At 40.9% G+C, this 72,089-nt stretch overlaps 4 protein-coding genes across 8 annotated transcripts in view; 2 read left to right on the plus strand and 2 right to left on the minus strand.

Moving 5' to 3' along the window:
* Nucleotides 1-12,398: 12,398 nt before the first annotated feature.
* Nucleotides 12,399-23,157, minus strand: LOC143285882 (serine/threonine-protein kinase H1 homolog). The gene is made up of 2 exons (XM_076593325.1): nucleotides 22,231-23,157; nucleotides 12,399-15,291 (listed from the first exon to the last, which is right to left on the minus strand). Exons 1-2 carry the CDS (start codon nucleotides 23,143-23,145, stop codon nucleotides 14,917-14,919), a joined length of 1,290 nt encoding a protein of 429 aa, XP_076449440.1. The 5' UTR covers nucleotides 23,146-23,157; the 3' UTR covers nucleotides 12,399-14,916.
* Nucleotides 23,158-26,886: 3,729 nt separating this feature from the next.
* Nucleotides 26,887-38,800, minus strand: LOC143285470 (DNA-directed RNA polymerase II subunit RPB3-like). The gene is made up of 8 exons (XM_076592774.1): nucleotides 38,643-38,800; nucleotides 35,846-35,895; nucleotides 35,163-35,284; nucleotides 33,735-33,863; nucleotides 31,413-31,461; nucleotides 30,799-30,967; nucleotides 29,963-30,006; nucleotides 26,887-29,109 (listed from the first exon to the last, which is right to left on the minus strand). The coding sequence occupies exons 1-8, from the start codon at nucleotides 38,726-38,728 to the stop codon at nucleotides 28,931-28,933; spliced, it is 828 nt and encodes a 275-aa protein (XP_076448889.1). The 5' UTR covers nucleotides 38,729-38,800; the 3' UTR covers nucleotides 26,887-28,930.
* A 3,709-nt stretch (nucleotides 38,801-42,509) lies between these two features.
* Nucleotides 42,510-62,828, plus strand: LOC143285471 (dnaJ homolog subfamily A member 2-like). The gene is made up of 10 exons (XM_076592775.1): nucleotides 42,510-42,611; nucleotides 45,392-45,451; nucleotides 46,043-46,142; nucleotides 46,968-47,094; nucleotides 48,809-48,889; nucleotides 55,574-55,707; nucleotides 58,052-58,194; nucleotides 58,731-58,929; nucleotides 59,788-59,915; nucleotides 60,780-62,828. Exons 1-10 carry the CDS (start codon nucleotides 42,543-42,545, stop codon nucleotides 60,966-60,968), a joined length of 1,230 nt encoding a protein of 409 aa, XP_076448890.1. The 5' UTR covers nucleotides 42,510-42,542; the 3' UTR covers nucleotides 60,969-62,828.
* A 6,271-nt stretch (nucleotides 62,829-69,099) lies between these two features.
* Nucleotides 69,100-72,089, plus strand: part of LOC143285473 (uncharacterized) — a 37,199-nt gene continuing 34,209 nt past the window's right edge. For 2 of the 5 annotated variants that reach the window (XM_076592776.1, XM_076592780.1), the window contains exon 1: nucleotides 69,100-69,236. The gene's annotated coding sequence lies outside the window, so the exon portion shown is untranslated. Of the gene's footprint in view, nucleotides 69,237-69,405; nucleotides 69,686-69,887; nucleotides 70,007-72,089 lie in introns of those variants that run through there. The other 3 variants (XM_076592778.1, XM_076592777.1, XM_076592779.1) reach the window with 3 other exon arrangements.

The following is a 72,089-nucleotide window of genomic DNA, read 5'->3' on the forward strand; positions in this document are numbered from 1 at the left end:
TATCACCTTGGACAGAATTGGAAAGGGAGGAAACGCGGAGGCAATCAGACTGCTCCAATCTAGAGAGAGAGCATCCACTGCCCACGCTTCTGGGTCGGCAACCGAAGACACGGAAGTGGGAAGTCTCTTGTTGAACAAGGTCCACCATCGGCCGAAACCACTGTTCCCACACCCCCTGAAGGCTGTCCTTGTCCAGGGTGCACTCTGTGCGCATGACACTCTTGGGCCTGCTAAGAGCATCTGCCAAGAAGTTGGTTTTTCCTGCTCAGTGTCTCGCTGAAAGTGCAATGCCCTTGCTGTGGCACCAAACGGAGGAGAGCCTCAGTCCGCATTGAGAGGTCTGCCGAGTGCGCTCCCCCCATTTGTTCACATAACATGCGACCGTCGTCTTGTCCGTGAACAAGCGGATGGTCTTGCCAGTGGCCTCCCCCATGAAGTGCAGGAGAGTCCTGCGAACTGCCTCCAGTTCCAGCACATTGATGTGGCATAGGCGCTCCTCCGGGGACCAAGTCCCTGCTGCATAGAGTGAGTCCATGTGGGCTCCCCAGCCCAGGGAGGAGGCGTCTGTGAAGAGTGCCACCTGAAGAGTAGGTGGGGCTAAGGGCACCCCCTGTGTCCAAAGGGGGTGATTAACCACTCTGATGTCACCTCGAGGAACCACTCGCCCAGACATATCTGGGTATCCCATGGCTGAGTGCTCTGGGACCGGCGTAACCTCAGTACCCTCTGGAGAGGGCGCTTGAGAACCCTGTCCAGGGGAATGAGAGGTGCCGTGGACTCCATCATGACCAAGAGGGAAGAAAGTGTCTGCGCTGTATCTTGGGAGGAGTGGCGCCAGTGGCTGAGGAGGCCTGCCAGACGGTACCAGTGATCTGGCGCCAGAGAGACTATCATAGACCGCATGTCGAATCTCATCCCTAAGAAGTCGAAGGACTGACATGGGGACAGATCGCATATCTGCTGGTCCATGAGGAAGCCCAGTTGGGAGCAAAGGTCTAGAAGTCTGGCCGTATGACTCAGGCACCGGGCCTGCGACTGGGCCAGGATAAGCAAGTCGTCCAGGTACACACAGAGACAAATGGATTCCGAGCGGACGATGGACACCAATTCCCGCACCACCTTGGTAGACAGGAAAGGGGCAAGGGACAGACCAAATGGGAGGGCCGGGAACTGGATCCCCTTGTCCCTCCACACGAACCTCAGGTACCGACGGGATGCCGAATGGATGAGTATATGAAAATAAGCATCTTCCAGATCGATAGAGGTAGGCCAATCACCTTGTTGGATGGTCTCCCGAATCTGTGCCTGTGTGTCCATCTTGAGTTTGATTTTGGGGAGGAATTTGTTGAGGGGGGACAAGTCCAAAACTGGTCTCCAGCCTCCCGAGACCTTTGGAATCACCAACAACCAGCCGTAAAAACCGGGGCCCGGGTCCGAGAGTTGAGATATAGCCCCATGAGGAGTGGGTGCGATATCTCTTTTTCTAGGACGTTCTCCTGCTCCGTAGAGCTGGGCACCTAAGGAGGAAGAGTGGATCTTTAGAGGGGGGAGATCCTCCACCCAAGACAGCATGTACCCCGACTCTAGCACCGACATAATCCCGTCGTTGAGTCCCAGAGCACACCACTGATGTGCATGCTGGGACAAGTTTCCTACTTGGAGGGGCTGAACGACTGGCGGTGCTGAATCGGGGCCCAGTCATTGGGGGTGCTGCCTTCTGGCCTTGGGCATGGCCGGTCGGCTTGGACAGACCTAAGGTGGTTTATTCCTCTGCCACTGATTCGGCACACGCTGCCTTGACAGGCGGCGTGGTATATGGAGGGGCCCTGGTGGCCAGTCTCTTCAATGGCATAGAACCCTGGAGCCCATGAGAGGTGTGGGCCAAATATGAGGCCACCTCCCTGTTTGTCTCTGCCCTGTGGCTGACAAAATGGAGCGGGAACTGGCCGAAGAGGGAGTGCTGCTGTGCTGGGATGGACCGCAGGGCAGCCCTCTCCTCCACAGGAATGTTAGAGAGGCTGAAAATGGCATCACGCCGCGCTAGCACAGTATTGAAGTGAAGGCTGGTAGCTGTGTCTGCAGCTGCCGTGAGACCAGATGCTACCCTATTGCCAAAAGCGTGTAACCTCTGGTCGGTGAAGAGGCCCGGCGGGACAGAGGAAGGAGACCCCTTGTCCTGATTAACTGGACACTGTTCGCACAGGTCATTGGCCCTGTGAAGGAACGTGTCGAAGGTGTACGCCGTGGAAACCTCGAGGGGGCAGCGGCGGGCCAATTTGTCCCACTCTGCTAACGTTTTAAAGGATAGGTTAGCTGAAGTGGGGAAGGTGGTGCGCTGTGAGACCAACATCCTGTCCTGTGCGGAGGGCTCTGCTCCGCTGTAGGCAGGGTGGTCCTGTGTGTACCAGGACCACAACCCTCCCTTGTAGGAATCTTTAAGAAACTTTCCCGGGGAAAAGGCGCCCGGGGCAGAGAGGGACTCCCTGCCTGGAGGAGGGATGGAAGCAGCACCCCTGACAGTGCGGGCTGACTTAATAAGCCATACCTGCACCATTTCTGGCACTCTGAGTTGCCTTGTGGTTCTGGAGTTAGAGTCACATGGCATAAGGAGGGTCAAAGGTAACAAAGTAGCCTGAGGGACTGATTCGGCATACGTGGCCCTATTGGGGAGGGTCAGTTCGAGCTCGGCAAAGTCCGGGTTTGGTTCAGGCTGGTCCCTAGGGAGGCACGGGCTCAATCTGTCCCCCCTGGGATGTGGGCGAAGAGTGCTCATCTGCTTGTTCGTCCTCATCCGAAGACAGGGGCTCCCACTCTTGTTCGCAGTCCATCCCCTGCTGGGTGCCATCCCAAGTGGATGTACCCACTGGGGCGTCCTGTGAGCTGTGGTCAGCCCATCGGGATGAGCTGGGACGATCCCGAGCCGGGACCATGGCCGCCACTGTTATGTCCTTGACACCTGAAGCGGGTGGGGAGCGTGTGGACCGTAGGTCCAACCATGCTTGGGATGGTGGGTGCCACACCTTTTCAGAGAGGGCGTCCCTGGATGCAAGAGTGACCCACGAGTGCTGTGTGGGGACAAACACCCACTCATCTCACTGTAGGACCGAGGGCTGGGCAGGTGGGGACTGCCGGCTCCGCCGGGCCGAGTAGGGCCCCTGAGCAGCCGTCGGTCCTGACAAGGAGGCCGTTGTGACCGTGGTGGTCACCTGTGGGTTGACAGAGGCCCGATTTGTGGACAGAGTGGCAATATTGGTCGAGGAACTCGACCTGACCGACAAGAAGTCGATCCCACTTGTCGGGGCTGTGTGTGTCACCCTGTGAGATGTGCTGGGTTGGGTCCGGTGGGGAGCGGACAAGGGGCTGGCCCTTGGTGCTCCCGGCAACCCAGTGTGCATCCTAGATGCGCCCCAGTACGGGTAGAATGGGGGTAACTACCCGTGGGCACCAGCCATACTGTGACCCAAACCCCAAGGGTCACTGGTGCATTGACCTCCATGAAGGGAACAACCTGGCCAAGTCGGAGGGAGGTCAGGTCCGACTTGGGTGTCAGTCCCGCCCGAAGACGAGCGGGCTGACTGCCCGGAACCACCTGACACGCACGGGCCTCCCCCAGCAGGGGAGACCGGCCGGATAGCGGGAAGACCTGCAGAGCAGGTTGCCACGCGCCCCGAATCCCCTCCCGTGGGGAGACTGGGGTGGCTTGGCCCGGGGTGGGCAAAGTAGAGATCCCCCCCCGGAACCAAATTTTTCTCCCCCCCCAAAAGGAGGTGGGGGAGGGGGGTCGACAGAGAAGGGAGGAGGGGGAACAACAATGGGGCACGTGAGGGCCGTCTCCGAGTGGGGACCCGGGTAATGGCCGGGCGCGGCCTCCCCTCGGGAGTCCGCGCCTAGCTGCGAGTCCCCACAGCACGGAGACGACTTGCCATTCCCCCTTCTCCCCGCCTCGCGCTGGGACACCTCGGGAGGCGACGCTCGTACCTCTTTCCCCCCGGTCCCCTTCATGACCGTTTTACTGGTACGAACGTCGCCTCCGCGATCAGCGTCTAACGACGCATCGCCGCGGTCCGTATCGGGAGGAATCATGAGCTCCGGGCCTGGGAGAGTCTCTTACCGAGTCTCAATCCCAGCATCATGATTCCCTGCCTTCGTGGTATGGCACACGAGGCATGGAACCCGCGCTTAGGCACCCAGCGAAAATCCGACCCCCAACAGAGAAAGGAAAGACAGGATCGACTTAGAGGCAGAAAAAATCGAACGAATCGAGGGTGCCGAGTCGAATCGAGTACACAGAATGTAAGAATACAATAAACACAAGCCGCATGCAACAAAATAAGGCCAAAAGGATACGCTGAACAGCCGAAAAAAGCGTAAGACGAGACAGAGCGTAAACCTGACAAGATGGCGTGGAGAGCCTTGGCCAAAGGAATGATTAAGCGCTTATAGTTTTTAGAGGCGTTTGATTGGCTGAGAGCGGTGGGCCCATCTTTTCACTGTTAGCCGCGCGAAATTTGGCCAAGCAGAGCAAACCGATAGGCCTAGTTTGCATCAGTTTGACATGGTACAGTATATGACACCAAAATTAATTGTTCCATAATGATGCAGACTTGATTAGCCATAAAGTGTTATCGCCTCCTTCCTTTGCCAAATGAATGCCTCAATGGGTTCTCATGTATTATTAATTTTGGGGTTGAAGTCACCGACATTGGCTACTTTGACAATTTTTCTCAGGGTCCTGAGGCTTTGAGGAAACTATCAGAGGAAATCTCCAAAAAGGAGCAGAATTAAGTATTTAAAAAAAAGTCTGGGAGCTGTTCAAAGAAATGGTGCACGCTGTCCACATTCTGATTATCAAGATACATAACACATACAGTTTAAGAATGTCACACTGAGTTCATTCACGCAAACACAAATTCAAACACACCACAAGCACACAGATTCACAAATGACACCAGATCAAATTGGTACGATTACTTTATTTGGACTGAAATGAATAAGTAATGTCTTGTGCGAAACAAAATTAATATAACCATACACATGCCTATGAAACTATCTCTTTTAAGCATCTAACACAACCATTGAAGAGTGTAATGGAAGAGAAAGAGAACAGAGAGAGACGGGAGGGGAGGGGGGTGGGGGGAGGAGGGAAGGGGGTGGGGGTGGAATTGGGTTGTTCTTTCAAAGAATGATGTATGAACTCTTCCTAATCACTGCCATACTACAAGGCTTCTTCAGTGTGTGTGTGTCTGTGTGTGTGTGTGTGTGTGTGTGTGTGTTGTGTTGTGTTGTGTTGTGTTGTGTTGTGTTGTGTTGTGTTGTGTTGTGTGTGTGTGTGTGTGTTGTGTTGTGTTGTGTTGTGTTGTGTTGTGTGTGTTGTGTTGTGTGTGTGTGTTGTGTTGTGTGTGTGTGTGTGTGTGTGTGTGTGTGTTGTGTTGTGTGTGTATGTGTCTCTGTCAGTGTAGATGAACTGCTCAGGAAATATTTTCCTGATTGATTGTGATATTCCTGAGAAAGTAATTCACACTGCAATTAAAATGCTTACTTTTCGTTGTTTGCATGCTTTACATCAGTTGCAATTCACAACTCTTACTGAGATTCTCAGAATACCTTAAAGTCCACTGACTTTATATATAAATACATGTATATGTATATGGTCTCTGGTGTATCGACAAATGTATAAAATGGTGTAAAGATAAAGCTCAGATTGGATATTATATTCATAATGCTATGTTTACAGAAAAAAAAGTTGCTCATAGAACTTGATGTCATATTCAACATAAAAACGTTTATGACACTGTGAGAAATAATTCATTAAAACAGCAGTTTTGTCAAACAATCATCCTATCCAGTGTAATGGAATTTTATTTCTGCATGCTAATACAAAACAAAACAGAGCAACAGCCAACATTAAAGAATAACATACATTTTCAGAAACTAAGAGTTGCCCGTTTGGGTTGAATTACCATGAATTTTTTCCCCTAATCTTTTTTTGTAAAAGTTCCTATCTTTGAAAGATAAAACTACATGAAACAAAAAGGACAGGGAAAAAAAAAAAAAAAAAAAGCATAGTGCTAAAGAGGAATGACACAAGAATGGAGGGGAAAAAACTCAACAACAAAAAAAAAAAAAGAAAAAGAAACAATATACAAGAACCTGGTAAGTACAGTGGGGTGAAAACTGACCACGAAAACAACAACAAAAAAAGAGCACAGGGGATGTGGGTTGTGGGGGACTGTGGGGGAGTGGGTTAAAAAGAGAAAAGAGTTGGTCAATATGTATTGTATGCCACCTCACCCCTAACAGAATCAAAATACAATATTTTCTTTAAAAGAAATACAACATAAAATTACACTGGCACCAATAAACTCGCTCAAAAAAGAATGAATGGTCCTACTACATGATGAGACAAGGAAATCTGTGTTCTGATGCAAAAAAAAAAAAAAGAGAGAGAGAAAGCAACAGCAAAGAAAAAAAAAAGAGTGAACAAGAACTATCATTATAAATACACAGTACATTTTACAACAAAGAAAAAAAAGAAAAGAAAACAATATGATGTTCGCCTACAAAAATAACCAGTACCAGAGGAGAGGGCACAAAAATCACTCGTACATATTTTTATATTAAAAAAAAAAAAAATAAAAAAAAAAATCAAAGCAAAAAATTAAACTTACTAGGAATTCAACGACAGATACTCTTTACCAATTTTTATTGAATTCTAACCAAGCTATCACAATGAAATCAATGATATAAGGACATGTAATATATATATATCTAAGGCTACCATGTTTATTCCAATATAACTATACACGACCAGATTTATCTCAAAAATATCCATTTACATTCAAATAATCCATACAAATCCACAATATCATCATCATCATCAATACCAATTGAGACACATACACTTTATCATACAAACTTAACCACAAAGACACACTGGTACAAACAAGACTGCAGGATTAAAAAAAAACAAAAAAAAACAACAACAAAAAAAGAACATACATAATGGATTATAGCATGTAAAGAAAAATTATTCCTGAAACACTGCATCATTCCTGCTCCATTCCACCACTACCTATTCTTTTTGCATGTTGTTCCCATCCCATTCAGCCAAAACACACACACACACTGCACACAAAACACACCACACATACAAAACAACAATACACACACACACACACACACACACACACACACACACTTGCACACATATTCTCTCTCACAAACACACACTCACACCTAACACACACATAAAACAGAACTATCAACTCAAGAGAAGATTCTGAACCATATTTCATTTAAAACACCCACAACACCACCATCACACTAACCACTCCAACAAACAAACATCCCTGAAACAAGAACATTGCACATGAAAACTATGCCACCTGGCACCCATGTCGCGCTCCAGACACTATACCACATTGTACAATTTGTCACACATGGGATGAAAAAAAACAACCCCTAACTTGTATAATAAAAACATCACCCTACTGACAATGGGTTTAAAAAGGTAAAATCAAATATATGAATCACATTTCCCTGCTGACAATGGGATTTTAAAAAGTAAATAAAATAATAGCATTACCCTAGCAACGAAGGGATATTTTTATTTTTTTTTAGCTTAACCATAGCATTACCCTATTGACAATGGGATAAACTGAAAGTAAATCAACCATAATTATAGCACTACCCTATTGACAATGGGGTAAACAGAAAGTAAATCAACCATAATTATAGCACTACCCTACTGACAAAATCACCAATAGCAGAGGATGGAAATTACCCCACCCCCACCCCACCCACACCCCCCAAAAAAGAAAAAAAAGCAAACACCCAATTCTTGGGTGAAAAAGAAAACATTAAAAACACATAGATTTTCAAGACCTGTGTCTAAAAACAACAAGAAACACACAAGCAAACAAAAAAGACCCCAACAGCAATGATCATAACAAAAACAAAAAAACGAAAACACAAAAAAACAATCACTGAAGAGAAGAAAGTCAACCAGACTGACCTGCGTAGTTGTCAAGTGATGCTTTATAACTCCCAACTCAGGAATACCCAACAGAAGGAGGATAAAAAAAATCTGTAATACAAAGTTATCCATTCACAATACGATATTCTGAACGACAAAGCACTATGATCTTTACCTTTAGATCTCTGACTGTTAAGTCAGATCTTATTGCCCTCAACAGTCACAGTCACTGACTGGACAAAGATTGAATGCGAAACCTAAGATTTATTGTGCCCTCAATGTTTTCCTGGATGTGTTGTGACCTTAACTTTTGATCTTGTTACAAGGAGGCTCATGTTCTGGCCATAACCTGTCACTGTACCAAAGCTGACAAATACTGGATCAGGATGTGACCATGATAAAATATGAGCACTATCACACATTATGCTCCCGACTTTTAATATTTCATAATAATTATTCATGTTTCCTTGTCCTTTAACCTTACATTTCAGTAAAGTTCATGCTCCTGCCTTGGTTTATCCTTGTAACAAGTTCATGTGAGACTGTCTGCCATCAAATAGGTTCAGCCAACAAGCATTTTCAGATGTTCTTGGAAGTTTTCATGACCTTGAACTGTGGTATCTTTATGAAACAGACCTGACAGTCTAAAGCTTTTATTATTTAAATTTTACCAGCCTGCCAAGATTGGTTCCTCTAGCAAACATGGTAGCCAAGTAAACCCGAAACTAAAGATGAGAAAACTTCAAAACAACAGGTGGCAGCATTAAAAAATGTACTGGAAAAGGCTTGAATGAAATAACTGGAGCGTCACTGTGTAGGAAGCTGGGTTTCCCTCACCCGTGTCACACACTAGAGGTTTATTAACATAGTGCACCACAACATACGGATGCCAGCTGGTTTCTGATCTACCATCATTCTTTTTCTGTAACCATGAGATTATGTTTACAATCAAAATCGACAGACATCATCAATCTTCATTCAATGTAATTAGTCCTTTAAAGGTCCGGAAAAAAAAAAGTGCCAATCCTACACGGCAAAATGGACAAGGAAACATACCCTCAACCCTCCAACTGCACCTGTCAGTCATGCTAGTAGTTCTCAGTCTGTCTGCCAGTACCTCCGGTGTCAACTTCACAAGCCCTCAAGCATCAGTCAATCTATTATTCATCATAGGGTCTTTTTTTTTTTTTTACACCTGAGATGATAATAGTACACATATTTACATGAGTAGTATGACAACCATTTCACTAGCGTGAAAGCTACTGAATCAACCATGAGTCTACAAAACAGATAATGAAAAATTCAAACATTTTCACATTCACAGCTGTTAAAATTAAAAACAAACATTATATATACTTATCTATGGTAAAAAAATAAAAAATAAAAAAAACTTTCAAAAAGGAAATATATACACAAACCATTTCACAGAACAAAAAAGTGAACAAAAAGGCAGTTCACTTTCAGACTGACAATCTTTTAAAACTAATGTTTAAAACTCAAGAATCTGTCTACTCACAGATTATAGACATACAGATGTATGAATAAACAGATGGACGGACATAATTATAGTTCCATTAAGCCTTGTGTTACAACACAAAACATAAACAATAAAATATGAAAAACCTCTTTCGCTGAAATGCGTAGCTAAAAGGACGGATTTGCCGAGTATTAATGAATATCACTTTTTCTTCAGCACCAAGATGAATTAACATGATCATGTAAAAAGTGTTACATGTAAAAAATGAACATTTTAAAGATAAACAAACAATGCTCCATTCTTGTAAGTAGATATATTATCATATATGAAGTTCATGAGAAAAAAAAAAGTTAAAACAATATACACTGTACAAACCTTGAAAATGTACACAAAATATTCAACTGGAGAAATTAATACAAAAAAGTACACCCCAAAGATAGCATATCAAAAAAAAATCTAAGGAGACCTGAAATGTTTTGTCTTTCATCAGCAAACATCAACTGAATTCTTTTTGACTGTCAAATTCAACAAATGCTTTTAAAGCTAGTCTGCGCAGAGTGTGTCTCTGTGTGTGTGTGTGTGTGTGTGTGTGTGTGTGTGTGTGTGTGAAATCATGCAGTTCATACATGTGATACTATGCCTATGGTGTGTGCATGTGAATACAAAATTTCAATTAGAATCCTGTCAGTGTATATCAAAGAAAAAGAAAAAAAACAACAAACAAACAAAAGAAGTGTATCTGACATGTGATTTTGAACTTGTTTCCGATTGTCAAACTTGATGCTCTTAATTACAATCCAAGTTGTGTACATTCAATGTCTTTTTTGTGTGTTCTATATGAGGTACCTCGTCTCTTTACTTAAAAACAAACAAAAAAACAAATAAAAAAAAATACCACCTTCCACCTGGCCAATGAAACGAGGAAATATAACATAAGTTACACAAATTCATGAGAAATAACACTTGATTACATCAAATCTGCACTATGAAATCTATTCAACAATATTTACATCAGAATGGTCATAAAAAATATCTGGCTATGCAATTCAGTTATTCAATCTTTCAAGAACAGATGCGGAACACATAATCACAGGTCAATCATTTACACTTACACAGTCAATGTTCACTTGCTCTCCATTAAGTATAATATGACAAAGAGCTGTAACAACAAAGAACATCAGCAGTTGTTTTTGTTTTTTTCAAACATATTATGAAAGATTGAGGTGTCCCTCAAGTAATAGGCTACCACACCAACATTTCATTTTTCTTTGCTGTATCTTATTCAATATGAAAAAAAAAAAAAAAGAAAAAAAAACCCCAAAACACACACACACACAATTTTCTATTTGCGCCTAAGCTCTTTTCTACAAATATGATACTGTAATAACTATCTGTGATATTTGTTATGCAAGAAAAGAAATGAAACACTACCAATAAAATAAGGATAAAAGTTATTGCATTTCACCTGTAGTGTCATTCATGGCAAGAAAAAGGGAATCTCTAGCTGGACAAAATGGAAAGTTGAGACACAAACCATAAATGAGGGAGAGAATGCAATGAACAGTGTAAAATTTAGTAGCTTTTTTCACTGTCACCTCACTACTGGTGATATTAGAAGAAAAAAGAAACAGCTACAATTGCCTGTGTGCGTTTCATTCAATCGCTATATCTCTTTTTATCTCCCCTTTTTCAGTCTCTCTCCCTCTCTCTCTCTATCATGCAAGACCAGAATTCAGTTTCACAATATCTACAAAGTAAAAATCATTCCTGCCAGAGATAGTTTTTATTCTAGTGATAATTTCTTCCTGTGGCACTACCAAGTGGTTGCACTGAAGAAATTTTCTGATGTTCTGTCTGCTTCAACCACTCAGAAAAAGTGATATCTTGATGCAAAATTTTCGTCCTTGAAAATCTCTTTTTCACACACAAGCACTGCAGAGTTAACACAAAACAAGAGACACCATCGTTCTTCACATTATATTTTGCAGAGTGCGCAATAAATTGGGTTGTTTCCCATTAACTATCTCCTGTTGTTGGGTCGTTTCCCATTAACTGTCTCCTGTTGTTGGGTCGTTTCCCATTAACTGTCTCCTGTTGTTGGGTCGTTTCCCATTAACTGTCTTCTGTTGGTAAAGGACTCAACAGTGCATGTATCAGTCTCAAATAATTATGTCCAGCAGATACACAGCAGTAGTAGATAATGGATGTGTGCAATAGTAAATACATCCAGTAGCAGGCAAGGGGTAAAAAAACGAAAACACTTAATTCACAACTATCTCAGTTTAAAGGAAAATAAAAGCCAGTTTAAAGGAAAATAAAAGCCAAAGTTTCGGGTTTGTTTGGTTTCTTTTAGTTTCAAGGTGTCAAAGCATACAGATTCATCCATATACACTACACCACACCTGCTTTTAAAAAAAAAAAAAAAACGAAAAAGAAGAAGGGCGCAGATGCCTGGTCTTTGCAACATACTATCAGGCCCTGAGAACCTACCAGAGATATGTGTAAATCATTAACATAGAATGAACAATAAAGCAAATACAATGAAATATAATAAAGTGAAAGATGCAAGCAAAAACCAAGGAAAAAAAAAAAAACAGGAAAAAAACTTAATATCCGTTCCTTTTTAATTTTTTGTAACATATTTCTCAGAGAAAAAAAATCAAGAGCTATAACAGCAGTATGGAAATCTGTATATATTACAGAAATTATACTCTCATACAAACAATTAGAAATAGTTCAGAGCTGTATTGTCTTGAAAGCATAAGCTGTCCTGTTCCCCACCCTTCCCCACCATTCCTAGCAGCTCTCAGCAGCTCTGCAAATACTTTTCAAAATGAAGGAAGAGTTCAGCATAAAACTAACTAAACTGTTGGTTTTTTTATTTTTTAAACCATGACCTTCTCAGGCTTCTATCAGTACACCAGCATATAATCATGATCTAGTCAGTATCTAAAATCAATGACAAGCATTACACATGCTGCTAACATACATCACACACACACACACACACACACACTGAAATTCTAATGTAAACAAAACTCCTATTCTGATCCTTCAGAGTTAATGTTTTGTTGAGCACACCATGGGCCATTTTACTGGTTCACCACATCCATCGAAACTCTTCTAGGAGTCACCTCAGATATTCATAAGAAAGGATTCAATGCTGTCTTTAAATCAAAGCATCTTTTTCTCCTTTTTTGACTCACTTGTGTAAACAAAGTGAGTCTATGTTTTAACCCGGTGTTCGGTTGTCTGTGTGTGTGTGTGTGTGTGTCTGTGTGTCCGTGGTAAACTTTAACATTGACATTTTCTCTGCAACTACTTTGTCAGTTGACACCAAATTTGGCATAAAAATAGGAAAAATTCAGTTCTTTCCAGTCATCTTGTTTAAAACAATATTGCGCCTCTGGGATGGGCACAAAAAAAAATAAAGAATGAAGCCTAATTATATGCAAACTGCATTTACTGTTATATTTATATTTATTGTATTCTCTAAACTTGGCACTTTGATCTGATATTCTGACCCAACAGCGAGAGCAGTCATTATTTTCATTTTTTGTTCAAACAGGAACCTCTTTTGCTAAGCATGGAAGTTTTATTTATTTTGCAAACGTTTTGGTGCAGATAGTAAAAAAGGGAAATTACTCTATAATGCTAGGGGAGTTAATTTGCTTTAAACTGATCTTTCTCATCTTAAACATTACATTTTGAAATTATACTCAATACATAAAAAAAACTTGGATTTTTTTTAAAGTGTATCACAAGTGAGTCTTGAAGGCCTGGCCTCTCTTGTTACATGTTGTCCTAATCACCTGCACTTCCCCACACCTATATTTCTTTCAGCATCTCTACAAAGTTATTTTCAAAATGATGGTCAAGTTCTGCACAGTAGAAGCCACATAGATTTCCTATTGACCATGTTCTGCATCAATGATTTGGCTAGTATCTTAACATTACCCAAATTACTCATGCTACATACATGCATCACACACAGACAAGATACACGCACAAACGAGGACATTCTAATGTACAATAACTATTTTTAACCACAGATACACACCCTCAACTGAGCCTACATCAGACTGGGCATTTCTTTACACTGGATATTCTCTCATTCCTGAGACAAAGACATGAACTAACACTATTATTTACAATTACAATATTTTAATTCTAAAAATATCCAACAGCAGGATTTTGATGCTTTTTTCTTTCTCTAATTCTGTACATAATGTACAACATTTAAATGTACAAGTTTAGACTGAAAAAATGTAAGTCATGTAGTGTACACATGCTGCAGATACAATTTCTCTCTCCAATCAAAAAATATTCTTTTAATTATTTTTCAAAATCTTATTTGACACACATTTTTGCTCCTAGTTGCAACAGAGCTGTCATGCAACATTTCAATATATGTGTAGATTTGGGTATTCACTGAGAAGAACTGGATCAATACATTCCCTTTTTTGTGCTAAAACATCTGGTATTGTACATGGCAGGCTGGGTTAGTCTGTTGTATGGGACGTCTGGTGTCTGCTGCATGATCACCAACTGCATCAAAGAAGCACCTCTTGCATAATAATTATCACTTGATAGGTTGACAGTGGTGATACATTCTCTTTCAGACACAGTAGCCAACATTTAATTCCCAGAAGACTGTTGTAAAAAGAAAAGCAATGGTAATTGTATACAATAAAAACCATACTAGTAAAATATTCTACACTGATATCAACAGCAATAGGAAACATTATCACTGAACCTATAAATCTACAACAAAGAAGCACATTTTTTTCTCTGGTATGTAGGTATCTTCCTCTTGCTTTCACAGCCGTGTGTTCACGCAGTGAAGGAGAGCTGATGGATGCACAGTCCTGCAGGAAGTTGCCAGCAGTCACAATCCATTATCTAAATTAACCGACCTGGCTGACAAGTGCTTGATTAATCAACCTGAACCCAAGGGGATCAATAACACATCTTGGTTAAAATAACCTGATAAGAAAATAAACATAATTCAATAAGTTATCATTTTATTCTATATACACAGCTACAGATGCAGCAATTAAAATAATTATTTCACATTGTAAACACAAATATAGAAGCAAATAATCAATAAAAAAATTTTTTAAGTTTTCATTTCATTCTGTAGATACTGCTGTTAATGCAGATAATCCTTGAGCTACATTCAACTGACTTCTAGTTTTGGTATCTTGCCAGCTAATGATGAGAGTATCCAGTCTGACCCTGATCAAACTCAAGCAGGGAGATTTAAACCACCGCATATCATATTGTCTGCTATGGTTAAAAACTGTTGTGATTTACATCCAAACACCATATCTTCAGCCTCAACAGATATGACGAAAACAGTGGCTTTCTGATGACAAAAGACAACACTAGTCTGATGTACCAAAAAACAAAACAAAAAGAAATTTACAACACTATTCACCCACTTGTGTGGTTCCATGCAACATTATGCATTGTACATGCTGTAGTGACTGTGCATACTGCTCAGCGATGCCAGCTCTGCCTGAACTTCAGGGTCTTTGTGCAATTCATCGATCTCCTCTGGCTGTACCCGCCGCCGGTCTGATCGTAGGGAGTGTCCGGACCGGTTGGACTTGTTGCTCTTGGTGGACTTGGCCGACTTGGTGCTGTTCTCGCGCGTCGACTGCCGCTGCAGGAGGTTATGGGAGATGGTTCGGTGCAGGTTCTTCTGGGAGGAGGATGCCCCAGAAGCCAGCCAGGGGTGACGTATCGCCTTGGACGCCGTCAGCCGCTCCAAGGGGTCCACCACTAGAGTCTTGTCAATGAAGTCTTTGGCCAAGGATGTCACATCTTTCCAGTGCTGCCACACAGGAATGCAAAACAAGTAGAACACAAGAACTAATATAAATATATCATACATGATTATGATCCCAACTAAAAATAAGCAGAATACAAGTCATATAATTATCCTTACTAAACACTTTTCAATGATTGCAGTGTTAGCAGAATACAAATTCTATATTATAGGAGATATGATAATGATCCTAAACATTTTTGTATAAATTTTTAAAAGATAATCAGTTGTGAGAGTATAACTAATTACACACAGATGCACAAGTACACATACACACTTTGTTAGTAAAGGGAGAGAGAGAAACTCAGAAAAAGAATGAGAGTGAATGTGTGTGTGTGTGTGTGTGTGTGTGTGTGTGTGTGTGTGTGTTCATGTTCACTGAAAAAGCCCTAAAAATTACAATTATAACTTGTCTTTCATATATATATGTATATATATTATATATATGTATACCTTTTTATTTTTATGTCATGCAAGTTTATTCATTGACTAAAATTTACTGATCTCTCCATTCAAACAATTATTATTAATGCTATTATTTTAAAAATCTTTTGTTATGTTGCTGTTGTTATCTTTATTATCATTACTATGTTAAAATCTGTTCCTGTTTTGGTGCTTTTCCCTAAACAGATATATTGTGCAAAATGGATAGGTCTTCCTGCTTTGATGCCTCCTTAAAACGGAAACAGTGGTCAATCTTTTTCCAGTTTTAATCTTGGAGCAGATACAAACTGACACAGGTCTGTTGGGGTTGCAATAGAGATGGAAAGTTCAACTAAAAGTGAAACCAAAAACAAAAACTAACAAACAAACAACAACAAAAAAACCTGACAAACACTGTACTTAAAAATACTGATGAGAATAACACTAAAACAAAGATATTGTGTGAAAATGCCACAGAAATCCCCCCCCACCCCCCTCTCTCTCTCTCTCGTTTTAAACTTTTTCTCTTCCTCTTTTTTGACACCATCCCCTGGCAGTAATCAAATCATGCAGCAATTCTCCTGATGATGATTGATGATGGCTGCACACTACTGAAGAAGAAATGGTAAATTAAGAGAGCGAGGGGGGGTGGGGTGGGGGGGGAGGAACAAGAGCTGAGGTAGTTATCTATTCATGATGGATGAAGCCACAAAACACTTCATTAATGAGTTACATTTCCACAAGCTGCACTACACAAGAGTAAATGACTAAAAAATTTTAGTAAAATTTGCTAGAAAATACAGAGTGAGAAAGTCTACAAAAGGAGGTGGAAGAGAAGATAAATGATGTCATGTCCTATCTCAATTTGTTTTCTGGTAAGAAGATAATGTTTAAATCACGTTTGCAGACTGGAACAGTGGGAGCTAGAGAGTGGAGACTCATGGAATTGATCAAATGTCTGAAAGCATAAGTTCTTCCCTGCTGTAGAAAATGCATGACTGAATGCAAACAAGCATAATAAATCTGTAGATAATGAATGGACACAACAATAATTGAGACAGACAGACATATTAACACAGTGGCAGAGTATCATTTTTTTTGTCACTGATTACAAAGACTGGTATCATTATGGTTCAAAAAGATCTTACTGGATATCCATCAATGAAGGGAGTGGAAGGATCATTGAATTTGAAGCGCTTCAATGATTGTGTATGTACTTCCCCAAAGTCTTTGAAGGCAGTTTCACTGGCAATCACATTGTTAAGCAGTGCTCGGAATGGAATAAGAAGGGAGCTACATTTTGTGCATATGTGTGTGTGTGTGTGTGTGTGTGTGTGTGTGTGTGTGTGTGTGCGTGCGTGCGCGCGCGCACACGCGTGCACGTACTAGACAAGAGTCAGTCAACCGAACAAAATCAGAAAATGGTCTGTCCTTAAATCTGATGTCACCAAGAAAGTAATACAAACATTCAATTCACAATTGTTTATTTTCTGTATTTAATGTTTGTGGCAGTGGATAACTTTTTTTCAGTATAAATTTGACATGACTGAGGTGGCTGGTGAATGAGAACTCAGCATTTTGTTAATTATCTGGTAAGTCTCCTGCCATTGCTGATCTGCTGACACTGATTAGACACTGAATACAGAAATCAGGTGCTGCAGAAAGCACATTTTCCACAGTGACAGGTACTGCCCAATAGCCACTGGATCCGTCACCTAGTTTTAGGAAAACCCACAAGAGCACCAAAGGGTATTCATGTTTACTAATGTACCAATCCATAGTGGGCCAAGGCATTGCTCCAATGTTATTCAGTTGCCTAGAGAGGAAGACTCTTTGTCTGAAGTCCTGTAATAACAGAGGAACAGTGTGTGTGTGTGTGTGTGTGTGTGTGTGTGTGTGTGTGTGTGTGTGTGTGTTATTCTTGTTTCCAAATAGTGTGATTTTATATGAAAAAAAAATCCATGTACAAAGAAGCAAGAAAAGAACCTAAGGAAATGTAAACTTAAAACTTAATCAAAAATGTTAACCTTAAAACTTAAAGCAAATGTCCAAATGGAATGCAAAGCAAACTTTCAGAAATTTTTAACAATAACAAGAAATTACCAGCAACATCTCTAAATACATCTAGAAAGCAAGGTATAATAACAAAGGGCTACAAAGCCTCACAATCAATGAATGTGTGTGTGTGTGTGTGTGTGTGTGTGTGTGTGTGTGTGTGTGTGTGTGTGTGTGTGTGTGTGTGTGTGTGTGTGTGACACAGAGAGAGAGAGAGAGAGAGAGAGAGAGGTTTTCAGCTTCCAATGTTCTTGTTCAGTGTCTCAGTTTGTTTTCTTTCTCTTTATTAACTCTTTATTGTGTTCATTTTCTATGTATCCCTCATCCCCCTTTTTTTTCTTTTTTCTTTTTTTTTTTAAACCCCAGAACTGAGAGGAAAAAAAACACACATTTGCTAATAAATCTGAGTATCTTGGCTACATTTAATTTAATTTCATTTCTTTTCCTTTCTAGATTAAAAAAAACAAAAACAAAAAATTACATGATAATCTTTTTTTCAAAACTTACTTCGTGCATTTAATTTTTAACTGACAGAGTATAGTAAAGGGAGTGATTTTCTGATGGTGACATTGCTTTTTGCAAGTTTCAATTTCATAGCCCAACCATCCAAATAATTTGTGAGTGAATCCAGTGTAAGCTGTATGAATTCCAAGGATACTACAAGTGCGAAAGAGAAGCAGGCAGATCAGATGGTCTGAACTAAATCCAATCAGTCTTTGTTGTTGTTATATATATATATATACATATATATATATATATATATATATTTAAGTTAAACAAAACTAAGCTAATGTTTCATAACTGCCAAAACAAGAAACACTTATCTCCTGTAGAGTTTATTCTTGTTTTAATTTCATCATTTTTTCACCATTGAACTGCCAGTTTGCAGTAATTATATGGTAAAGGTTGATTCTGCAGCTTGAACACTGTGGATTAGTTTATCAATTTTGCTGTTTCACTAACCCAAACCCAATTTAGCTGTTAAAATAACCCTAACCAACAGTCATTTAAAAAGATCGAAGAAGTAATCAAAAGCTTTATAATATTAAATTTCATGATACAATGTGGCCAGCGACTTACACTACAAAACTTTAAACGGTGTTGACTCACTAAGTCGTATCTTCACACATACACACATAATCCAACACATACAGACTTATTGTAATCTGTACGCATGGACATAAAACCCAGAAAAAACAGCCACGTGTGCATACATTCACACACAGGGCACAACTCCAGGCAATACAGTGCTGAGGTCAAAGTCTACTCAGTACTGACAGGAACTTCCTCTTCCACTCTCCCATCACCTGTTCCCTCCATCCTCTTATTCTAACCTCCATCCCCAGCCTCCCTCTTTCACCCTTCACCGCCCTCCAGCCCCCAACCCTCTCCCCCAGAAACCTCTCCCAGATATCTGTGTGCACTTTTCACCTATACAGCCAGCTCAGCATGTGCTGGGAGCACTGCAATGCTACCACAGAAGGCACACACAGCTTTGTGGCAAGTATCATCACCTTTCCCCACACACCACCACCCCATCCCCAACACTCACCTTCCCACAAAACACACACACACACACACAGTGGCTGGCACAGTACAGAAAACAGCACAGAAGGGAAGGGGAGGTGAGGGGGAGGGAGGCAGGAGGTGGAAACAGGAGATGGGAGGGAGGGGGGTTTGGTGCTTGGCAGACCTGCTGAGGGCCGGAAGTTTCACCTTCCTCTCCTTAGTCACACCCTGCTTCATCCACCTGCCTAACTGGGTCACTCCCTCTTTCCCCACAGGGCCTCCCATCCCTTTCCCCCCAACAAAAGCTATAGATAACCACAGAACTTGTGAACTGTTTGGTTCACAGTAATTTATCCCTTATAAAAAAATATATATATATAAAACACACACAGAAATAGTTTGACTTTAACTTTTAAGGAATATAATACTGCTTACTGCACAATGATTTCATCCCTTAAACAAGTAACTTCACAGAAACAGTTTTAACCTGTTGAATGAATAAATACTGTCTGGGAGTCCCTTTTTTTCCATCTTTCCACTTCAAGGGTAAAATAAATGGATATTTTATATCATATATTCTCTGTTTAACAAGATCAAAATCAAGATGTATGGTTACATTCTGTGTTTAACAAAAAAATTACTGATCAAATCGATAACTTTATCAAATATATATATTGTGGCATGGAAAATGAAGAGACTGAGTTGCTACCAGCTTTTCATTCATGCAGTATGACTTTATAATCAAAATTGTTGATTATTATATTTATTTTTTTAAATCATAATTTGAAACACTGCAGTTATACAAGTACAAACTTGTACAAACTGTAAAATCTGGTATAAAAGATCAAGGTGCAGGGAAAATGCCATCATTTACTTATGCTTAGTCATAACAGACAGGTCTTAGAAAAATGTTCATGTTACAACAACGAGCATCTTGTTTTCAAGTCAGTCCTGGAAAACAAATATCTATTCTGCTACAACAAAGAACACCTTGTTTTCAAGTCGATCCTGAAAAAACATAAATGTATCCATGCTACATGACATAATTCAGAATTCATTCATCCCAGACTTTACAGTTACTTGAGTCCACTTGCCCGTGAAAACAATGCACAGACTGAAAGGCAATTCAAAGAAAACAAAGACCAAACCAGTTTCAGTTTCCCAAGGTGATGTCACTGCATTCAGAGAACTCCATGTATGCTACACCCATCTGCTAGGCAGATGCCTGACGGCAGCACAACCTAACACATTAGTCAGGCCTTAAGTGCATGCATGTATTTGTGTACCAATCAGGTGGGATTTCTTCAAAGAATTTTGCCAGAAGACAACACTTTTGTTGCTGTTTGTTCTTTTTTAGTGCGCCAAATGCATGTTGCACACAGGAACTCGGTTAATTGACTCATCTGAATGACTAGATAGATGCTAAGTTTGATTTTCCACTATAATGATTCCTGTCAAACTTGGGATAAAGGGTGAGAGCAGGAATTGAACCTTCACCCTCACAGATACTGCACTGGCAGATGAGCATCTTGTCCATTCTGCCACCTTCTTCCTCAAGTCAGACCAAACCAAAATACACAAAATACACAGAGAAGACAAATATATATATATAAACTATAACATCTATGGTTATTTGGAATGGGTAAATCAAATTGTGAAAAGTTAATAAATTGTGACAAATAGTGTGTGTGTGAGTGTGTGTGTGTGTGTAAACTCTGTGTGTGTGTGAGACAGGGAGAAAGAGACTCTGGGCAAGAACTTTATATAGATAGCAGGGATGAAAGAAGTGAGAGAGATAAACAGAGAAACACTTCAGTAAGAACAATGAATGGACAGACAGGTGCTAGAGAAAATGAAACAGCGAAGATAGTAAACAGATTTCATGTAACAGCGAAGATAGTAATAGATTTCATGTAATACAGAGGAAGGCTGTAGTACAGTGCTGGTCCACTGGATGATCTGACATTGACCACAGAAAATCATCTCAAATTTTCAAATGTTATAAGCTACTGAGGTTTGTGAGCAAACACCTGGGCTCACAATTAGAACTGACCAACCTGACAATAAATTAGGTCTTCATAGAGACGTCAACTGATCAAGCAACTGGTCAAGCAAATATGTAGTCTACGGAACTATACAAACTGATATTTATACAAATACCATATCAAAAATTACACACCATATAATATATTTAACTAATATACTGAAGAAACCATATAATATATTTAACTAATATACTGAAGATTCTTCATGTCTACTGTAAATTTACAGTGCATGCAATGAACAAGAGTTAAGGATGTTATCACCTAACTTCAGAAGTGTCTGCCATAAACTTTAACTTAAATACAAAACTCAAACCACCTGCTCACCTTCACGCTCAAAAGGCTAAGCCTATGAAAGTAATCTGTAATACTTACCACCTGGCACTAAGTAATAATAATAATAATAATGGTATTTATATAGCGCTGAATCTTGTGCATAGATAAATCTAAGCGCTTTCGCACCAGTCATTCTCAGGCACACATAACCCTAAAACTGGAGAAACTGAAGACAAGGAAGAGGCAGGGAAGGGGGGCAGTACATGGTAATAATGATTACTCTGAGAGCTGCTAAAGCTGAATCAGGTCATTTCACAAATGAAGACAGTTTCAGTTTCAGTAGCTCAAGGAGGCGTCACTAATGAAGACAATGATATATATCTGATTAAAGAATGAGCACCTTAACACTAATCAGCTGCTCAAGGAAATCAGTCTATCAAACGTTGCCCTGCATCCTGAGTAGGTGAACATGTACACCACTGATTAAAAAAATATATTTAAAAAGTGGTATACATGATAAAGTTATTTTCTGCACTAGTTGGGTCACGGTTAAGTATGTGTAATTAAAAGTTATTTTATTGTTCTAGTTTGTGACTTTATTCAAAAACTTTCAGACAAAGGAAACATTTCTAACCATTACCTCTCCAGTGTAGCTGTACTTTGCCTTGAGGATTATCCTGTACAACCGTGTCCGGTTTTCATCATCAAAAGGCATTGTCCCACTCAACAGAATGTATGTGATCACCCCTATGGCCCATAGATCTACTTGCACTGTGTAGGTCTTCCGGGCCAGGATCTCTGGAGCAATATACTCTGGTGTCCCACAAGTAGTTCTCATACAGATGTCTGGTCCACTCATCATGTGGCTCAGCCCAAAGTCCGTGATCATGATCTTGGAGTCGTGGCCAGGGTGGTAGTAGAGCAAGTTCTCAGGTTTGAGGTCTCTGTGAGCTATGCCCAGTCCATGAAGGTACTCCACACCATCCAAAACCATTCTCAGTACCCGCACTGCATCCCGTTCCGTGAAACTCCCCTTGGCAATAATGCGATCGAAAAGTTCTCCACCTGTGGCTAGCTCCATCACCATGTACACCTTTTCTAAGCACTCAAACACCTCCACTAACTGGATAATGTATCTGTGCCTCACCCTCCGGAGAACGTTCAACTCGGCTTCAAAAACTTCCTTCCCCTGAATTCGGTCAATCATTTTGATGGCATAGGGCTGCTTGGTCATTCGGTGCTCCACTCTCACAACGCGGCTGAAACTTCCTCGGCCGATCAATGCTTTGATGTCGTACTTCATGGTCACCCGAGGATCGAACTTGTCCCTGTACTTCTTTACCTTTTTGTTGGTTCGTGGACCTTGTCCCGAGTTTTGCTCGTCATGCAGACTGCTTTTGCCACCTTCCCGCACTCGATCACTTGTTTGGTAGAAATATTCTCCCTGGTGCAGGCCTACTTTTCCACTTTTCGCATCCTGTCCGTAAAACGTTTCCACAAGGTGCGCATTTGGCGGAGGCTCTGGCACCAACTTGCTATTCACACAGCAGCCCATAACGGCTTGTATCATTCCCACATCACAACAATAACGAACAGAATCAATTCAATGAGAAATTCACACTGTCGTTTCATTCTTCCGTGATAAACTCGTACACATCGATTCCCCCCATTTTGGTTCTTGCCTGAGACAAACTTCTCTTAAAAACCAAGTCTGATTATGCTTACGCGGCAGAATATAGTGCACAAAAGAGGTAAACGGAAAATGCTGTCACTTTGCAGTTTTTGAGAGGTATTAACGTATAGGATAAAGAGATATTGTTAGTTTCATTAACTCAACACATGGAGGCAATAATTTTCTTTAATCTATTTATCCATTTTCTGGCACAAATGCGTACTAATCTGCCACAGAATCTGACAAGCACTCCTTTGTGGTGCGGTCACTCCAGTCATGTGACTTGTATGACGTCACGTGTGCAGGTTCATAAAGTTGGTAAACCTGAGAGGTGGGATTTGAATCCATTTCCCCACGAAAACTCTTTACTTTGCACACTTTACAAATTCTTACTGAAAAAAAAAAACGATGTGGAGGGAACGGAATCAACGGTATGTTTGAAATACATTCATGAGATGTCAGTGTGAGGTGTTGTGGAGGTGTGTGTGTGTGGGGGGGGGGGGGGGGGGGGGGGGGGAGGGATAGGATTAGTGACCTCAGAGGACATGTGGTTGAAGTGTTAGTAGTATTGTAGTAGTAGTAGTAGCAGTGGTGGTGGTGGACACGGGACGTGTTTTCATAGACTCCTGGCCAACTTATGCCCCATTCAGTAGGAGAGGTACAAACACCTTACTGCAAACATTGGACACTGGTAATGCTTGTGCCACGCCCCCCCCCCCCCCCCCGCACCCCCCCCCCCCCCCCCCGCACCCCCCCTCCCCCGCCATCCCTTTTTTTTTTTATCCCCCCCACCCCCATTCCCCAACAAAATTCTTTTTGGGTTCATGTTTTGTTGTTCATTTTGGTCAATGAAAAGAGGAATGAAAGAACGTTGAAGAAGAATGTTTCAGATTTAAAGTAAAAGATGTAAGCTATACTGCATATATGCTTAAATGTGATAAAGATGCCTAACCTGTGAGTGTGATTAAACACACTTGCCAGGCCTTGAGAATCTCCCAAATTCTCTGTGTGTGTGTGGTGTGTGTGTGTGTGTGTAAACATAAGTATGAAAACAGTAAACCAGAATGAAATAGAATAAATACAACCAAGTATACAAAAACAATGATTCTGTTTTCATCAAAAGACAGGGACCTGTTACGACACGAAACTGCAAAACATGGATGTCACGCATTTCAGCCTGAGGTCCTCATCAGGCAAACCAAAACAAAAAAACAAAAAAAACAAAAAACAAACAAACAAATAAGATGACCACATATGGCAACAAAGGATCATTCGGTTATTGTAATGGGGGAAAAAAAATCTGTCTCATATTTCTTATTCTTCTGACATAGAACACAATTTGTGCAGACTTTTGCATCTTGAACCGTACCATATATGGCAACTAAGGATCATTCAGCTGTTTGTTGTAATGGGGAAAATAATTATGTCTCGTATTTCTTATTTTTCTCACATAGAACACAATTTGTGCAGACTTTTGCATATTGAACCGTATCTCTCTTTTTTTTCTTTTTTTTAAAGACATATGGACAACTGAAGCACAAGGTTATTACATAGATTCATGTTGTTTACACACATGAACCAAGAAGAAAAGCATTCACATATGTAACAGAATAGCCTTCTCTCTTTTGTTTGTATGCATGCGTGTGAGCGTGAGTGTCATTGTGTGTTTGCGTGTGTGTGGATGCACGTGTGTGGATGAGTAAATGTAAGGTCTGTGCATATGTATGAGAGGAGGAGCTTTGAGAGAGCAAGACAATGTTTGTGAGAACTGAATGTGTGTATTATATGAATGTTAAAGAGAAAAGTGTGTGCATGTACAGAGTTTGAGAACATGTGCTCATGCATGTATGTATGAAGTATACATAGATGAGTCCTCATGTGCATTCATGTGTTATGCATGGATGTATGTGTGTGTGTGAGAATGTATGTGTGTTTATGAAGCATAGTTTATGTTATATGAATAAATGGCGTTTGCTTTTGTGTTGAAAGAGAGTGCATGTATGTACACAATTTAAGAAGTGGAAGTTCCAGGTTCTCAATCATACGCATTTAATCCATTTGTAAAGTTGGTTCTGAGTTGTCCCCTCCAGAACTTGTCTCAACTTCTCTCTGATTTTGCTTTATACATGTTCCAGCTTGGTTCCTTTTTGTCTGCAGTATTCAGCAATCCATGTGGAGGTATCAGTCTGCATGATGGATGTCATAGCATTGGCCTGCCAGTCCCTTCTTGAACAATCTGTCTGTCTCACCAACTCCTGCATTGTATTTATCATCATTTGGCACATCCTGGAAAGTAAATAATGCTGGAAGATGTACATGTCATGCAGCAATTGGTTCTGCAGTTCTGTTTGGATCACAATTTTGGTTTCATCAGCATATATGTGAACCTTTCCACAATGGTGGAGGATGTGAGACGTTTTTCATCAGCACTATAAAGACTGGCAATGGTAATCTTATGGGCTAGTATCTGATACTTAGAATTGCATGGTATGAAAGCCAGATAATCAAAGTGTCGGACTGCAGGTGTGTACGAGGCGTGTGGTTTGAACATCTACACCTCTGAAGGGTTAAGGTGAAGATTTTTTCCATTCTCTCAGGTCAACATAAAGGACCTGCTTGTGCAGGTCATGAACAAGAAGGATAATTTTCAGCAAGAGAAAATTGTGATTTGAGTATTATGCATTTGTTGTGTGTCATAAAATAAGCTGAAGAAAAACATGAAAATATTTTAAACTGTGTGTGAATTTTTAGTCAGACTTACTCAACAGGGGCACAATATACTGTGATTTTCAAATCAGCATTAGACAGACGGAAGTGAAAATGACACTAACCGGTACTTTGGTACGGTTTTAGACAGAAGTTGAAAAGGCATGCACTGTTCGTGTGTGTGTGATTTTCAGATCTGCTGGAGAAACATATGTAAGGGAGCACTAAGATCCTGTGGAAATTGAAAGAAGAGGACATGAACAGAAAGCACCAACTGAATCATTGTCTAACACGAAGTGATGAATCTATCCATGCCATGGGTTTTTTCACTCCTGATGCAAAAAGTAAAACCAGTACAAGAAAATTGAATAGGAAATATTGTCTTCCTATTGAAATGTATGGAAATGGTTCTGACTGTTTGTAGGCTGAAACTCCCACGTTCATTTGCATTTATGATTGGGCTTTTACACATATGAATTGGTTTGGTTTTACTTCATCATGAGTGTGCATGCTACGTATGTTCATGTTTCTATAAACCATGGTACACCAACACGGATTATGGTGTCTTTAACATGAACATTTGATCATCTGTACGTGTAGGAATATGGGCACTTTGACAAGTGTAATTTCATTTTTTGCATATGAATGCACATGACGGGAATAAAGGCATTGGAAGGTCTACTCATGTTGACCTTACACCTTTACCATGAGACTGAAATTCCAACACTCTTACCGTTGAACTGTATTCATAATTGTCACTATTAAGGCACACTGACATTTGACCAACCAACCTGACTGAACTCACACTTAACCAACCAGCCAAACTTTTTTGAAAGCATGCAAGTCAAAGCCACCATCACAATACCCACATTTCTTGCTCACACCCACATAGAGCACAGCAGAAAATAACAAAATTCATATTTCATTTTTCAGACTCATTATTATTACAATATACATATCATATGAATAAAAACACATTGTGACATGACTGTGAATGCATTTGAACAGAAGCAGGTCTCCTAGCCTTTCCTTTGAAAAAAAAATCACAAACATAAACAGAACCAACCATACGCTAACACTCAATGAAATCAAGATGTTAATGTGTGCACTCATGACAAACCTGTACTCACAAATAACATTAAAATCTTGAAATGTTTTAAAGCAACATTACAACTAAGACTTAATTATCAAACTTTTATTTCAGCCATTTTTTATGGAGTAATAATATTTTTCTGAACATGTGACACTTCATATTCAATGATACTACCTAAGACCTGACATCAAAGTGAGGGACAAGAGATCTAGGAAATAAGGGGGAGGAATGTTATTTCAAAACAAATGGAAAACAACAGAAATACTGAAGACTAAGAATGAAGCTCCATGGGTTTACTTCAGACAGCTCAACATTTCTAAAATCTGTCAACTGATTAAGGGGAGTAAAATTTGGGTAGCATGTAAATAAAGAACGATCTGATCATCACCATAACATAAGGCAACATGAAGTGATCAACTTTTTTCACATCAAGACGCAAACACAAGTGTCTGCCATTTTTGTTCACTATTCATTCACTGCTTCATTCACAACATCATTGCAATGATCCATACTGATCTGTTTGCAATACCGTATTCTTTATAACTATTCCGGACATGGTGTGGCAAGAGGGATACCTGTTCCCCAGTCCACCACCAGTTGTTATTGCTATAACACTATTCTACTGATTAAAAACTAAAAGTAAAGCAGTGAGGGTTGTTTGAGAAGTCTGAAGAGTTGATCCACTGGAGTCACACCTATGAGCCTCAAGACACCTGACTTCAGATTTAGGTCTCAAATCAAACGGAAAATTATCTTGGAGCATGTGGATACAGGCTGGCCTTGACTCTCATGAACAAACTGACACTGACACATCAAGTGAGCTCTTCTCAGAATGTCGTAACCAAAAGCAGACATTGACGTCAAAGATTTACAGTTGCTGAAGATCATGTATTGATAGAAACGGAAGGCTAGGACATTGAAGAGGTGGGTGAAGGGAAAGAAGACAGTGTTTCAAGTGATCTGTCTCATGAATCACGCACCGATTGAACGTCCGAGGCCAGTGAGCGGGAAGGGGTAGTGGGCATGTACAGCACACAACAGGAGAAAGGGTACAGCTGACTGTGACTGGTTTAAACGAGAGTGTACTTCTACACTTTCTGATGCATGACTGCCACGAGAACTTTTTTTATGACTTCTCTAGCTTTGCAGTCTACATGTGCCAGCCGAGTCCTACACCCCTTTCATCTTTCACATCTTTAAATAATATGACTTACAGTAAACTGTTTTTGACATTTATAAGCTCTTTGGTGTACTTACTTACATTTTTTTCCTGCTTTCCTGTGTCTCCATGGACATAATCAAATTCTGAGCGTGTTTTGATGTTGACCATAAAATTTAGGGTATTTTGCACATGATTCAGTGTTCTTACACTGAAATGAGAATTCAATATTTTCATATGTACTGTTTCAGAATGTCAAATAATAAGTTCTGAAAGTTTAATTTTCTGATTGTATTATATATTTTTCGTGATTTTTTCCCCTAACCTTCACAAATGGGTTGTCTCTGGGGAAAAGAAAGGGAGAAAACTCATCCCAAGTGAGTGAAAAAAAATCTTTTGGAAAAGTTACGACCAGAGGGAATTTCTGAGATGCGTTCCTGTGCACAAAACTATGGCTGAAATGATTCATGATCAAAAAAGTACAATTTCAAAAAAGCAAGATGACAGAATAAAATGTTTCACCATACTCCCCACCTTTCTTGACGATGAACTGAACTTTGTACAAAAATTCAGTGCAAACTAAACGTATTTACACCTTGTGGAAAGAAAAAGAAAAAAAGACATGACAATTTTTGTGAAATTTCACAGCTGAAAAGCAGTCAATGTCAGCACAGCACAAGTCATGAAAACTGGATGAATGCACCATGTCTTTAAATGGTCAGATGATCTGTTTGAATCTCCACACTGAGCTGGGTCTGAAGATCACTGAGCTTCTTCTTGAGCACACTTAGCGCTGAGAAGATGATATTCTCTGGCTTCAGTGAGCCACAGGACTCCACGTTGAAGAAAAACTTGTTGGGTTTGGTGTATGGGTCATACACTGCTTCATCTGAAAATGAAACAAAAATAATTGTAGTCTTGACAATATTTCAATAAAAATAATGCAATCACAATCAACAACTGTTGTTATTTTTACAGTGATCTTGGAGACTGTAGGTTTGGAGCAATTAACTGGAAAAATTGTATAGCCGAATGGCTAAGCATTGGGCTTTCAATCTGAGGATCACAGGTTCAAATCTTGGTGACAGCGCCTGGTGGGTAAAGGGTGGAGATTTTTCCGATCTCCCAGGTCAACATATATGCAGACCTGCTAGTGCCTGAACCTCCTTTGTGTGTATACACTCGCAGGAGATCAAATACCCACGTTAAAGATCCTGTAATCCATGTCAGCGTTCGGTGGGTTATGGAAACAAGAACATACCCAGCATGCACGCCCCCAAAAACGGAGTATGGCTGCCTACATGGTGGGGTAAATAAAACAGTCATACAGGTGAAATGTTACATGTCTGTTTGAGTGTGTTTGTGTGCATGCCTGAAATCTGACTGAATGACACAGGAAACGAATAATGAGCGCCCAGTGGCAGCTGTCAGTCGGCTCAACCCAGGAAGGCAGCCTGTTGTGTAAATGACATGTTTGTAAAGCGCTTAGAGCTTGGTCTCTGACCGAGGATAGGCGCTATATAAGTATCCATATCAATCAATCAATCAATGTATTGCATCATCTTGTTTCCATTACTATGAACAAGCTTTCATTCACTTCAAAAATTAAAACTGCAATGTATACTTTTTTACAAAAACAAAGATGCATAAACACTGACCACAGTAACAAGAAAATATGAAAACCATTTTTTAAATTTTTGTTTCACTCAAGTGAACAAAGGTCATGAACAAAGATTACTTACACTGATCACCTTCTGGGTCCAACTCTGAATATTCGCTTCTGGGCCTGCAAAGACAGGATGACACAGATAAAATAAAACGCTGAGAAAAGTGTTCAAGCAAATCAGTGGCTCAATGACACAACTACAGCAAATACCAAAGCATTTCCCACAACAATAAATATAGTATTAATAAGACCTAAGACCTAGGACCAACCTCTGCCTAAAACACTGGAGTGTAATGCAACTATTGGTAAAGTGGAGACTGCCTTCAGCCATGAAAAGCACTTGTCATAACCATCTCCATCCTGTTGAGTTCACAGCCTTCAACAACCACATTCGCATATCTACAAAAGGCTTCCACCTACGTGATAATTTTTTTCCTTCCATGTAGGTAACCTAACCATTTTTGGGGGGGGGGGGGGGGGGGGGCTTCCATTCTCCTTGTCAGGAAATAAAATCCACCAGACCTATTGCAGCCAAAATGGCAATGTTATCAATCTTCCTCAAAAATGGGCACAGATACAACACTCTCACCTTATGAAATTCACTCAAGACCCAGCATTTGTATGTAAGGTTTCAATGATAACAGGCATGGAAAAAAGGAAATCAAGTAAGATAGTGTGTGTGTGTGTGTGTGTGTACATATACATATATATACATATAAAAATAAAGTAATAGTAAAATAAAATAAAGAAATCAGAAAGCAAAATGAAGTCGAAGGAGTGGATGGAAAGGGTGGTACAAAACTCAGATTTGTTCACATCCAGTTCATTTGTGTATTTTTCAAAGAACTGTTTTCATCTAAATCTGTTTTCCAGGTTGAGGTAAAGTGTAGTGGTGTTCAGCTGGCAGCATACCATTCTTCAGGTTTGGGGTAGGTAGTGTGGCGCAAGGCGTTGTCTGGATCATACTCAAATGGAACTCCAGCAGTCGGATTCCACTTGGCGTGCTCCTTTGCAAACCCTTTCCTGGCAAACGCTCGCACCTTCAGCTCTTGTCCTTTGCGCAGCTTGCAGATGAGGATGTCTGGGTGGCCAAAAATTTCACCAATAAGCAGTAAATATCTATAGATTCTTCACAGTTCATGAACTCATATCTAATGAAGTAGCAGAGGAAAACATACAGGTAAACCATCCTTCCGTCATTACTGACATGACAGCAAAAGAACTGTTAAGTAAACAAACAAGTAAAACAAAATCCACAACGATAACAAACACTGGATGGTGATGGAGGAGTACAATACAATAAAATACATCTTTATAAATCCAACTGGAAATTATTTGTGATTTCAAAGGCTCATCATTCACACACACACAATCTCTCAGCCCACAGTAGAGTCTTGAGCACATATTAACACACATTAATGGGACTTTAAAGTACAGTTTGTTAAAACATGAAACCCAAACCCTTAATGAAAGTGTAAAGGTTGCACTGAACCTTCCCTTGAGGAGACTTCTGAGAATGAACCAACCTTCTGATTCTTCATATTCACTTGCTTCCTGCTGTTTTCTGGATGTCACCTGCACATATTCAACATACACACAATCAGAGAGTGTAAACATCATACGTCCATCGTTATACAACAGTTCAAATGACAACTGTTGATAAGTGATTAAAAAAATCAAATCTTGTAAATGAAGATAATGACTTTTGTGAGAGAGAGGCTCTCTATATTCTTCCATGCCCAAGGATAGTTGTTTTTTTTTTTCCACAGTACCCTAAAGTCATTTTATACTTTCTTAGTGTAACAAACAATACCATTTGCAAAGTTTTTCCTTTCAGAAGAATTTAAAGCCATATAAAATAAAGATATAAAATCAAAATCAATACTGATATTCTCTATAAGCATAGCGTGATGCAATTATTACTGATGCATTAATGAGAAAGGTCTAACTTGGAAACTGGGTGTAAGAGGAAAACATGGAAAAATTATTGTAATTTATCTGCCTATATAACACTGTAAGCTCATAGCAAAGCTGGATTTAGTTTGGTCTGGTATTGTATTAGAAAATATCACTACACTAACACATTGAATTTGACAGGAGAACAGAATGTCTTAAATAAAGTTTTCAACTGTCATTTTAAACTCACAATCACAGACAAACTCTGATACTGATAACCCATAATCAATCATCACTCTGACCATTAACAGTTTCTTTTACATGCCTCTATAAATCTCTATCATGTCAAACACACACCCATACATACACACGCACACACACACACACATACTGTACAAGCAATGCACACACTAACTGACAATATTAGACAGACTTTGCCCAAAGGAGTAAAAAATGAGTGTCTAAGGAGATGATATTAACTAATCAAATCAACGTTTGAAAACTTCAACTGTCCATATAGTAATTCTAGGGAAATCCTAGATAACCATCAAACAGAGTATCTTGAGAACTGCCACTAGACTTTTCAAACACTTGTTATTTCATGGCTACAAAACTTTTCTTTCTTTTTTTTTTTCTTTTAACCCCTAGGCTGCCTATATGATGAGATAACTCGTTATGGCAAGCATGTATGCTTCGCTGCCACAATGACAAGATAACTCGTCATCAAAATATTCTGACTTTTCCCTGGTTTGCATTCACTTCGTTGACAAAAATAGTGGTAGCTTTAGCCTGGGGAATCTCTCTAGATTCTATTCACTAGAAACCCCGTCTACGTCATGAAGCAGTCCTTTATTTTAACGTTTTGGTTGGGTCACTGTCCCAGTGTTTGCCTGACTTCTCTCCTCGCTCGCTCAACAAAATGTCAGACTGACGCCGTGCTCAAGACATGCGATCCTGATGAACTAAATCAATCAAGATTTCTTTCTTTAGCTGATGCTCAGAAAGAATTGAAGCGTAAATTCGAAGGAGAAGATAGTGATGAACATTTATAGGACGATCTGATAGAAAATAAAGGGAGCAATCAAGAGAGTGGCCAAGATGCGACTGTCAGAGAGTGATGCCAGCTGTACAGATGTTAGCAGACGACAGAACATGACCGAATTAGTAGCAGAGAGATATTCTTGGCACTCAGCCAACGCAGTCTGATGAGAACTGAATCAAGTGACTGTGTGAGAGGGGTGAAGAGGAGGGGGGTGGAGACTGAGGGGGCGTGGCCTCACATCCACTTTATCACTTGGAGAAATCACAATGTATTGTGTATCTATCTCTTAAAAAAACATATATATATTGTGGTTGTTCTAGTATGATTTTGTGTTTGCAGATATCCATTTGTCCAGAAAATATGATGTTTTTGTGCAAATTACCTGACTAATGTTTGTAATGAACAAGTTGAAAATGTGACAAAAAACTAAACACTGATTTCAAAACAACAGCATGTCACTAAAAATATATAGAATGGGAAAACAGCATGTGTTTTGTATTCTTTATTCATTTACCTTTCAAAAAAATATATACTTTTACGGGTCTTTCTCCAATAACAAAGAGCACAGAATTTTTGGAAAATTTATACCCGTTTTTTTGTGAAAAAACCTTGGCAAATAGATTTCACTTAAATTTTATTTTCCTGGCAGCGAAAGGGTTAAAGCAAATTTGACCCAACAATGAAAATTCCTGAATCAGTTGCTGTAACAGACACATTATAAAACTTTCCAGTTGATAAACTATATTGGAAATGTCAACACTATTACAAAACTTTATAACATTTTTTTTTTTAACAAATATCAGACACTAAAATATGGTAAAAAATATCAGATTTTTTTGTTGTTGTTGTTGAAGATGGCAGATCAATATTTACTCCAAACGAAAGCATGACCTGTTCTGTGTTCACTCACAGGAATGACTTTGGGGTTGCTGGAAATGAGGTCAGCACTGGTCACGTGCCGCGTCTGCTCATCTGTGCACTTCACTTCCAAGGTGAACTCCACCGAGCACTCTGGACAGAACTCTTCACATGTGCAGTCCTGGAAAAAAAAAAGTTTTAAGAGCCAGGTCTATTTGCTGACAATATCCTGCACACAACTGTGAGAAAATACACATAAACAATGGGGTTATCAAAAAAAGGAAGAAAGAGTAAAAAGAAGAGGAAACTGCTTTTAAACAAACCAATAAAAATTTTGAAAGACATAAGAAAGAAAAGCTACTGGGAAAAAAAATACGGTGGGAGTGAAAGACTCAATGAAAAGAGAAGAAGAACTAAACACAGAGGTCCAAAGCTTTTGTCTATTTGTAGAAACATGCAAAAGATTTTGTGCTTACAGGTGATTCTCAGTAAAAGCAGCCCTAGTTTCTGTGGCAAGATCTGGGCACTGATATTCATAATCATAAATAAGAACATAAAAAGAAATATAACAGTAACATGGCCACACCCACGTGTGTGAGTGTACATGTGCAAAGTGATAATAATATCAATAATAACATCATCATGAATTATGCATCTGTACTGTGTGTGTGTCACTGTATAAGTCTATGTGTGTATGTTACTGTATGTGTGTACCACTGTGTGTATCACTATGCATATCTGTGTGTGTGTGTGTGTGTGTGTGCGGGCATGCATGCAAAAATGTCACCGCATTAGCATGTGTATGTAGGTTCATTTTTGTTTGTGAGCATCTGTACAAGACTACAATTTATAAACTGATTTATAAAGCAAAAAGACCTGCACACTGCACACCCCTTCTAAAAGAGTTGCACTTGTTACCCACAGAGCAAAGAATCAAATACAATGCTGCCGGTCTCTGCTACCGTGTCATATCTGGAACTGCACCCCAATACCTCTCTGACATCTTTCTAATCTATGTACCCTACTGTTCTCTTTTCTCTGCTGCCGATGATAGAACCTTCCACGTCCAAAAATACAAAAGAGAACAGCACGATAGTCAAGCCTTTCCATCATCTGCTGTTCAAATATGGAACTCTTTGCCTCACCATGTCTGTCACAGCCCCTCACTGCCTTCCTTTAAATCTTACCTCAGAACTTTCCTCTTCCAGCAGCATTTCCTCTAAACCCTCTCTTAATCATGAAAGTAGTCAGTTGATTGTGTAGGTGTATTTGACATGCTGTGTTTTGTGTGTGTTGAACGTATGGCTAGATGGATGGATACCCATGCATGTATGTATGCATGTATGTATGTATGTTTATATTGTACGTACAAGTTTGTATGCGCTCAAATATGTTTACTGTGCATGATTGTGAGCTGAGGACTGAGTGTGTTTCGTATGCCTTATTGATATTATTAGAACGTCCAAATTAAAACACCAACCCTGGAATACTGCATTTTGTCCACACACTCATCACTGGTGAGGGGGATGAGGCCAAGGCGGTGAGAAATAAATTCATCAAACAGGACTGAAGAGTTGGCTTCAATTTGCACCCAGTCAATAGCTGGAAAAAAAGGAGACAATTTACTGGTGTTAACAGTCAATGATACTGGTAGTATAATATCATAACACACACATTTGTATGATGTACACAACTACTGCAGCTGTAAGTGTAACAAAGCATCATGAAAATGTTTACTTCCCTTGTTCATAACATTTTTATAAGCATAATCATAATGCCTCCATAGTACAAAACAGTAAGAAGCATGATTTGCAAGATGAGTACCTTCATCTAATTATTGTCCTGATAAGTCAGATCATAAACCCATGATATCAGAGGAACAACTTCAGTGCATTATTCAGATTTTTCAGGGAAAAAACAACTGAGAAACTGAGCCTTCTTAATCTTGTGATTTATTTGCATTGAAAAGATGTTCCAAGGCTGAGTCAAACAATAATATGGCAAAATAAAACAATGTGATTCTTTTCTGTGCCACTTATATACCAAAACATGCATGAGAGATTCTTTTCTGTGCCACTTATATACCAGTACATGCATGAGAAACTAGTTCTTGCTCTGACTACTTTATTAGATTCTTTAGTTAATTCTTATTTTGTATCTTACCAATGGTTGGGACTTCAGCAATGCACACCCTCCGAAATCCATTGGCCACACTGAAACCAAAAGATTTAATCACTGTCAAAATACCACATTCAATGAAAAAATATATGCATACCAGATAGTTTGCTTTTAGATAGTATAACAAAAACTTCATGACTGTCTTTATTGTTTTTATCATAATTCTTTACTTTGTGCATCCACTGCATGGCAAGTTTTCTTTTAATTATTAACTAATCTTTCATATTCTATCCTTTGTATAATATAAACCTTCAAATCATGCAAGACTGAAACACAAATTAATAAAAGTAAAATGTTTCATACTTTTCTTTTCAAAAATGGATGGAACTGTTCGTGTTACATATGACATAATGATATATGTAAAAAATCTCCACTGTTTCAAATGCACATGAATAATAGTTATTGACCAAGTAACTTGCAAAGTCATATTCAAAAGTTTAAGATACAGAGAAAATGAGATAAATGAGGTTCTTACTATCTTAGATCTACTTGAATTATCATGACTGGAACTAATGGAAGATAAATGAGATAAAGACTTACACAGTGAAAGAAACAACCAAAATGATAACCAAATGTTTAAACTTCAGAAACAGCATCAGATTATTAAATTTAAAGCGACTAAAAGCACAAGAAATATATTCAAAGCACCTGATAATGCGAGGGTATTTCTACCATTACAACCGAAGACAGTTCTACTTCTAAAAATCTAAACGAACTCAAACAAGTACTGTTAGTGTTACTGTTGATGAAACAAAGAAACATGACAGGAAAAACAAGCTAATGTGGATTCCCATGGTCTTTCAAATAGTTTCTTCTTATTATGGTACAAAAAGGAAAAAAAAGAAGAAAATCTTCCACAAAAATAAGCTCCAAGTCCATTCATTTGTTCTCTGACAGACATGTACATACAGCAACAACCGTGGGGTTTCAGTTTCAACAAGGAAGTGTCAAACTCAAAGCATGGTGAATAATCCATACCATATAACACATGACCACATCTGATTAATTTTTTAAGAGTGTAGCAGAGGCCTTACAAACAGACCCAAAGTGCTGGTCATTCCTTCAGCTTTGAGAGCTCACCCAAAATTAATGCTGTAAATTTTTTTATATACTTATGCACACAGTAGGTGTACAAACCTAAGCAAACATGCAAAAAAGACAAACATTGAAACCATTCATGTTACTTAGCACTTTTTGTCTGCTTACAGTTACAAGCTTGTGCTTAAATCTTATTACTGGTAAACATTAGCTTAAAATACAATACTGGTACTTACAGGTACATGCTTGTACTTAAATCCTACTACTGGTAAACATTAGCTTAAAATACAATACTGGTACTTGAGCTTATTGGTTAGGGTAGGTATGCCAAATTGCAAACAGTCTAGTTGAAGCGACCAGCTCAACATGTGTAATGTAAAGATAACATGTTGTACGATAGACAAACGTAGTTCTTTTGTTTTTGAAGGCTTTCTCCAACTGGTTGCACCAGGAGAAGTTCGTCTGCTCATTCTTTTCAACGTTTTGTCCGCATCTGAAGTAACAGGGGTGCCTGAGGGTAAATGCGCATGGGCAAGTCTAACTGCGAACGATGGCTTTGTGTACATGTAGACAATTAAAACAGAAGCAGGTCTTTAACTCATTAGACTCATAGTGTTGGAACATCACACAAGCAGGTCTTTAACTCGTTAGACATAACATATTGTTGGAACATCGCGCCAGACTGTTGTATTGTTGGTTTTGATCACACATGCACAGAAACACACACACACACACACAAAAACAGACATTTAAACACACACACCCCACACCGCACACAAACACACTTTTGAGAATGTTCTGTAACTGTGCAGCATAATTGGCAAATAGACTCACATCCATATAACCTATGGTCTAATTGCCAACGACACTAATTTGCAGATTCCTGTCGAAACTGACGTTCAGATCTGTCACCAATATGCTTTCTTGAATTCTCCCAGCACTTGTAATGTGCATTCAACATATCCGACCAAACGAACTATTCTAAACTGTGTCAAAGTTCAAGTCCCACAACTTGCTTCCCTTGATTTTGGGATTCTGAGAGTACATTTGTAACTTTGGTCGGCAGTGGTGCGCGAAGAGAAGTGTGTAAATGAGCCAGAAATAGCTGATGTTTGATTGGTTCTTGGAAATGTATATTCATTAAGGTATTAGAAAAAGTTCGAAGCAGACGTCAAATTGTGAAATGCAACCGTTAACAACACTTTAAAGTGGGACGGTATATGAATCGTTCGCAATTACACGAACAGCAATTACACGAACAGCTATAGCAGCAGACACCTTGGACACCTTTAAGTCTAGGGTGCCCCCCAATCAGTAGTTAATTAGATAACAGGTCCCCTACCCCCCCCCCCTCCTCCTCCCCACCCCCTCTCTTACCCTAATATTTTTTGGGGGGTTTAATTTATTTTGGGGGCCCTGCTGTCTTAGATCAGCAAGGGACCGGCTAGCTCGGAAGGGCGAAAAGTGAAGTGATAGTAGCCTGCCGCAGAACCCACTTAGAGTAGGACTAAGTTTTCATCCTCACTAATAGGTCTGTCGCTTTCTGTAGCTTGTTTTTCTTTCATCGCAACCCAACAAAAACGGCGTAAAAATCAAATTGATGATTGTGGCTGTCAACGCAGTGAAAGTGAAACACGCTGTTCGCGTACCTACCCTATCACCCACGAGACATTACCTTCGCAGAAAAGCTTCAACTTGTGTTCAAGCTTTTAGAAAGGTGCGAAAAGAGTTAATAAATACATACCTTAAGTCTGTATCTTCCAGAACAAATTTGATGTTTTCATTGGTAAGTTCTGAAATAGAGACCGTGGGCTGATTTGCGTATGGCATTTTAAGTTTTCACAACAAAGCTCCCTTCGCACGCACAATGTGGGAAGTTGCTCCTTGACAGGAAGTTCTGTTGTGTAAGCCTTTTTATCTTTCTAATGAAATAGTACAAAACATCACAAACAGTGAAGATGAAGTGATCAGTCACACCACATTAGTTTCGAGCTTCCGTCCACTGATACATAATTATTATGATTCAGTCCCAGGGGTCCATGTCCGGCAAATGTGCCCGGAAGATTCAGGAGACATGTCAACTACTGTCTTCATCCTATTAGCCTTAATTAACTGTCAATGCTGAGTCACTGAGTTCTACTGATTCAGTGTGGTTGGTATCACGATAAAAACACCTCCTCGAAAATCCAGGCCCGCGACAACTGACTGAGAAAAGCGGGACAACATCCGAAATGCAAAAAGAAACTGAGCTCAAGAAAACGGGATGAAGACTGCGTCAGAATTTGAGAACTGAGCAGGGCCTACAGAAATTCTGGGACTAAGTCCTGAAAGCAAAGCACAGTGCCCTCAGTAAAGCAGAATCGGCACGGTAAGGAGCAAAAGAAGCAAAAAGAAGACTGAGACACGAGGCTGCTTCTTCCGAGACCCCTTTCTGTTCGCCAGTAAACTGTCGACTGAGCAGCCCAAATCAGGGACACTCACAGTGGACAACTGAAGAAACACTTGACTGAACAGCATCAGTCTCAGGAAAACATATTCCAATCCGCGCAAAGCAAGAAACCACTTGATCTCAAGGGTTTGGTTCAGTCCCAGGAAACCAGAAAAGAAGTTCAGCTCAGTATAAACCAACAAACCTCGAGGAAGTACAGAAAGTGATCAAGAAAGCCAGGGCCAAATTATCCCCAGGGCCAAACGCAATACCGTGCCTGCTGTATAAGAAAACGGTCCTAAAGTCCTTGAGTGGCTCTACAGATTGATAAAATCAGCATGGAGGAACCTGAAGATCAGCGACGACCATTGGATGATAGATGGTGGCGTGTACATCCCGAAAGAGCAGAATTAAAGTAACGTATTAGCCAGTTCAGACCAATATCGCTCCTGAATGTTGAAGGGAAAATCTCAGTTCTTCTCTGTCAAGGCTGCAAGACTGACAAAATACCTCACAGAAAATGAGTACCTGGATGTGTCAGTCCAGAAAGGCGGCATCCCAGGAGTTCCTCAGGTTGTGTTGAACTACGAACATGCCACAATGGTTTGGGAAGCAATCCAAAAAGCAAAGGCAGAGAAAAAGGACCTGGACGTGGTATGGCTGGATCTTGCAAGTGCGCACGGGTCAGTTCCCTGCCTGGTGAAATGAGGAAAGGCAGAGTCTTCTCACAGTGTATCAATTAGAAGGTCCAGAGAGACGTTGTGCTCCATTTTGAAGAAATCGTGAATTAGTGATATGATGATGTTCAAAAATTAACTAGGCGATTGGAACGATTGCAACACGGCATTTCCCTCCACAGCATCAATGTTTTCCTAGCGCTCGAGTTGAACTCAATGAAGACTCGGAGGCGTCCGAGTTCTTGCGGAGACCGTCAGTCTATCCACTGAGGAATCACGGGCAGTACAAGTTCTCAGTGCGCTTCAGTATCAGGTCCACCATCAACATTCTCCCTCAGACAACTGCAGCAGAAACTGAATGCAGGGAACTGACAAAGACAGCCCCTCTTCATTGCCTTCGTAGATCTTAAAAAGGTCTTTGACCTCGTCGGCGGCAGGGATGCCTCCGGCGCTTTTCAAAGTATCATGTTCCCAGAGACCGGGCTGAATGCCCACCCGCGCCCATGCTCCATAGTCTTCGTTAGTCGGCCTTCCATGACTGATGACATAAAGTCCACCGTCTGCCGGATGTAATGGCATAATTTATATCAGGTACATTTGAACGAAAGCAGGCCGGGAGCAGGGATGCCTCTTCAGAGTCTTCCAGATGCACACCCATGCTCCATATCTTCGTCAGATCCTTCCATGATGACATCATTAAGGTCACCGTCTGATGTGGTCTTTCAACTGAGTAGGTGTAATGGCATAACTTCTATCACTATGCACATCGTTTGAACGAAAGCAGGACTCATGATGTCCTCGCTCCTATCCGGCTGCTCAGGATTGCTTAGCAGTCGACCCGAATTGTGAGGCCACACGCGGCATTCAGACTTTGTATCACTGATGTCATATGGAATGCCGGCTTTTCAATCACAGTACAGAGAAAAAGAGCAAAATCCGTCCAAAGTTTAGATGAAATGCCTGCGTAATTTTCTCTTTGCAGACAACTTCAGGACGCAGCAGTCACTCAGTCCGTCAGCTGAAGACCTTCAGCAGCTCATGAACCGCTTCACTAGCTATGCAGCTAGTCGGAAATCTGCCCAGCAGATGTCAGTGGTGTAACGTATAACAGAGTGCATGCATGTTATCAGTATTTGGTGTACCGGTTATCAGAATGGATAGTTCTTCTTTAGTTCAGTTGTCTTGTCTTGCCTTGTCTTCAGTGTCTCAATCCTGTGGCAATCCAGGCTATACAGGGGAACAACTTGATCCACGACAATAGCCTGGGGGGATGCGCTCTAGAGTAACTGACTTATGTCTGTGTACGACCGTTAAGCCCCCTATATATAGTCCAGCCAGGGGAACATGGGCCCCACACAGCATCAGTCAAAAGAAAAAAAGCAACAACAACAACAACAAAAAAACCTGTCCCGTAGCTATACTGAGCCTGAGACTCGCAGCCAGGCCTCAGTCCTGGTCTTGAATGACTGAGGGGAAATGGCTGAGATTATATGGTCTGGAATCTGGTCAGTTCCCGACAGGTGGACAGCTAAATTGAAAGGGAAGAAGGAGTACTTGTGGGAGTCAGTGCGGGAGAAGCCGTGTACAGTACCAGTAGTTTCTCTGCCGGGTGGCCTCGGCCGGGACAGTTCAGTTCTATTAGTCCGCACTAAAGTACCTTCCCGGGGTGCCACCTCAACCAAACCACCCATGACCTCAGTGTACATCCGTCATGGCCGGGTGGCCTTGGCTGCAGTGCGGCGCACTGAGTTTGAGGGGGTCGAGTTCCAGCCTGGTGATAAGCTCAGTTGCACTGGTGGTGCGGCGGAAGTCACGGGCATGCATAGTTCGCCGAGCTGATCTGCGTTGTGCCACTGATCTCCAGGTAAGGTTGCCAGTTGTGACTCGGAGATACTGAGTGTTGCGGGGTGCGTCCCAGACTGGCGCAGCGGCATCATGCATTCTAGGATGGGCCTCACAAGCTCCTTGTAGCATGCTGTCTGGGTGGTGTAGGGGCATCTTCTCAGGTTCCTATACATGAAGGCACTGGTATCGTCTGCCTTTGCCAGATCGGGACACCGGCCTTCTCACGGCAGTGTTCACAATACGGCCGGTTTCTTTTCTTTCTCGGGACCTTGGACCCCAGAGTTTATCGTCTCATCTGGATGACTTGGCTGTCAGTCTGATTTCCCAGTCAAACTTGGGACAAAGGGTCTGCCGAGAATGGGATTCGAAACTGGCCAGAAACTCATGGCACTCGATGCTCATGGACACTATTCAGTGGCAGATCCACTGTTCTGCCACCTTCCACAACTGAAATATACATACAAGGCGGGGTCGAACCAGCATCATCTGAAGTTAGGATTGACGCAGCGCCAGTAATAACGTCAAGATTTTAATGAAAAGTTAAGTATAATCGGTTCTTTTTTTTTTCTTTTTTTTTTTTTTAAAGAACTTTTTTGGGGGGGATGGTCAGAACCAGGGAAGACAACTGCGAACGTCCCTTTCGCAACACACGTGACGTCATTTTCCAGAGACGGCGAATGAAAACCCATGCAAAATGGCCGACACGAAACTGTACGAGCTCCTCGGAGTCGGAAGAAACGCTTCTGATGCCGAAATTAAAAAGGTCAGTGGAGAAAAAATATGAAAAAGATACGAAATATAAAGTCATTGAGTGTGGAATCGTTGACCTTTGATTAAAAAGAAACGGATTTGTCTGGATTTTTTCATGGGAAAGTTAAGCCTTCTGCTGTCCACATTGTGACATTGTTTCACTTGAACTTTGAAGATCAATCTCTTGACTACACTAATCGCAGTGACTTGACAGAATGATTACAGCAGCAACTGACCAAGGGTGATTGTTATATTTGCATTAAACAAAACGTTTTTTGTTGTTGGCCGGTAAGAGATCGAGCTCTTGCCATTTATCACAAATGAAAAATGCGCTGATTGATACCGGTTCGGGTTTGTCGCGCATGGTAGTTGGTACCTCGGTGGTACTGGTATTGTTAATGTTCTCATGGTGTCGAACATGATCCTGCTCTCTCTGCAGGATTTTCAGTTTTCCTAGCTCGACCATCTGGGGTGTAAAACTAAAATGGAATATAAGTATTGGTTGTATATTACTAGGCCAACTCGGGGCAAATGAATTTAATGTTTGAAATGTTAAAGGATTTTGTTTGATTTTGAATCATATGCATTTGCTACAGTTCTTCTAGTTCTGATGATATACATAAAACCAGTGTGGTTACTTTAGAAAATTGAAGTGATGTGAAACAACGAAAATTACATAAAAACCAAGCCAGCAATAATTCCGTTCCTGTTTTTTTATAACTTCATTCAGAACACCAAACCATGCATGTACCTGGTAACTGATTAGGTGTTGATTGGGAAGATGCAGGTTCAGTACTTCAAACTTCATAGAAGGCATGTCAAGTTCCCAGACTGGGATGAATGTGAGCAGGCTGAAAATGGAAGATCTGGGACCATGCAGTTGAGATTTTACCTGCTTCACAGATGTGTTACTCATGATAGTCATGTAGGAAATATAATTATGAAAAAAAGTATATATATTCATGTATTGCAGAGAGGCCATTTACAATTGCAGATTTTGCCTGGCTAAAGCTGGACTTGGCACAGGAACAGAACATTTTGTACCTGTCAGGAAGCTTGCTGGAGTTGGCCTTGCTTGGCCCAGCTCATGTGCAGGATTGACTTTGCACACAGCCCCCATCTTCTCCCAGCCCCTTTTTTTGAATGGAAAACAGCTTGGCATGCACTTACTTTTGTTGCACACAGCAGCGTTAGAAATGATGCTAAATCATAGTAAATGAACTTTGAAACTAAAGTCAGTTTGGTTTGGACTTGGTGGTCCACACTTAAATAAATTGAAGGCAAGTTGAAGAAAGCAAAAAAAACAAAAACAAAACAAAAAACTTCTAATCATTGCATGGCACCAAGACAACAATGGAAATATACACTTTTTTTTTCTTGGTACTTACAAACTAGTGTTAGTTGCTGGTGGGAATTTTATAAATACTTTCCATTGCTAAACTTCACAGTTGCCGCTAGCACAGGACACACATAAAGAAATATAGTATGTTATGTCAAAAAATCTACTGGATTGTGTAAATCTGTAATACACACGTATGCACACACACGTATCAATTCAGAGACGTAAAAACACATAATATAAAAAAAAACCAACTTTGCACACACACACACAGAAGTGCACACAGCGGCAAACCAAGAACACAGTGAAGTGTGGTCTTTTGTCTCCATAATGAGAGAAAGTGATAAACATATGTATTGCAGCCTAAGTTTCCTGTGGATGGGTAGCATGAATGTAACAATAAAGACTCATTTTAGACTTGAAGTTGAACAAAGTGGGAGATGCAGTCCCTGGTACTGATAAATCATCTGAGGCTTGTGGTTTACTCTCTCACTGAAATGGATGTTTTTTAGTGGATGTGGAAAGACACAGTGGTGACAGTGTCAGCAGCTCTGTAGGACATGCACTGTTAGAAGTCTTCATTGTCTTATATTACTTCAGCTGGGCTGCTCATGGCTTTACAAAGTTCATCCCACTTTTTTCTTCATACTGGCTTTTTGTGGCATGGGATGAGCCTTCAAACTTTCTTTGGTATTGAAAACAAAAACAAAACAAAAAAACATTTGTGGAGAAGTGATCATTTGTATTTTGATACCATAAGCAAAGGATATTGAAACCAGTGAAAGTATCAGGTTAATCAGGTCGTTCAGGATGGTAATAAAAGTAATATTAATACTAGATGATTACTGGTTAGGCATATCAAGTTATTTAAAGCTGGAAAGCTACAGTCTTGAGCAGAAGAGTTTCTTTGATCTTTGATTTCTTAGTGATTTCTTCTTACTCTTAGTCTTAGCTGTAGAATTTGAGGAGTAAATGTCTCACAGTCACACCAGCTGACCAGTGTACTTATTGTACTGTCACACAGTATTAGTCTGGTATGTCTAAGGGTCACTTTTTAATTTTCATTTTCAGGATGGCTTTAAATTGGCACAAGAGTGACCCACAAATATCTCTCCCCAAGCCTCTTTTTCTACCCTTTTCCCTCTTTATTTTTGTCTTTTTCTTCTTCAACATCTTTTTGTACTTTGTAGTTGTTTTGTGTCGTTTTGCTTTGTGGTTGTTTTGTGTCGTTTTGCTCTATGGGAGACAGGACAGGAACAAAAAGAGAACAAAAAAGAATGTAGATATAAACATAAATGTGTTGGTCATGAGTTGCGGATATGCATGCATTGAGAACAATGAATATAGTGGGCTGTCAGACGTGTCTTGCACTCTTCATGAGCATTATACATTCTTATAACTTACACTTACAGTAACTGCTGTATGATCAACTGCTTGTTGTGTTTTGCCTGCAGGCATACAGGAAATTGGCCAAGGAGTTTCATCCTGACAAAAACCCTGCAGCTGGAGAACAGGTAAATCATCAGTCAGTTGGTTTACACTTCCATACTTTGAATTAGTTTTAAAAATCATTATGGCCTTTTTGTGATTTGTTTTGAAATATACTCTCACATACAGGGTGCTATCCTTTTTGTACACATTATGTACAGAGTATCAAGTACAAGTATTAACATACTTAGACACTACATGAGGTGACTGGAAAAAAAAGATGTATAGATCTAGATGCAAACATAAAACTGATAAATAATGAGACAAGTGATTTACAGGGTTTGCTTGTTACTAAATTAGTGAACATAGCTTTCCTGAACATCAATTTCAAAAAACTTTTTTTTACCCCCCAGAATCACCTTCTCTTATAATTCATTTTTTTGTATTGTTCAGGGAGGTATGTAGATGTTATTTTGTGTGTATTTGTTAGTTAATATTTAATATTTCTTATATAAAGGTGTAGATTATATGATATGCATTGCTTGTTTTTCTATCATTGTGCTGCTACTGTGTTAGGTTATTCTGACACTCAGTTATTATCTCTCTGTTTCAGTTCAAAGAAATACTGCTACTGTGTTAGGTTATTCTGACACTCAGTTATTATCTCTGTGTTTCAGTTCAAAGAAATAAGCTTTGCCTATGAGGTCCTGTCCAATCCAGAGAAGAGACAGATCTATGACCGCTATGGGATGGACGGGCTGAAGGATGGAGGTGGAGGTAATGTCACATCACTGCACCCCTCATTTTCCTCTTGAAATCACCTGAACCTCTATTCCCGGCAGATAGTATGTGTGCCTGTGTATATTTATCATTTTATGTATTACAGTTATCCTAATGCAGACTGACACAGTTACACCTGCCAAACAGGGAGCTTGTGGGATTTGAAATACAAGATATATATATGTGCATTCAAAAATGATGTACCATACTCAAAGAGAGTGAACACACAGGCACACACACCACCAGCAGGAGTTGAAGAAGCACATTAGTTAAGATGGAATGCAGAAGGGAAGGTGCGCATTTTGAGAGAGTGGTTTTATCTGAACTAGGGAATGACGTGACAGACCATATTAAATTCAGCATTTATGGATTTGTTGGTAATATTTCTGGTCACTGATTGTTTTCATTTATTTATTGCTGTAAAGACAAATCATAAGCAGACATTTTCATGCATCATTATATAAAGCAGGTCTGTCAGTTCATTGTCATTTTCCTTCAGGTGAAACAGACCTTGTCATTTTACCCTGTTTTATTCATTCCTTTTATATATTTTTTCTCGTTTTTTCTTACCCACTCACTGTCCCCTCTACTCCTTTCATTTTCATTCAGAATGAGGAGCAGTAAATGTCAATGTTGCAATGTCTCAGTCTCACCAAGAAGAGTGAAATTTTATTCAGTTTGTTTTATTTAATTAATTAATTAATTTATTTTTAATTATATGAGACAACATTCCTGTAGCTGTGCAACATTCAAAGGGCACAGCACTTGCTGTTCATGGAGAAAAAGTTCCATGCATTTATTTTCAATGTGTCTTGTGGGCAGGAGGTGGCTTTGGAGGTGCCAGTATGTTTGAGGACATGTTTGGAGGGTTCTTCAACTTCCCAGGAATGGGGGGCTTTGGTGGTCGCAGCCAGAGAAGGCGTGGTCAGGATACAGTTCACCCACTCAAGTACGTATCTGGGCATTTGAGAATTTTTAGCTTCTTTTTTTTTATATATAATGTTGTGTGTTAATTATTTTGTTGTTGTTGATTTTTATGTATCACTTTTAGTGTCTCTCCATTTTACAGATAATAACTGTGATATAATAACACATGCACACACACACACAGACACACACACATGCACACACACACACTCTCTCTTTCTCTCTCTCTCACTCACTCACTCACGAACACAGACACACACAAACACACACACAGAGACACACACACACAAACACACACTCGGAGAAACACACACACACTCTCTCTCTCTCTCTCTCTCTCTCTCACTCACTCACTCACTCTCTCTCTGTCTCTTCAGTTTACACATAATAATAGTGATATACGAACACAGAGACACACACACAAACACACACTCAGAGAAACACACACACACACACACACACACACACACACACACACACACACACACACACACACACACACACACACTCTGTCTCTCTCTCTCTCTCTCTCTCTCTGTCTCTCCAACTCCAGGATGAACACCTCCACTGCACTGCACACATTCAAACACACACACACATACACCAAGATATCTATGAAATATCTACAGACATCATCTTTCTGAAGACACTACTCATGGGCAAAACAATACATTTTATTTAACATTCAGCTATGATTTAAAGCAAAACTTTTATCAGAACCTGTCATGAATTAAGTCTGTCGCTTTCTGTGCTGTATATGCTGTTATACATGTGGGATTTTTAAAAAGAAATCAGTAATACCTAAAATCCTATGTGAATTGATTCCATTTCCAGAAAGTGAAGAGGTTAAAGGGTTACAATAGCTAGTTACTCTGTCAAAATTGTGACACCTGATATTATAGATATAATAAATAAGATGAAGAAAGAAAGGTGTTACTTTTAGTGCAGTCTGATGACACCATCGTTTAGATAAGATAAGATAAGAATAACTTTATTATCTCCAACTGGAGAAATTTGGTCAGGTGCATTATCACAACATAGACAAGTAAACAACATGGGGACCATAACTGTAAAAACCAAGAACAGCCCCTACAAATATTACGAAGATACAAATGTAAAAAAAATATCACATGCATCGTTTCATACATACATCCACACACTGCAGGTAATAACTAGTATTCTTAATGTAAAAACAGAAAGAATTCCCCATCTGCCACCTCTCCTGTCCCTTTTCTTTGTGATTTGTCTGGAGTTCAAGTTTTCAGATCACAGGACCAGGGATCACACACAGAAGAAAATGAAGAAGGCTGCAGTTTAACACCAGTGTCCACCCCCAACCCCCTCCACAAAAGTTGATTTTAAGACATCAAGGAACACAACTGGGTCAAACGGAAAGAAGAACCAAGCGAATAGCGTTTTATCAGAAACGCTCCGTGCAAGCTATCAGTTTTGTTAGTTTAGTATCTCTCGATGCTTTTGATGTATATATACAAATGTCTGTTTTCAGATTCTCACTGTCATACCCAAAATGATCAGACTCAGACATGTATTGATGTAACACTTTTGATAAACATTGCAACAACATGGCAAGCAACTCTACAGAAATTTGTTTGGTAAATTTTATGCTAATTTAATTGGAGTCAAGTCATGGAAAGCTTTGGCTCTCTTTTTTGTTTTTGCTTTCCTCTTCTGTTTTTTTCTGACCATCATCAACTGTGATGTTTGTTTTGTTTCAGAGTTACTCTGGAAGACTTGTACAATGGCAAAACATCCAAACTTCAACTTAGTAAAACTGTGATCTGCAAGAAATGCCATGGGTGAGTTGTTTCTGTGACTTCTCATGTCTTGCAAATTGTTCCCTGAAAATCAGTGCTTGGATTTTGTTTTGAAAGACCACAGGATTTAGAGGGTTTAAAATATATTAACAAGAATTGTGATTTGGGAGCAGGAGGAGGATGCATAAATATCCATCACACATGTGATAGTGCTGTACTATGTACTTCCTTTTTGAATATCATGGCAAGAACTAGTTGGAAAAACACAGATGCCTACTATGCTGGTTTGAAATGTGAGCAACCCTCTCAAAAGCATGGCCATGAAGCCAGTGAGACTTAGCTGTTTGGTGTGAGTTTTCCTTTCTCAGCCCATAGCACATATATTCAGTTCCAGGAAGGAACCAGTTGTAGCCAAAAAATCCCACACCAATGTTAAGATTACAGTTCAGGATGAAACCCTCAGCTTCCCATTCTTCAGTCTGTGACTCAAACCACTGCACTGTTGTGGCTGGTTGTCTTGGATGTAAGATTCCTCTCTCCTCTAAGTCTCTGCCACTCTCACATGCTTAAAGTAAACTGTGTGTCAGTCCACCAAGTACTTGACAATGTCATTATTCTCTCTCTTCTACGTCATAATTGACTGGAAATCTTCTTGGGTAAAATTGATCAGAAACATTTTCTCTGAATGGCCCAGATCATAATCAGTCTCTGAAAGGCATAACAGCAGGTGGTTAATATGTTCGACTTTAAATCTGAAGGACCTGGGTTTGAATCCTGGTCACAGCGCCGGGTGGGGTGAATGTGTGGATTTTTCTATGTATAGACCCAAACTTCCTTGTGCATACACATGCAGAACATCAGATGCACATATCAAAAGATCCTGTAATTTATGTCAAGTGTTCAGCTTTATGAAAACACGAACATGCCCAACGTGCACGCTTCCGATATAGAAGGATGGCTGCCTGTATAGCAGGGATAAAAATGGTCATACATGTAAAACCCCATTTAATTACACATACTTAACCGTGACCCAACTAGCGCAGACTCCGGCAGGGGTCTGACATTCCTGTCCTGTGCAAACTATCCGCCCATGCGGAGCAGACGAAACTACGGCCGATAACCTCCCGGAAGTAGGTAACCTCCCCTTTGTCCCGCTGGTTATCGCCCTCTTTTTCCGGCAGCCATCATGACTCCTGTACCTGTGCTCTTCATACGGCTAAGTTTTTTCGTATTTTCTGTCTGTCTGTCGATTCTCTGGCGTTCTTGTTTGTGGTCAAATTATGTCTCCAACCAGGTCACATAATTATGTAGCTCGATTGGGGAATCGTGCTAAAATTAAAGCGCGATCGCAATCGATTCGCTGACACTCTGGGCCCTCTACTCCTGGCCCTCTAAACAACGCCAACCCGCCGCCTTCTCCACTTCCTCCGCTCCCTCCGCTCCCTCCGGTCGACTCCAGACCTCCGCCACCTCCTCTGATGACTTCTAGAGGTTTGTGGTCACACACTCAGGTCAGTGTTACCTTTCATGCCATTTTTATCGATCCGCGAACTCACTCGACGCGATCCGCGTTTTCTCGGCCCTGCCAGTCGGCAGTGTACGAGTCGATCTCCTCTATCTCTTTACCATACCCACAGTTGCACCAATGGAATGGCCACAATCCCTTGGAAAGAAAAAAAAAAAAAAAAAAGGCAGCTTGCCTTGGATCCGCACGTTAGACTGGGCCCTATGTGCGATGCGTCCGTGGTGGCGGCCGTGACATCGGATCACGCGACCCCCCACGCGGCTTGCCTCGACCGTCTCGGATCCAATAGCGACCGAGGCGTGTAGGGATGCCCTCCCCTGGTGTAGGGAGGAAGGTGGACCACTAGGGGACACGCTTGCCCATACGCGTGCACCCCCCCCCCTTGTCCGGATCACCCGATCCAAGGGAGGCAACCCCTGCTTCGGCACCCTTGCCGGTGACCGCCGCAGTTATTTCCCTTGCACCGGCACTGCTCCTCGCCTTCAGTGCGAGTGTGTGCACGGTCCTACCAAGCTATGCGGTGATGACCCCATCTGCCACACCGCCGAGTGCTGCTGTTTCCCATCCACTAATGGTGTCTCAGCAAGCTACTCAACCAAACAATCAGCAACTCATCGCTAAACTTGCTGCAGCAATTATGCACCACTCTGCCTTCCGGTGCCGCGCCTTGCGCCCACAAAGCAGGTACGTGCACGCCCCATTGGAACTTAGGCAGTGTTGGATTCTTCTGCCCCATTGCCTAACTCTGCTGTTTCCCAGACTAATATTGGCACTTCCACGTTGGAGTACCTCTTATATCATATCATATATCAATATCAAGGCGTGCAAGCCTGACAAGGCCTTTTACCCGCTTGAAGTGGGGAAGAAAAAGAGAGTCCCCACGTATGTCTGTTGCATTTTTCAACATTGAGTGCGCAGTGCTTGAAAAATCAGAAAATATGTAAATGAGTTTTGTATTTAAAGTTTTCACAATGAATATCAAGATAATTCTTACATGTATTAATAACTCGATCCTGCCTCTCGGCAGTGCTCGGGCCGATCTTGTCTATCACTTTATCCGTCAACACACAACTGACAACTGAACGCCGGTCCTCTCGCAGGAGCTGTTCGCGAGATTGGACCGCCGTTCAGCAACAGGGGGATGCACATCCCACGGCAAGCCGACGGACTTGTCACCCCCTCGCCCACGACGCCCATAACACTGGATTACGGCGCCGTCATGCCACATGCCCTGACCGTCTCGCGTCCGATGGCGACCGATTCGGGTTGGGAGGCCCACGGCACTAAGGGGCATTATAATTATTCCCCTTGCGCTCGTTTTCACCTGTGTCGGTTACGGTGGCATCGAACCACGGACTCTCACACACAACATGACACTCCTCCCTGTTCAGCGAGGACACGTCGCACAAGGGGGATATGTGCTCTAAAGACACATTACGTTTCGATGATTTTCGGCGCCAAGGGAGGCAACTCCACATTTGTAACCTAGGCGCTCGAAGCTGTGGTTAGTTTCGCCGACACAGCACATCACTCCTGCCCCCCGTGCTGTCCACCAACGATGTTTTCTTTCGGTTTCTCATTGGGTCCTCATGCCCAGTCAGGGACTTTACACATCTTTGCATAGCAACTGCACTTTTCTTGCTGTTTCTCAGGCTATTGGCTACAGGAAATGCATCACAATATTTCCCCTTCTATCCATTTGATTTATTATCACAAGCAACAATCACGAAATATATATAGAAAAATCTATACATATTAAAAAAAAGTATATATTTATATATATACATATATATATATACACACACACATATATACATATATATGAGATATATTGCTACATTCATACGCATTTCTGCTTTCACGTATAGATGCGTAGGTTCAGACGACTTTCATATTAACATGTACAATTATATTTCTATCTCAATTCATTGACATCTGTTCATTGAGATTCCCTACATAGCAATATAGGCACACTTGCATTTGCGGCCTTCTGTTCACAATGCCCAGAACTCTCTGCCTCTACGTACTGGCACTTTATTCATATGCGTATGTACATCTCATATGTAGGTGCATGGACAGATTCCTTTCCATTGATGATTATGCACACTTACCCACTTACTTGGGTATATCGGTGCACGCTACACGTATGCTTATACAGCCGCTTATTTCTTGTGTCTCGATCTCTTGTCATTGGCATACTTCTGACATCACTTGAGCTGATGGAAGTTTTTATTCCCTTGGCACATATATGTATTCATTTTCATACATTCATCCCTACCTTGCTTTTGGAGGACGACTGCACTCACAAAAATAACATAAAATAATAATAGCCTCATTCACGCCTGAATGTATGCTCCTTCACATTTCAATAGTGGCTGGTCCTTAGGGATCCACACATACCCCCTTCACACCCACAGGGCTAAGAATGCCTCTCTTGGTGCAAGGACGGACAAGGCAACCCAACTCATTTGCCTGCAACAATCACCCATAAGGCTGGAGATGCACAAGGAAGGGTGAGGCAGTCCAACTTAGAGGTGCCACTCTGGACACACATACCTTTCATTCCTTCCAAGTTTGTAAGGCATCCCTTCTTTCTCCCCTTGCCTACAACAACCCTTGGTTTGCACCACTGTGATTGTGACAAAAGCTCCACACAGGCCCTACATCCTAGCCAGCCTTCCCATGAAGAGGTGTCTATCTTGCCTTACAAATTTTAGCGGACCCAAAAACTGCCCACTGGGCAGGAGACAATCACCCTCAGCCCATCTCTTCTACTCCTCTCTAGTAGCAGAAGGCCTGGGTCATAATTGTTTTCCTCTACATTTGGGAGAAAGGCATATTGACGAGGACGGATGTGTCCCACAAAGCACAACGAACCGTCCATTAGCCACAGGGGTGTACCTTTCTGCCCACTCGTACCAGCACGGCAGATGCCGCATTCAAGCACATCAGTTCACCCCATCACCTTGCTTGAACACAAATCCAGCATCAACGTCTCAAACAATTGGCGTTCGAAAGCACTTTCTGCGCTTAGTCTTCCCTGCCCGATCCTTTCGGCCTCTACACACAACCACTGCTGTGGTTACAGATGGCCATTCCTCCTCAAGCACTGTCTTTCCAATGAGACACTTCCAGAGGTTGCTAGCCTAGGCAGGCTATCCCATCATGGAGCCCCAGCCTTCGGTCAAGGGACTGTCAGAGGATGACTTTGTTGTCACTTCGGAAGCAAGCACCATGTCTTCCTGACACACGGTTGCACCACAAGACCCCGTCAACTCTTTCCGGCTTCCTTACATTGCAACATAATCTGCATGGTGAACACCTTCGTCCCTGAAGCACACAGCAGCTGTTTCCTGGTTTACCCATGCTGATTGGTGTCCTCCTAGGAACAGTATATGATAATCAGTCGAGTACGACAGTCTCCATCAGAACAGCAGAGGAGGCATCTGCTGTCCAGTCTATTCGGGCTGGAATTCGATTATACAATTTATAGTAGAGAGTGTTTTGCCCAAGTTGCATCCCCAGTCCCTCAATCAAGAGGGCCTTAGGACTCATAATTGGGAAGGTTCCCAAAGGCTACTTAGGCCTAAGGCTACAGCACTAAGTCCCAGTGCAATTTGACTTCTAGTCTGAGAGACATAGTCATTCATGAAAGACTAAGCTGCAAATGATTTCCCTTTGCAATTAAGAAACCACTGATAATACAGCTCTCACCTTGCAGTTGGCCATACTAAAAACGTATGTCAGATCAGTGCCTTGATGTCAATAGCCAGTACAACACATCTTGAGCCACTTACCTCCCTGCCCCGCCCCGCTCCATCCCAGACTCAGTGCGCACCACACACAGCCAGAGGCCTGTCATGGATCCGGTCCCCTTTCTCACTAAAAAACCTTCAGCAAAAATTTTCCCCATGGAAACCCTCTTCCATTTGGGAATTCCATCACTGAATGAGACTCAGTGACCTGTGGGCACATGAAATGCACTTCCACAGCCTGATCCAACCCAGCCATTGACTGCCGACAACTTTCTGCAGGTTACTCCAACAGGCCACACTCAGGCAGAGAAGCCACCAAGCCTTCCGTATGCCCCTTCGTGATGGTACCTACCTGGGCAATTACACAACCCTGTCCCAGAGACACCAGGGACATCAAGTCTTTTGTTGCCAAATGTCTGCCATCCTATGCATAGGCAACATACCAGTGCTGTCATTTTTTGACAACGTCAAAAAAGGGGGGGGCCAGGGGCGGGGGAGTGCCCATCGCCTGTCAGCTCGCATGGAGGAGCTCCACAGATCTGGCTGTCATGCCTGAGGCAGGCCCAACACGGTGACCTACCTCTCTCGTGCCACAGTTCCCTTCAAACACAAAAACCACTTCCACTATCGGCCCACATCCGTTGTGGAATCATCAGATCAAATCACATGCGCACCTCCTTGCATTGACGCTCATCCGCGCTCATCTGCTCAGCTGTGGTCCACAGTCCTCCCCCACAATACAGCTGTGGACCTCTGTCTTCTTTACCCGCACTAATGTCCTTAGGCGACACAGTACACTCTACTTTCGTCAAATTCTACTTGAGGGACACCTATCGCCTAAGGGATAATGGCTCATCGACTTCTACCAGAGAGATGTCGCACGCCTGCGGGTTGATGACGCAAGAGCCATCGCTTCTGTGGTAGCTGCACAACAGACCATCACAGCTCACAGACAGTAGAACAGGCGAGCCCTCCACCTTGTCGTGCTATTCTGCACTAGTTGGGTCACGGTTAAGTATGTGTAATTAAAAGGAAATTTTCTATCTAAAATTACGTTTAAATAACATACTTACCGTGACCCAAATTTAAGACCCTCCCGTCCTCCCCGCTTCCTGTTCTTCCTGCTTGCTGCGCTGGTGATGGCATATTGCCGTCAAAAGAGGGCGATAACCAGCGGGACAAAGGGGAGGTTACCTACTTCCGGGAGGTTATCGGCCGTAGTTTCGTCTGCTCCGCATGGGCGGATAGTTTGCACAGGACAGGAATGTCAGACCCCTGCCGGAGTCTGCGCTAGTTGGGTCACGGTAAGTATGTTATTTAAACGTAATTTTAGATAGAAAATTTCCTCTTGTAGACATAAGTGAGTGGGGAGTTGTAGCCCAGGAATATAGACAGAAAGAAAGAGTCAGTTGCCATGATGATATCAGAATTTGTTCTTGTCTGCAGGGCTGGCGGTAGAGCAGGGGCAACAATGAGGTGTCGCACGTGCAGTGGTCGTGGGATCAAGGTCACCCTGCGGCAGCTGGGCCCAGGCATGGTGCAGCAGATGCAGAGTATATGTCCTGATTGTCATGGAGAAGGTAAACTCTTGGAATTACAATGCCTTATGTTCATGATATCTGACTAACCCAGCATGTTGACACTTGATCAGTATCTGTCTGGGACTTCTTTCTTCTCTCCTAGTTTTGTTCCAGTAAATAAACATTTCACTCTTAGTCTTAACAAATGCTGATTAAAAAAAAAAATTAACTTCAACCTTAATCCATCTTTAATCAATCTCAGAGCAGAGTGTGTATTGGTCTGGACTAGCAGTACCTCTTTTAAACCCCCAGAAAAGATGAACACCTTCAGAAGAGTGATACCCCTGAAAAATTGTCCTCACTCTTGCAAGAAACATCTGACTGCTTCTTGGACATTCAAAACTAGATGACTCTAAAGAAGTCACAATTGAACACAGACAAAACTGAAGCAATGATCATAGGAACTAAACAAAAACTCTCTTCCATCACAACTGACAAAATCAAACTTGGCAGTACATCCATCCCTCTTTCTAGCTCAGTCAGGAACTTCGGCATTGTCCTTGCCAACGCGCTGTCCATGCAAAAGTTTATCAGTCAGACATGTTAATCCTGCTTCTGTCAATTGCGACGTATCAGTTCCATTCGGAAATATCTGTCCACCGACGTAGCATCTAGACTTGTCGTTTCTCTCATTCTCTCTCACTTTGACTACTGTAGCTCTCTATTGTCTGTTTTGCCTGCTTCATCCATTCAGTCCCTTCAGCGCATACAAAACTCTGCTGCGGGTCTCGTCCTCAGAAAGAGAAGATCAGAGCACATCACTCCTCTTTTGCAACAACTCCATTGGCTCCCTGTCTTACACAGAATAAAGTATAAGATCAGCATTCTTTGTTATAAATGTATTCACAAATCTTCCCCTTCCTATCTTTGTGGCTGCCTTCACCTCTACACTCCATCTCGCTCTCTACAATCGGCTTCGGATCTACTCTGTTTACGCATACCCAGATTTAAACACTCCACTGTTGGACGCTGTTCTTTCTGTCTCTGGGCCTTGCATTTGGAATTAACTTCCTCTTTTGCTTCTTCAGGTCTCCACACTCAGCTCTTTGAAGTCTGGCTGTTAAACCCACCTCTTCACAAGATAGCCTGCCTCTTCCTTGTATTCAGTTTCTTCAGTTTTAGAGTTTGCATGCATGTGAATGACTGGTGTGAAAGTGCTTAGATTTGTCTCTGCACGAGATTGAGCGCTATATAAATACTATCATTATCAACACTGTTGTTTAAACTGTTAAAAAAAAACCCAGTATGTTCCATGTAATGCATATGCTAGTTATATTTGTTATATTACTGTCACATCTTCATCAGTAATGCAGTCAAAATCCGTAGCAGTTTTTCACCGTTGGTCAGTGGTTGCTGGACTGTTTCATTTTTCAAGAAGTTTGTTTCATCAAACAAACGGCCATGATGAAAGTGACTTTAAGAGTAATGAAGCATCCTGTATACAGAACCCAAGAAAATTGTGTAAAGATTGTTGGGAAACTAATCATATATGTAACTTTGTAAGCATTGGGTGCAGAAACGTTTTTGTGTGGCTATATTCATACATTTGCCTTCCTTGTGAACTGTGTATATCTTGGTATTGTTTTTCAGTTTCATAAGTTTAAAATGCTCTGCATATGTTTTGCTCTTTTTTTCCTTTCTTTAAAGTTTCCTTGCTAAATTGTTGCAATAATTATGCTCATGGCCAGATAATGCCTCCCTGGTTCAGTTTATCTGGATAAAGAAGCCATGAACCTAGATTTGTTTGAGTTTGCAGTTTGTGATGATCTAAACAGGTCCTTTCTTCTGGGGCTGCGACTTCCATGTTTGTTCCCATCTACAAATGGGTTTACATGTATGATTGTTTCAACAGGTCTTTGGCACAATTACCTTCACCACAGGTTTTTTTTGGGTTTTTTTTCCAAATTGCCCAATACTATCTAGACGTGCTTAACAGAACAAGGGAGGTATTTTGCCTCTATGATCTTGTTTGGTGTTTGGAAGAAAGATGTGGATACATGTACAAAATTTATGCTTTTGACAAGTTTTTGACATTTTGTTATGTTCCCAAATTTAAACAGTCCAGTTGTGCAATAACATTTTATCAACGTGTGCTGATTATATAACAGCAGACAAGAGATTATTGAGTTACACCTGAAGTGAAAGTTCCTTCATAAATAACTGCAAATTACAGGTCTTCCAGGGGCTCTTGCTTTTAACTTGTTTTTCTAGGTAGGTTTACCAATGTATGTATGTATGTGTATGATTTTTTCCCCTTCCTTTTAATGTATGATTTTAAAAAATGAATAATTTTAATGCATTCTTTGTGCTGCTTCTCATTGTGCCTGATGATTTTTTTCTTCAGGGGAATGCATCAGCGACAAGGACAAATGCAAAGAGTGCCATGGGAAGAAGGTTGTGAATGAAACCAAGATCCTGGAAGTGCATGTGGACAAAGGCATGAAGAATGAACAGAGAATCCCATTCCGTGGAGAGGGGGACCAGGTGGTAAGTGAAGCCCCTTGTGCACAGTTGTCAGTTCAGGAGTTTTTTTTTGTCTGGAGAAGACAAAGAAGAACAAACACAGAACAGACTGCTGGGTTTGTGAAGGAACTTGTGATCAGAGCTGTTAAATTAGAGCTGTTCTTTGTTAAGAAGACCTCTTTGTGTGTGTGATTTATAAATGTAGTAGTTCTTCTCCAATTTCTTTATGATCAGAAAGGAATCATTCAGAAATCTTGGTCATTTGAATGCTGGAATGGGCAGCTGATGGACGCACCATTCTCCTCCTGGTAGATGGTCAGGAAATGAAATTGCACAACTGGGCTGTTGTCTGCTACATAGTGATCTGTTTCTTTTTACGAGATAACTTAATTTTCAACTGTGATAATGTATTCTCCATTTTTTGTTTTTTGTTTGTTGTTTGTCAGTGTGAAAGTAAGAAGAGAGATATGACTGAAATAATGGGATATAACATTTTTTGGGGGGGTGGAGCGGTGGGGGGGAAAGACCAGTGATTAGAGCGACAGTGAAATGTGTTGCAGCCCGATGTGGAGCCTGGCGATGTGATCATCATCCTCCAGCAGAAGCCGCACGAGGTGTTCACACGCACAGGCAACGACCTGTTCCTGACCAAGACCATCGGGCTGACAGAGGCCCTGTGTGGGTTCAGTTTTGTGGTGCGGCAGCTGGACGGCCGTGACCTGGTGGTGTCCCATCCCCCAGGCGAAGTGATCTCTCCAGGTGAGTATCTTCTTCTCTGCCCTGTGCTGTGTTACTTTTTGTGTCTCAACAAAACAGTGAAATTCGGGCTGCTCTCCCCAGGGAGAGTGCTTCACTACAGCGCAGCGTCACCCTTTTGTCTTTTTTCTGCTTTTTTATTGTCCTGTCTGCTTAGGTGTACATGTATGTGTGTGAACATGCTTGATGAGCTAATGATAAAACACTTGAGGCTGAGGATAGTCATGTCTGCACACGCTATGCACTCTCAGAAATATATACTCATGCATTCACACACACACATGCATACATGCACACACATATGCATTTTCAAGTACACAGACACTCGTACTCAGTATTCATGTGCACAAACGTATATGCATACATAGGCACGCACACACATGTGCTTCTCTACATGAGGTGGACTTTGTTCTGTCTTTCACACAATCACCCATGCAACGCTCACACAAACACACATATACTCTGGTGTTAAACAGTTTAAATTACACATACTATATCGTGACCCACTGGTGCAAACTCTGGTAGGGGTCTGATTCCCTGTCCTGTGCAAACTGTTACCCCGTTGAAGGGGAGAAGACGGAAGTAGATGTGACAAGTTATCTCCCCCCCAGTATATTACCTCCCCTGCGCGTGCCTGTAGAGTGCCCTCTCTTCCAGCAGCCATCTTTGATCCCTGACCTTTGCATCCAGGTGGCTTGAGTCTTTTTTTGTCTTACTGTGTGTCCTTTCTTTGGCGTTTTTGCTGTGCGTATTGTCATGTTTTCAAACAGGACATAGCTGGATGGGTGGGGGGGGGGGGGGGCTTTTTTGTATGCACAAACATGTTTATGTTTTCATCAGCTCATGTGTTATTTGTCACAGGTATGGTGAAGGTTGTGTCAGGAGAAGGTATGCCTAAATACAGAAATCCTTTTGACAAAGGAAACCTGGTCATCAAATTTGATGTCAAGTTCCCAGAAAACAACTTCACGAAAGAACCAAAGCTAAAGGTGTGTACATGTACATGGTTATCTGGGCTAAAACAGTGATTGATTTGTCTGCCAGTGTTCTTTGATGCTCAAGCATTGACATTCTTTTAGTAACCACAACTGCTGGGGAAATGAAGTTTCTTATTGACAGATGTTGATGAGGTCTGTTCAGCCAGACTGTTCGAAGACAGATTGGAAGTATGAGAGTCACAAGGCCCATTGTAATACTTGGAAATTGTTTTCTCATAAACTTGTTATTTAGGAAATTATTTTTTGCCATGAACATTTGTTACTAAGGACATTATTTTCTTATTAACAGTGATGTGGAGTAACCTTTCTGTTGTTTTTTAAAGACATCTTATACTGCATCAGGAGTCTCATGAGGCACAACAGTGCATCCAAAAATACTGCTGAACAAGGAACTTGTGCCTCAGACTCAACTTTCTGTTCTGAAACCAGTTATTCTGATACCATTAAATCTGTCTGCTGCATGCTATGGTGTATCAATGTTTTAAAAAAATCTTTCAGATTTCTAGATAAGAAAAACCTTATTTCAACTGTATCTGGTTCAGTGACATATTCTTTGGTTTGTTCTTGGGATTGTCAGATTTGCAAAATTATTTCTTACAAAGTTCATTTCATATTATAATCATACACACTGTATATTTCCCCTGTCAGATTGTTTCATGATGCCTGAATACTAGTCAAGACATTTTGAGACCAACAGCACACTTCACACCTCTTCTGTCCCTTGCAACTCCTGTGCCCTCATTTGAAAAAGAAACTAAGTGGTAAAGGTGTGTGTGTGTGAAGTATGCAGGTCTCCCTTCCCACCCAAAAACATGAATATTCATGTGTACATAAAAATATGTTTCATTATTTCAGGAACTTGAGGACATTCTAGGACGTCCTCCAGTAGAGGAGATGCCGGAGGGGGAGCATGTGGAGGAGGTGAACCTGGTGGAGTACGAAGAGACGCGGGACAGCGGGCGAGGGGCGCGTGGCGAGGCCTATGATGAGGACGATGAGGACATGGAGGGGCACGGGCCTCGCGTCCAATGCGCCCATCAGTAGTGCATGGGGAAGACACATCACTCAGACACACAGAGCTCTCTCTCTCTCTGTCTCTCTCTCTCTCCTGACACAGCCTGTTTCCTCCTGTCTGTCCTGTTCTCAGACTCTCCCTCTTCCTGCGCAGTCCCTCCCAGTCACCTGTTTCTTTTCTTTTTTTTCCTCTCTCTCTCATCTCTCTCTTTTTTTTCTCTTTTCTTCTCTGTGTCTTTATTTTCTTTTCTTTTTTGTGTGAGACTTGTCCACTTATGTCTGTATGGTGAGAGTAAGGTGACTTGGAACTAAGATTTCTCTGTGAATAAGAAAGAAATCTCCACTGACAGGACTGCAGCTTCTCAAAAAAAAAGTATGGTGTGGTTGTTTGGGGGTTTTTGTCTTCATTTCTGTTATGTACCATTGCTTTTAGGCCCGAGTTTGTGTTGTCAAAGATGGGGGAGATGTTCACATAAAAGGCATTGATGTATTATATGCAAGCATTGCAACCAGTTCGGGGATAAAGTTTGTGAAGTCGTGTGACAGATGGTTGGCATGTGCAGGATAGTGGTCCTGCTTATGTCTTGTACATTGATCATACTGATCTGTACTTGTATAATGCAACAAAGACCTTATGATGTTGTCCTAGATTTATGTTCCTGTTACAATCAGACAAAAGACACTCTGAAGGCAAAGCTCTGTGTGTGTGCGTGTGTGTTTGTGTATGTTTATGTGTATACGTGTGAGTGAGAGAGCGGGAAGGGGGTATAGACATGATAGTATTATTTAATGTAGCTTCCATTTGGAGAGCCTTCATATTGGCCTTAATGCATGAGCAAGAGTGAGTGAGTGTGGATGCATGTTTTCTGGAAAGTTATTTCCACATTTGTCTAATACATCCATCATGTTGTGTATTCAGGGTGAGTGAATGTATATTGTATTTTTTTGTATGCATGAATATCCTTGAGTTCGGAAGGAAAGGAGGGGATCTGCATATTTCCCACACACCTTTGGCATTGTTTTGGGTTGGTTTTGTTGTTTTTGTTTTTACAAAAGAGGGTTGGGGTTTACAAGGGTTAGAAGAGGTGGTAGTGTGTTGTTGATGAAGAATAAGACAAAGTACACCTGTTTCAGTGTTAAAGTTTACTTTTAAAAGCTGTTTGTTGACGTTTTATACAACATCTTTATTCACATTTTTGGCATTATTTTGCAGGCATAAAAATCTTCAGTTTTTTCTTTGAAGTTGCACTAAATTTCATTATTTTCACAATCTCCTTCAGAAGTAAGTTATTGCATCTGTTTCTTGTAGCCATAGCCTTAGTCAAAAAAGCTTCTTTCAGTATCACAACATAACACTGGTGAATTCACAGTTAAATAGTCAAAGATTTATGTTTGTTTTAGTGTGTTTGTCTGCTGGTTGATGTCTTGGTCTGAGTGAAGTTGAAGGTATCTGTTTCTGTTGGTATATCAGTGTGTACACGTATGTTTGATAGAAGATCTCTGTATCACTGAAAATCAAAGTTAACAGATTTGATGTTGCAAATGCAAGGCTTAGTGAGGGGAAGGGTGATAAGTCCACTGACATGCTACCCAGCCAGAGGTGCCTGTGCACGCCAAACCAACAGAGTGAATCATGGGCAAGTAAATCCTTTTGTCTTGTGCATTTGGGTAAAAGTAAAATGCCTGCCGTTTTTGTGTGAACTCCAGCATTGTTTGTACAGGAGGTTTGTCCTGTGAACAAATTTTCTCTTGGCTGTTGTTATTTTCAATCCAGTTTGTATCCAAATCTATTCAGTGAGCTTCTGAAGTCTTTGTGTCTTAATGCTTGTGTATCAAGTTTGTGTTCCGTGTATAGAAGGAAGGAGAATAAAAAGTTGGTGTCAGACACAAGGTTTCAGTGCTGTGTATCTTATTTTTACTTTTACCATCAGTTCGGAAGAGAGTGTGTGCATGTGTGTCATGGTTCAACTAGAATTGATGAGGTTGTGCCAGCCAAAACAAATACCAAAGTATGTACGAAAATTTTTTAGAAAAGACATTAAAAACCATAACAAACACGCACATGTATACATGATGAAATTCTTCAGCACAAGGATGGTTGACCTGACTGTCGTTCAATTCATCAGTGGTTGAATGAGTGTGTAACACCTAATTTCCATTTTGGAAAACACTAATTTTTTTTTTGCAGAAAAAGAAGTAAAGTGCAGAACACAGTTTTTCTGCACAGTGGCAGGTACTGGTTCATTTTGCTTGTTTTGGTGACTATTGATATATCCCTATTGACAAACATGTGGTTTTGTGAAAAATACAGATTATCAAAATAAAGAAAAAGAAATATCAGTATCAGGAGTACTGATAAATGGACCTGTGGGTTGGCTCCTCTGCTAGCAAGACATGCAAAAATGGCAACACCAGCTGAATATATGTGTGATTAGCTTTGGTACTCCACTGAATCTCTCCTGACTTTTCTCTCCATATACACTTTCCACCTGACCACATGCAAAATTCATGTACATGCCTGAAGCTTGTTGCCTTTTTTTCTCTCTAAAACTCTTAGATATGCTTAGTTTATTTCAGATTGCTCTTCAAATACACAGCAGTAACTGGCACAGGGCACAGTCAAAAAGTATCAAACATGTAAAATCGTACAGGATACTCACACAACACAGGTGTCAGATGCATAAAATTACACATGGTACGGTCGCACAACAGTTGTCGAACATGTAAAATCACACATGGTACAGTCACACAACACGGGTGTCAAACATGAAAAATCGCACAGGACAGTCACAGAACAAAGGTGTGAGACATGTAAAATCACACACAACATGGGTGTCAGACGCATAAAACCACACAGGATACAGAAACACAACACAGGTGTCAAACATGTATTTAAAAAAAACACGGGATAAGTCACCAACATGGGTGTCAAATGTGTAAGCTCACTCGGGGGTATGGTCACCAAACACGGGTGTCCATCGTGTCACACAACGCAGGTGTCAAACATGTAGACTTACAAGGATACAGTCATACAATATGGACGTCAGGCATGTAAAACCACACAGGATACATTGCACAACGGGTTGGGCATAAAAAATCACACAGGATCAAGCAGAGAGCAGAAACCACAACCAGAGGAGGTTGTAGCCTGTCTTCTCTGGAAAGTGGAAGGTGACAGAATAGTTAATACACTGTTAATACAATGTCTGTGAGAGTCTGGATTTGAAATGGGGTCTTGCCCTTTCTCCCAAAGTTGACTGGAAAATCAAACTAAGTGTCAAGCCATTCATATGAGATGATAAATCAAGATACCCTGTGCATCACGCACTTGGTGCACTGAAATAGAACCTGCGGCAACATAAATTTCCTTTGGCAAAATTCATAAGAAATCCACTCTTGATAGGTACACAAATATATATATGCATGCACTTAAGACTATCTAAGTGCAACGGGTTATGCTGCTGGTCAGGGATTTGCCTAGCAGATGTGGTGTAGCGTTTGAGGATTTGTCTGAAAGCAGTGAAACTTGATGAACTGATACTCCTCCACTCTCACATGAACTCAGACAGACAGGTGCAAGATGGAATAGCATATTTGTTAATACGTCCATGCTTGACCTATTCCTGTATGCTCCTTGAGAACAAGAAGACTACAAAAACACTGATCCTGTGGATTCAGCCCTCGGCAGTCATTTTCAGGTGGGCCCAAATCCACCCAACTGTGTTCACTTCATCCTCCACGCACGTCCATCTTCCCTGGTCTGCCCACTTGAGCAGAAAGACGGTTTTTGTTCATTTTCCCAGGTCAGCAGAGCATATCTTGCAAGCAGTTGAACGCTTACTTTTATGTACATATAAATAAATTTATTCGTATCTATATGTGGAACAAGAAGTTACTATTTATGTACGTACATGCAGAAGATAAACTGTTGCTAGGACCGAGTAACATATTCTCGGAAAGCAGCTACCATTTCGATGTACTTGATCAAAATATATGCATTAAAGATCATGCAACTCTTGTCAGAGTTTCTTTGAATGCTGAAATAATGAAAAATAGCAGTGTTGCTACACCTACACAGCGGGTTATTGTTGTATAATGATTATTAAAAAAATATATTAAAAAACCAAACACATACTAATCAAGGTTGCAACGCCTACACAGTTGGTTATCGTATAATGATTTAAAAACTGATGAAGCAGTTTACACAAAGCACAATTTGTTGTGTGTATGCCTCAGCTCACAGCAGAAAAGTCGAGGTGACAGCATTACTGGAGTAAAGACAGGAAGAGGGTTTGGGGTGTAGAAAGTGCAAGCACGCAAAGGGCGAAGCGCCTTGGCATTCACAGAATGAAATTCAATAGCATGCACAAACAAGCATGCAAAATAAATGCTTGGGAAGGGGCCAATTACCTCAACAGGAAGGTGTAATCTGAAATAGATATTTAAATACAATTACAGAAAATTATTAAATTGACTACGTAAAAGAGACTCTAACAATAGAATCAACTGATAATGAATGCAAAAAGTCAAAAACACCAATGTTCACAGTCACTTGTTATGACACACTTTCGTGCAGGGTAAGTCTTCATCATCAAATCACAGTCAAAAATTATTATGGTTAACTGTCATATTACTGAAGCATGTGTATTTGACTTCAGGGCAATATTTAGTCCGTAATGAATTTGAGGATAGGCTGGAAACTGAACTTTGAACTGATCTGCGAATCGGACCAAAGTTTGAGAGATCGAGTCCACTGATTAAGTTTCAGGTTTTTGTCTGTTTGTCTGACTTGTCAGATGGCTGACACAAAATATTACAGATAGGTTTTCATGAAATTTTGAGGAAGTGTCAGCCTTGCGCAGTCGGTTACATTTGGGCGGTGATACTTGCACAATTTTTTTTAGGATTGTCAACTCACTCAACCATCGAGAGAAAGATGAAAAGTGACACTGTGGTATGACGAATGCGAGAACAATGATGGATTTCTTTAGTATCTTAAGTCAGGGTTGAGTGAGAGAGATACTACAATCTTTATCAAGATCGGGATACAGGAAAGTTGAAAGAATGTTTCGCCATAGTATGCAGGGATATCATGGGAATCAAAGTTTAAAATGAAGGAATGATTTGAGTGTTTGCTGAGGAATGCGTTCTTCAGGTTCTTCTATAGTTCGTATGTCCAGAGTTGAGATACCACCAAACATATCACAGAATCAATCTAAACCCTCAACATTTAACAAAATATAAAGAAAGTCCGACCTGTAGATATAGTCATGATATTGCCTTGTGTGTGCGTGTGTACACACACTCAGCGTGCGCGCGCGCACACACACACACACACACACACACACACACACAGTCAATTGGTCACACTGGCACACGCAAGTGCGCTGGAAAATCTGAGATGGAGTGGTGTGTTCGAGTGGGGGAGTGGCTGGGGAAGTTCAGTTCAGTTACTGACGGAGGCGTCACTGCAGTAGGACAACTCCATATACGCTACACCACATCTGCTAAGTAGACGCGGCCTGACCAGCAGCGTAACCCAGGGAGGTGTTAATCAAGGAATTATCTTAAATGCGATCTACTTAAATGTAACCTCTTCAGTAAAGCTGAGATGTTATTTTCACGGCTTTGTTGGTCTCAGTATGTCACAACCCGACTGAACTGCTTTCAGTTAAGAATATGTAATATTGTTCCAGTTATGGTTGAATTGAATTGCTGTATCAATGTTTTCAATTGTCCAGTTACGGAATGTATTTACTCAAGAGTATTGAATTATCTTAGTACTGAGTCACTAATCAGTAGTCCGGCCAGTTACGGAACGTATTACTCAAGTGTATTGAATTATCCGTCAGTACTCAGAGTCACTGTAGCCGGCGGAACTTTCATCTGACGAAATATAAGTTCTGATAATTATAATCATAGTTATAGTTACCGTCAACACTAGAAGGCCATGTGCCAACTTTCGGTCCAGTGTATAGGCTAGTTTACGTACAACATAGGCTTACATATAACTGATTTTTGTGTGACTATAATTCATCCAGTTCTTCTTATTCCTCTCAAGCTATTTCTAGCAACTGACAACCGATCAGGCGCCTCAGCGCTGACGTCAGTTGTTGCCAGAAAAAGATTGAGAGGAATAATCATTAGAAGAACTGAAACGCACACACACACACGCACACACACACTGGCACACTGAGAGAGAGAGAGAGAGAGAGGGGGGGGAGGGGTGAGAGAGAGAGAGAGAGACTGAGAGAGAGATGAAATGACGGCCGTCATCCTCACCGCTGACTCAGTCGACTAGCTGATGCACGCCGGCAATTATGTTAAAGTGTTTTCAGGAAAGACAGTTGGCATAGAACACACTCAGTGATTTACACACAGGTTTATTTATTTTTGTTCAGTTGTGAGCAAATAATTAATGAAGAGTCTCCTCAAGCTCATACTCAGTGTAACCATTCAGTGGCTACTTCACTGACTTCGGTGTCGTTATCACCGAGTTATAACTGAAAAGTGTGTCATAATTAGCGGTTCTAATCATTTATAGGCCTAAGTCTAAACCGGACTGCACTAATGACCAAAGCCAGGCGGCTTTGAGCCGTGATTTTAATGCCGGCCCGAATGTACTAGTATGATCTTCGGCAGTGCCGCAAGTCAGGCTGAGTCAAGTTGCCGCATTACAGGATTTGATGAAATTGAATATACTGCTTCTAATCATTTGATGTCCCGGCCGGCGTGACGATTTTTGGCAGTTCAAATCAACTGACTGGGATAATATCAACTGACTGGGATAATATTTCAATTTCACAGATTGGTATGACGATAATTTGACGGACGCGGCCCGGCGGCTTCAGTCAAGTTGAACCTGCTGAGCTGATCTATATAACTTGAGCACACGGTGCCTGACTCAGTGACTGAACTGGTGCAAGTTGCCACATTCAGTCAACTTGACTTGAGTTGAAGGGTGTCGAGTCAGGCGAGTAAACTTGAGTCACGTTGTAATCCGAGTCAGCTGACCGCAACTGAGTTAATTACTACTGACTGATTTCAGTGATGCTTCAGTTTCACTGAATAGTTCAACTTGACCTGACTGTCGGAGATTGTAACATTTCAAACTGAAGTTAATTCAGTAATCCGGCACTGGCGACTTATAAGTATGGGCACGTGGTGCAGTGCCTGGCGGGCCCTCGATCGTCGAATGTCACGGGTGCTGCCGATAACTAAACTCCCAATTCATCAGTCTATTCAATGAATCTAACCAATTAAACAAATAAAACCTGACGAAATAAAACAAAAAGAAGAAGACTGAGAAAGACAGAACCGAAGAAAGAAAAAAGAAGAGGAACAGGAAGAAGAAGAAAAAGAAAAAAAAAGAGCACAACAGGCCTATAATTATCAGTATATCAGTGTCACGTCAGTCACAGACACTAGATACTAGTGTCTTTGCGTCAGTGTAGACCGGACTGCGGACGTCGCATGAGCCAGTGCCGCAAAACTGACGCCCTTTGCATTGATCCGCCGGAGGCCACCGCTGACTATATGACGTGACTAGCCGAGGCGGTCTCTTCGCTGCATGTGACTGAGCTCACGAGCTTTGCATCAATCTAAGATTTATCACAACTATTTTGTAACATTTGTCTGTTTGATATTTATCTCCTATTCACTGAGTTTACTTCGCTGTTTCAGCTGTGGCACCGGCTGAGCAAGTTCACTGCAGCTGATCACAGCGGCAAATCCGATAACATGTTAATTACAGTATGTCTTGGATAATATGTCGTTATGTGGAAAAAATGAAAAATAAACAGCCATGAACAATGTTTATTTCCATTCACTAGTATCAGTTAATAAATTATTTTCAAATGAAAAATGATTTAATGAAAGAACATATAACACTGACAATAAAAACGTCACATGGCAATGATATTGTCTTCATATCACGTGAAAAGGCGAGTATCTATGGATGTCACTGAATAGAGCTTGACAGCTGTTGAAAAATCGCATCTTATTTTGATTCTTCGTTTTTCTCAGTGCACCCTGTCTTGACTGTTCCGCGCGTACCCACCCACCATCTGTTGACGCAGGACTTCAATGCGCATGGGACGACGCAGAAAGATTCATGAATATTGATGAGCTCGGTCTGACCTAGTTTCCTCTTGCGCGAGCGAACAGCACGTAGCCCCAGAGAACACAGCGACAGAGAGAAAAGTCTGAGATGTCTCGCTTCAATACAGCGACAACCCATACTTATGGCGGATATTCCTAGTCTGTTGTGCCTATTTTGTGCCTGTAAGTGAGTACAAGGTAAGTTCTATGTGGTGGACTGAAAGTGGTGTGTGTTTTGACACTTTGGGCGTGTGTTTGAATCGAGTTCATTGAGGCGGGCAACCAGGGCGATGACTTCGCGAACAGCCCATGGCCACTTCATTTGTTCCTTGTCCACGTTAAGATCGTTCAAGTACTGAAAAAGTAAAATGGAAGGAATGTTTTAATGATTAAATGAGCTAAATTCCGAGTGACATGACTTTGAATCGGTCATTGGCATGATTGGACTCGACGCGTCAAACAGTACGCAGGACCATGGAGGACCATGTTACTTCTCGCGTACCAACGAGAGACACCGCAGCCATGAATGTCGGGTCCGGAAGACATTCCAAAGGCCAACGTGTCATGAGACTTGGTACCATCCCTTGGATCCAGCCAGAGATTGTTTGAGCTTTGATGAACACCCTCATTGTCCGTTTGACGGAAAGGTATGGTCATGCCGTTGTTGCCGCTTGAACGTTATCCTGCATGCTTTGTTGTGGTGGTCCACTTTGCCATTGTTACCATTGTCGCCAATGTTGGACAACCAGAGACCTGCCGTCGTCTGTGGTTATACCAGGAAGCGGAAATTTCGATTTTCTTTGTGCTTGGGCATGTCATCGACGCTTGGTTGTGGAAATGTGCACACCAGTGATTAACGGAGACTTAACATTGTTTTCAGTTTGTTTGTGGTTGCCCATTTTACTGCCAGTTTTGTTTCATTCTGAAATTGTTGTTGCTCTGCAGATTGTCACGTAACACTTCTATTTGTGAGTAACAACGAAAGTATAAGCATGGAAATAACTCCCGCATTACCGGTTTCTTTGTTATGTTATAAAATCTGAATTCAATAAAGTTAACATGATTCATGAATATGTCCAGGTGAAAATAGAATATAAAAAATAACAGAATATAGCACCACAATTTGTAGGGCAAACCAGTAGTACGAACATGCCAGAATGGAACTTTGGACTGGTCAGTTCTTTGCACATTATAGACACATGTTGGTATGGCCTTATATCATCAGTATTAATAATTATAAATATAATAACTCAAAGGGTTGATTTACCTGTTTGATATTTTGAAGGTGTAAACTGTATTTTAATTACACATACTTAACCGTAACCCACTAGTGCAGACTTCGGCATGGGTCTGATTCCTGTCCTGTGCAAACTACTACCCGCCTATGCGGAGAAAACAAAAGTAGCTACGGCATTTCCTTTCAATTTAATCCCACTGTGATTTTGGAAACTAGAACTTGTTTAAGTTACAGCATCTCTAACTCATTCTTGCCAGATTGTTCAGTAGCTTAATTGAATTTAGTGCATAAGTGCACACATGCAATGCATAAAATAGGATGAAAAGTAAAAAGTAATAATTCCTCTATTTTCCTGTCTTCCTGAGTCTGTCTTATGCACTTATGCACACAGTGACACACACACACACACACACGCATGCACACACAAACTATGTATACCAGGTATGATTGTTCTCAAGTGGAAAATTAAAAGGCTTGAATAATATCACCAAGTGTGATCAGATCTATTGTGTAATGTGTGATGTTTGCTTTTCCAAGTACATCTATACATCACACATACTCTCTCTCTGTTACACACACACACACACACACACACACACACACACACACAGCAGAAAAAATGTCTGTTTTGACTATCTTTGAAACATTCAGAGACCTGTGTTATCAGACTTCAGTTATACAAATATAACTCAAGTGATAGTTCCATGTAGTTGTTTTCCATTTTAGATACAGCTTTAAGTTTCTGCTATTCCATGATTTTCTCTGGCTTATAAAGTTCTTACTTTTAAAGGTTGCTTTGGAGTAGGACCTGTGCTTTAGTTTGTGATGATTAACACAAATCAGAAATCTATCAGTCTGCCTCTGTATTGTTGACCAGTGATCAACTGTCTTTTAAATGTTGTAGATTTATTGTCTCAAGTGTCAACTGTCTTATGTTGCAAGTGGTATTAAGTCTAAACTGTTTCATGTTGTAAATTGCATCAACAAATCAAGTCTCAGCTGTTTTATTTTGTAAATTGTATCCAGTTTTAACTGTTTTATATTGTAAATTGTATCCAGTCTTAACTTTTATATTGTCAGGTGTATCCAGTTATAACATTTTTTGTTTTGTTTTAAATGATTCCAGTTTCAACTGTTTTGTGTTGTAAATCGCACTAGTTTCAACTGTTTTGTGTTGTAAATCGCACCAGTTTCAACTTAATTTAAGAATTGCATCCAGTATCTGTATCAGCTGTTTTATGTTGTGAATTGTATCCAGTCTTGACTGTTTTATGTTGTGAACTGTATCCAGTTTTAACTGTCTCATGTCGTAAATTGTATCCAGTTTCAACTGTTTTTTGTTGTAAATTGTACCCAGTCTTAACTGTTTTATGTTATAAATTGTTTCAAGTCGTAAGCCTTGTGCTTGCACCCATGTTTACTGACATATTTATTAAGATGTCATGCTGTAGCATATGTCATTATGTGACACAATAATCCGTTTTGTTCTAGGCTGATGACTTTATCTGAAAGTCTGAGATACATTTAGCTTTAATGATAGTTTTTATTATCGGACTACCTGCAAAAAGATTGAAATGATGCTGGTGTTTCTTGAGGAAAATTTGAAATTTTACCAGATTATTTGAACAAAACTGCTTTTCTTTTCTTTGCAAGAGCTGTTCTGAATCCTGATTTTTAGATCATGTTTACAGTTTAATATGTGGTATACAGCTTAGAAGATATAAACTATGTTTTGAGTGACGTAGCTTGCACTGTATAAGTGAAATGTACTGGTAAGTAGTACAGACTATTGAAGTTTATAATCTACAGAATAA

This window comes from Babylonia areolata, chromosome 9 (genome assembly GCF_041734735.1).
Source record: "Babylonia areolata isolate BAREFJ2019XMU chromosome 9, ASM4173473v1, whole genome shotgun sequence".
Classification (NCBI taxonomy): Eukaryota; Metazoa; Mollusca; class Gastropoda; order Neogastropoda; family Buccinidae; genus Babylonia; species Babylonia areolata.

Bases quoted from the DNA above. Each gene is read 5' to 3' on its own strand.
- LOC143285882 (XM_076593325.1), bottom strand. From the start codon at position 23,145: ATGGGCTGCTGTGTGAATAGCAAGTTGGTGCCAGAGCCTCCGCCAAAT. The intron at 15,292-22,230 runs GTAATGGTTAGA...CCTGTGTGGCAG, and splicing joins AGTACAGCTACACTGGAGAG to CACTGGAAAGATGTGACATC.
- LOC143285470 (XM_076592774.1), bottom strand. From the start codon at position 38,728: ATGCCATACGCAAATCAGCCCACGGTCTCTATTTCAGAACTTACCAAT. The intron at 31,462-33,734 runs GTGAGTGAACAC...GAATATGTGCAG, and splicing joins GCAACCCCAAAGTCATTCCT to GTGACATCCAGAAAACAGCA. The intron at 30,007-30,798 runs GTATGCTGCCAG...CTGTCTTTGCAG, and splicing joins TACCCCAAACCTGAAGAATG to GCCCAGAAGCGAATATTCAG.
- LOC143285471 (XM_076592775.1), top strand. From the start codon at position 42,543: ATGGCCGACACGAAACTGTACGAGCTCCTCGGAGTCGGAAGAAACGCT. The intron at 46,143-46,967 runs GTAATGTCACAT...TCTTGTGGGCAG, and splicing joins GCTGAAGGATGGAGGTGGAG to GAGGTGGCTTTGGAGGTGCC. The intron at 58,195-58,730 runs GTAAGTGAAGCC...AATGTGTTGCAG, and splicing joins GTGGAGAGGGGGACCAGGTG to CCCGATGTGGAGCCTGGCGA.